Here is a 70,882-nt window from a genome sequence, read left to right on the forward strand (position 1 = left end):
AGAGTGACAGGTCAGGGTAATTGAAGCCAAATTTCAACCCAAAAGAGCCTCTTAAAAACAGACATGTCTTTCTCTTTGCTCAACCATGACAGCCACCATATCTGCAAAATAAGTATTACTTTTCTTCTATTAAATAAAAAGCAGAAGCAAAAGCAAAAGCAAAAGCAAACGCAAACGCAACGGTGCCCCCTCTCCCCTCTCCTTTGGAACCGAACCATTTTTTGAGATCACCTATTAGGAGCCAGGTCAAAGATGGTGTGAGCCCTAGTTGGTAGATGTCACCATCCACCTCACACACTTCATTAGAAAAACCCACTTGATCAATGATATAACCAGAAAGTTGTCAGAATGGATATGATCACCTTGCTTGAAAGCAAGCGTATCTAAATTTTTTATTAGAAAATTTGGAAGAAAGCCCTTTGATGGAATTCATCAATGATGCCAAGAAAAAAAGGGGCACAAATAGTAACTGCAAGGGTATATATGATATGATCAATTGTAACGAGAAGACAAACCATGTGAGGTAATTATGATTGGGGCGGGGGTCTACCTCAATTAGATTCAGCAATGGTGTGGTGGTGGAGAGAGCCCAAAAGTGGAACATTAGAGACGGAACTTTAATAATATGGAGTCAATTGGGAATTGGGATAGAATGGTGAAAAGAGAGAAGATGAGGACCACAGCTTTTGATTCATTAGACATTATAATTGCAGTATCACTACCTACCATTCCATTTTACATGAAGACATTCATGTGCTCTCTCAATCTCCCTTTTGGTCTTGATATCACCTTCTCTTCTTTGCTTAAAGTTGCTTTGGAATCTATCATTCAAAAAGGTCATACTTATTTGCATGAGCATCATGAATGTGATTAGTGCTAGAAATTAAGGGAAGTTACTTTATATTTTTCAATTGTTCTTCTAAATGCATGTGTATTTATGAATGCATGAATTTATTTTTTGAAAGAATAAATTTTGTTTTGAGAGTTGATTGAAGGAATTTAAAAGATTTGACTAATTTTTAAAATTATCTTTCACATTATAAAATTACAAAAAATTGTATTTTGTTTTTTTATTAGATAATTTAAAAACAATCCATTGGAAAAACAAATTTTGGTGAGGAGTGCTTAAGTGGTCCTTATGAGCATTGAAGTGCTTGTAATCAATTTACATATTTTTGTTAATTTTCTTGTAATCAGTTTACATATTTTTGTTCTTACAAGCATTCAAGTGCCTTGTTATTAGTTCACACGCATATATATATTTTTTAAATTGTAAGAAAGTGCATTTTGTCTTTTCTTAGACAATTTTTAAATAATAGGTTGGAAAAACGAATTTGTGAGGAGCGCTCAAGTGGTCCTTGTGTGCCTTTAAGTGCTTGTAATCAGTTTACATATTTTTGTTAGTTTTCTTATTCCAAATTTTTCATGACATCGCCTAACTTGTTAGGTTTTTAAGACTATAAAAATACGTTATGTTATTGATGTTAGGTGCGCATCTTAGAGTAGGTGTGTTTCTAACACTTTCGAGAGCTTAATTTTTTATCGAGTTTAGTTTGTGGATATTGATTGCATCCCCTCGAGTTGTTGAGGAGTTCACTTAGGAGCATGAAACATTGCAACATGGACATGAAAACAAATGTAGGTACTGGCTTGTGTAAGACCTTTAGAAAGAGGAAACATGTAGTCCATATAAATTTGAGTACTTAATTTTTCATAATTAGTAAATTTACTCTAAAGTTGATTAAACCTATAATTTTTATATCTATAGGTTTTCTAGTGGACCTTGCAAGTGGGTTTTTCACGTAAATTACACATATATATTGATTAAGAAAAATTACAATTATGAAAAAAATTGATTTTTAGGCTTAAATATCATAACAACCTATTCATTCCCTCACTTAGCTAGTTTTAGAATCAATATTCAAACTTTCAATTAGTATTAGCATATGTTGAATTTAAAAAATTAAACTTTTTCCAATTCTTGCATAATCTTGATTCATGGAATCACAAGAAGTGGGAGCATTTGTAAATAATCCAACCTACTTTAGTGGAAATAATTATCCCTATTTGAAAGCCCATATGAAATTCATTTTGAAAAATGTAAGAATGAATTTGGAATGCTGTTGATTTGAGTTAGTGACTTTCATTAAAGTTGTATAGAACTGGTAGATCCATAGGAGAATTAAAGCCTAAATAAGAATGAGATAATCTTGATAACAAAGGTAGTTAGGCTAACATTAGGGCCCTTTATAGCATCTTAAATGGTATTAGTCCTATAAGATAAAAATTAAAACTATAGTTTAGACAAATATTTGAAGAAGATCTTTGTAACTTGAATTACAATCCTTAATGTTAGTAACTTTTTGTAGGGAATTTCAAATTTCTCCATTCTTTATCCCAAGCTTAGGTTAGGTGCATGAAAACTCCTTAGGCTATGGAAGCAAAAATGCAAAATAAAGGATTAGAAAAGTGTTACAGAAAACTTTATCTTTGATTTTAATGTTCTTAAATCAAATTCATTTAGAGAATATTAAATTTGAAGTTGCCGAAAGCCTTATAAACCCATGTTCTTCCACCCTATGACTTTACCTCGATCCTTGACACTCAAGCGGTGAGGTATTTAGAATGGTGTTGGCTAAAGCTTTCTCTTCTTTTTGGATGGTGAAAGACGACTAATTAGAAACTTTAACTTGCTAAGGAGGATATTTATAGGGTTTTTCATTGAACTTAAATGACTTGAGTCACATGAGCTTAGATAACTTAATATAACCTAAAAAAACATCCTAATTGATTAATTTACCAAACAAGGCTATCCAAGTAATTAATTAATCTAGTTTAGAGATGTCGTTCACTAACCCTTGTGTAACCTTATGTAATTACTAAAATGCCCTTATGCACATAAGTTGACTTAGAACTTATCCAACCCTTATCAGATATGCCATCAAGGTGTATGAGTTCGAATTGGGACCATTAGGACCCACATGAGTACTGACTCCATTAGAATCCAATTCTAAAGTTGATTCAACATCTTACTATAAGCAATCAACTATACTCCAATATCTTATGTAAATAATAACGAAATAAAGTTCAAGTTTATGACCTACTATCCACCGCATGCAGATTTCTTATGAATTGGTGTCCATAATCTAACAAAGTAGTGCTATCACCTATTAAGATTACCTCTCCAATCCTTAAGTTATAGATCTCACCTATTATGTGGTCAATTAACATACTTTACCTCCAAAAAAATATGTCAAATTTTCACTAAAAGAAATGCTATGACCATAGTTTTCTATATCACATGTCAATTAGACCATCAAAAGGAACACACCGTCTTAATCCCCATGAGATATCATGGTGCCTTCATTAAGAATACCTGTTGCTACTAGTTTCTATTAATAGTGACCCAATCCATAAGGATGTATAACCACCTTATCATCCATAAGTCAAAACCTCTCATTGACTTTAACACATGCTCAATATCCTCTGAAGATTGGTAATCCATGCAATATAATAGTTTGGTCAATCATAACAACTGATTCCCTAACTTCATGACTCGCTATAAGTTCTATTCAATGTTTAATTATATATAATAGTACACTCACTATGAGAAACTCATCTCGAAGGTTAAGACAAACCATCATTCCAATTAAAAGATAGTGCACTATAGTTTTTACTTGATTGCCAAAATCCATGAACTAAATATGAATGACTTATTATCTTGCAAGAAACCCATAACTTGTATTCTCTGTGCAACTCCTAATGCACCAAAATTATGTATAATGAAAGTTATATGATTACGTATGCTTGGATAACCAATTAATGCATATGGGATAGTAAAGTGAACAAGATGCATAAAAAAAATAAATTTATTAATGAATTTAAAACTATTACATCATGTCATGCTTTCTAAGGCTTTATCCCAATACTTCATTCTTTAAAGAAACTATTAGAGTTTCTCATTATTCCACCTTCTAGATTTTAGGTGTAGATGAACAACAAGAACTTGATTGAGAGAAAATAGAAGAGATGTGAAGAAGATCAAACCTTTTGGAGTAAAGATTTTTGGACTCACCAATGAGCTTACTATTTATAAGCAACATTTTTTTTTTTTTGGGTGAAAGATAAGGATTCCAAATTGAATGGATAATTATCTCCATTCTATTTTGAACCAATTTAATTCAAAAAAAAAATTTGAATTTCATGAAATCTTATCTACTTATTCATCATCCTTTTATTTATCCCACATATGGACGGTGAATTTAAAAAAAAAAAAACATTCAAAATTCTAACATCTCCCACTTGTCCACATTGGATAAAATCTCTATTTTTTTTTTATTATTTTAAATCTTGCATCAAGTCCTTTTCTTCATACAGAAATTGGAGTGTGCGACATGATGAGAAGTTGTAAAGTAGGAGCGTTTATGACAAGTGTCCATCTCACTAGCATAACACATCACTCAAAATAAAATATTTTGTTTATACCATGGCTTGTCAATCACACTAGTTCAAGCACCTTCAAAAACTCTTAAATGAGTCATATCTCAATTAAAAATGCTTAAACCTAACTTATAGATACATTTATATTCATAATTATATTGAATACAAAGTTAATATAATTGTCCAAACTATGAGCTATAAATAGTGGTGTGTTACAAACAATTTTCCCTAACTATTCATGCTAATTCATTTAGGTTTGACCGCTTTCCTGACATATTCCATTGGACTATATCAATCATGATCCCTCGGTTACATGTTAAAGTAGTGACATCTTACTCTTACTTAATGACATAGTCCTAGGTTCAAGGGTGTAGAGTAGACTTTATAGTAGTAAGGGTTCACATAGTGTTAGAGCAGAGATCCATTTAACCACTCATTTTAATATTCGCAGATAGCACATATAGTCTGATATCTATGTTACGATAGAGTTTTCACAATAGTGGGTGTGTCACTTTCTAACACCGTACAAATCTTAGCTAAGTCACCTCCTTAAGTGCTTATTATGAGTTTCTTAGCACAATTGCTTATCAGACATTTGCCTAATATCTCACATTCGACTTTGTTAAGGCAATATGAATTTATGGAATAAAATCATATTTGACTTTTATATGTCTTATCTTAGCCTAACTAAGGTGATGTTCCAAATATATAGTTTACTTAGCATAAAAAGGAAAAAAAAAAGAAAAAAAAAGAAATCATCTCATCCTACTTGCCATCTAAGCACTAAGGTGATTGTCCATGTGAATAGACCAATCTAAGCTTGGTGACAATCAAATAATGTATGTTGTTGGTATTAATCAAACTAAAAAGGAATCCACATCTAAGAGGAATAAATGTATAAGGTACCCATAAAATGTCAATGCAAGAAGTTTCCAAAAATAAAATACATATCAAAGTTTAAAAAATCCTAAACTCCTCACATAAGTCCAAATGATATCTCTAGTAGTGACTTTAGTAAGTGGATTAGCCATCATTCTACTGGTCAAGATAAGTTTCAGGACTACCTCCTTTTGTGCAACAATGTCTTGAATGTAGTGAAAACGAACATCTATATATTTAGTCCTATCATGGTATTTAGGATCCTTACTATATGTAACAGTATTCATGCTATCACTAAAAATAGTGGTAGGCTCTTTGGCAAAAGTTGTGACTTTTAGGTGTTGGAAGAATCTCCTTAACCCAACAACCTCCTATACGACTGTTAAATAAGTAACATACTCCAACTCCATAATGGATAGAGCAATGCAAGATTGCTTCTTGCTACACCAAGTAATAGCGATACCATTGAGTAAGAAATCATATCCTATAGTGGATTTATGATCATCTTGATTACTAGCCTAATCTACATCATAATGTCCTCTTAATCTCAAATCTCCACCTAGATAGTAAATGAAAAAATCTTTAGTTCGTTGGAGGTAACGAGAAATCCTCTTAACTGCTCGCCAATGAATAGGGCCTGGGTTACTTTAGTAATGATTGACTAATCCAACTACGCAACATATGCTAGGTTTAGTACACAACATAACATACATTAGACTTCCAATTGCACTCACATAAGGAACTTTTGTCATTCGTTTCCTTTCCTCATCATTCCTAGGGCATTAATAAAGGTTTAGGTGTAACCTTTCTTGATAAGGGTATCAATAGGTTTGCAATTTTGCATCTGAAACCACTTTAGAATCTTCTTAATACAAGTCTCTTGAGATAAACCAAGAAGTCTTCCTGAGCAATCCCTTAAGATCTTAACTCCAAGCGCTAAATTTACTTTGCCCATGTCCTTCATATTAAAATTGGAAGACAACCGCCCTTTGGTGGTGACAACAATGTTCATGTCATTTTTAGCAAATAAATAGAGCATTCTTGCCTTTTCAAAATAGAGTAAATTGTCCTAATCACCCTTAGCAAGTAAGAAACACACTTATTGGAAAATTCACAAAAACACCTAAAAAAACCCAAAATAACCTATGAAACACAATAAGATAAGAAAAAACTTGCCAATGACATCATCAATGGTAGTAGTGGATTAAGGCTTGTCTAATGGATTAGAGGATATTTTAGTGGTATAGTCATTGATGTGGAAAGGATTAGAGCAATTTGGTAATTGAGTTAATGGTTAAAAAAAAATGGTTTCTAGCCATAAGGTTTGTCTAACAAAAAAAAATAAAGGATTCTTATCGATGAGTTATTTTTAACTTTGATTTTTTCTATTTAACAAAAAAAATAAAAATAAATACCACCTACAATTTATTCTACTTATTATGAAGAATTCATGTTTGTTGAGAAAAATAATTAGATATTCAAAGGAATAAAACCTATCTTTTAAATTTGGATTTCAATAGTTTTGATTGCATTAATATTTCAAATCAACTAATAAGAAAAGAATTTGCGCCTTAAACCAAATTTATGTTGATAAATATACTAATTAACATAAGAAAAATTTTGATATCTTAGCAAAATTTTTTAATTATTATTAAAAATGTAACTATTTATAACATTTAAGATATTTAATTTATTCATCTCTTTTTATAGATTTTATATCAATAAAAATTATTGGAGGCACAAAAATATTGATTCTCAATATTTTAACTTTTAATTCCTTTTTTTTTGCAAAGTTTAATAAACATGTCATAAATGTATTAAACTCTCTTGATTCTGGATTATTCCAACAGATAAAATGGTCACCATCAAGGACCACTATTGTCGTCTTTTTTGACTTTTATTTTTCTCCTACTTTCCAACTTTTTCTAAAGCTCACGATTTTGGTAAAGGACATGCCCCTTTAAAGTAAAAGTTTGAATAATCAAATTTTTGAAAGCAGGGTCCTTATTAAGAACCCCACGGGGTCCTTATTAAGGGCCCCACCCTAGGGATTCCTCTTAGACTGTAGATGATGAAGAGTAGAAAAAAAAGAAGGTAAAATTAAATTAAAAAAATAAAAAAACTTTATGTATCTTCAAATTCAGTTGGTGGGCAAAGTTTCCTTCCATTTTTTAACTGGTCTCCTGAAAAATTGGGCTTTCGTGCCCATTTGGTTAGTGGACCTGGTTTGGGCCTTGCATAGGTCAAAGAATCAGAATTGGAACTGTCTATGGGCCTGGGCCTAACTACCAAGCTTGATTTATTCATGCAACCATGTAAGATAGAAGCTGAAATTCAATTTTAAAAATCCGACTCCCCCAAATCAAATACAAAGGGTCTGTTTGATAATTGTTTTTTTCTGTTCTCTAAAAAAAAAAAAGGAAAACATGTCTCGTAATGAGAAAACCATTTTTTTTTATTCTTAAGAATATAAAACAGAAGGTTTTTAAAAAAAACATTTTATAATTGCTTTCACGTGTTTTTAAAAGGTTGTTTTAAAAAATAATTATACAAACATGTAGAAAAATTAAAAATAAAGCATTGGATATGCAAATCATTTTTAAAACATATTTTTTTTAAAAAAACTAAAAATAGATTTAAAACATTTTAGGTTCTAAACAAAGTTTTGTTCTACAAAACATTATAAAATATTTTTTAAAAACTTTTCTCAAAATTATTTTCGAAAATAGGACCAAAAATAGACATCTATAATTGGTTTGGCCGCCCCAAACGGATTGGATTTTGAGATGTGCCTATTTCAAGGGACCGTTTGTGGAAGTTGGAGAAAAATGAGATGGCATGCAACAAAAATTAACAGAAAGATTCTAAACTGAGAAACTATGATTGGGAATGCTAAATCATATCCTACAAAGAAGGAAGAATCTACCAAAAATCAGGCCAATTTCCATTGACACTGTGGACTAAATATTGAAGACATCATGACCAAAATATCCCTCATTTGTCCGAGTTTATAGCACCCTATCTTAAAGGATGATCCACCAAAAAAATCAGTGGGTTAGGTGAAAACGCCCTCTCATGCATTCATTCATTTCCAACGTCTCTCTCCCAACTCACAACAAAGAAAACAGAAAGGACGATCACTGATACCAACCCCAATCCCCTCTCTCCCAATTTTGATTTCGTTATCCAGTATTCACCATGCATATATGCATCCAACCCAGATAAAAAAAACCCCATTAAACCCCATCAACCTGTAGAGAGACCTTCCTCCTCCTCCTCCAGTATGCCTATCTCCACCCTCAGATCATACCATAATGGCTTGTAATGATGATGGAGACAGAACTTCACAGCCTAGAAGAAACCCTACCTGCTGCAATATCAAAACTAAAGAGACATTCTTCCATCATCAGGGACGGCGAGGAAAGTGATGCACTGGTAAAGTACACAAGTCTGAAAGATGTGATTCTCAACTCGCCAAGATATAATTCGTACGAGGGAAATGCTTTCGATTCGACCAACATTTCGATACGGAACCAACTGGTAAAGCATGCAGCCTCCGCCTACCTCCAGTCAGCTGCGGTTCTCTCCAGCCGAAACCAGAACTGCTTGGTCCGTATGTGGAGGAGAATGAAGAACAATGCTACATTGCGTTCATGCTGGTTCGTCTACATTAGGAACCCCTTGGGAGCTTGTTTCCAGCCGATATGTCGGTTTCTTGGTTGGACGATACATGAAATTGGAAGGTTTTGGACTAGGAGGATCACCATAGCCTGAGACTACGTACTACTGTGAACATGCAATCGATGGAGTTAATTCTTTCCAAGCTAGGTATGCATTCATTTTATCATTTTCTCGTCCTTTTTTTTTTTGTCTTCTAAAATGATCATGTAATAAACAAGTATGATCAATTTCAATTATTGATTGTAATTATATTATTCCCTCCGATTGCAATTGTAATTATGTACTCAGCGTTTGGGGCAAAACCTATTGTAAGATTTCCAGGTTTAAATGCAAAGCACTTTAATTTTACCATCCACAACTAAAGGGGAAGCGAAAATTGGTTGAGAACTTGGAAATTAGATTTTTTCAACCTATTTTATGTGTTTTCAAAGTAATGTTTTTTTATCAAATATGTTTTGAAGTGTGGACAAATTGTTTTTAAAAATAAAAATATTGGTTTTATAAATAGATTCCTGATGTTATATAACTATGAGTTTCTTTTAACTATGTAGACTGTTTAGATGTATTTTAAAATCATGAGAGCCTTTTTGGGCTTAGAGCGGACAATATCACATGATTGATTGAAGGTTGTTATAAATTATATTAGAGTCAATCATCAATTCCAGTGTGGGGGTTTGTTTGGTCTCGTGAGGAGTGTTTGTCCCTAGTGTGGGGGTTTGTTTAGCCTCATGAAGGGTGTTTGTCTATTTGGTCCTTTAATCATATGGGACACAACGAGGACGTTCTATGTGCATATGTGGTATTTATGATGTTTCATATTAGATAGGGGAGAAACTTTTTTATGCTATATAAATATAATTTCCTCTTAATCAAATAGATGTGTTTTAAAGCCGTGGGTCCCTTTGGGTGGGATAATATTTACACGGTTAAGTGCGAATTGTTATATTCAAAATAAGATAACTATTTTAACTTAGTATTTAAAATTGTTTTTGACTCTAAGTTATAGTATTAAATTATTTTATCAAATATATTTAATTTATTAAATGACTTAAATTATTAAGTCATATTATATTATTAAGTTGATTTGCCAAACACCCTCTAAGTCTTCTTTTTGGTTATATACTTGAGCAAGGTAGAAGTCTTCAACTCATGCTAATGACATTGTAAAATAAAGGAAGAAGAACAAACTAGATGAGAAAGAAATTGAAATGTTAAGAATAATGTATTTATTCAATTAATAGGTCATCTTTTTATAGAAGGGCAGGAGATACCATATATATACAAAAAAAAAAAAAGTAGATGATCTTCAATAAGTGATGATACTTTCAATCCTAAGGCTTTTGCCAATTAATTATGAATTAATGTTTTTTGAATTTATGAAATGTGATCGTTTCTAAACACAATTGATTTCAATTTCGTAGGAGATAGTGAAGTCTGTTTAATTAAAAATAATAATAATTTCATTTTAAATAAGATCACATCTTTGTGAGATTGGTCCATGAGCCATGTGGAAAAGGGGGGAGGAGGAAGACTAAGTGGCCTTCTTCAAAACGCAGCGTTTTAGTCCATGCTATAGGCACCATCTACGCCTGTCAAACCCCAAAACCGAGAGGCAGCAAATCAAAAGATCCTCTCGTCTTCCTTCACTCATATCCTCATCATTTATTTTTTCTAAAAGAAAAAAGAAAAAGGAAACCGTTATGAAATTTGGCAGAAGGTATATGTCCTCAATATTGTACGGACTTGGCATAATTTTATTCCCACACCCTCTTTTATGTCTTTGCATGGTTATTGCATGCCATTAATCTAATCTCCTTGATTTCCGGCCGGCAGGCGACCTGTGATATCCGGTCAACAGGTCGGAAAAATGGAGATTCAAACTTATCTGATATTCACCACTCAGTTCCATAGATAGTTGATTTCATATTAATTGATATCTAATATCCCAAATAACATTCATCTTCTTGATATGAGCCTTCCAAAAACAAACAAGCTCAGTTCACTGTACAATTATGTATGTCTGATTATAATCATAAAAAGACGGGTAAAAGTAGACAATATAATAGGGAAATTCTAGTAATAGGAGTTGGTTGGATATTCCGGTGATGATGAAGTTATAGCCAGAGAGCTCCGGCAGCTTTCAGGAGAGGGACCAAGGTGCCGTTAATGTGACAAGACATGAGAGTTTCGATACCGCCCAAGAACTTGCCACCCACAAAGACAGCCGGGACAGAATGCTGGCCGCCGGCGAGCTGGTACAGGACGGATTGCATTTCGGAGCCATACTTCTCCTTGTCGAGCTCCACGATAGTGGGTCCTACTCCAAGGCCGAAAAGCAGCTGTTTCATCACGTGGCACATGCAGCAGCCGCTGAGGCTGAACACCACCACCGCATTGCTGGAGCCCAGCCTCCTCACCGCCTCATACGTGGTCTCCGGCTTCTCATGGGCTTCACCGTCCATCCCAAGCTGTTCCTCTATCATGCCTGATTCCTTCATTTGCATGCTTTCTGGTTCCAAACTGCAATATAACTACAGAGGATAGAAAAATGAAAATAAAAATAAAAATCCTAAGGATTCGCAAAGCTACTTTTCTGTGTATGGAAGGCAAAAGATTGAAGGGGTTTCAACTTTCAAGTTCCAACTGTTGCTTTTGAGCACGTATGATGGGAGAGAGTACCGAGTGGCGGTATTTGTAGGGTTTTGCAGCAGTAGTACAAGCTACATATACAAGAAACAAAAAACAAACAGTGAAATACAGTGAGTTGGGAAGCAGAAAACAGCGGAATGCATAGGAAATGTTGCAGAGCAGTAGTCCAAAGTCCAAACGACTCCTAGGGTTTGCAGATAATTAAAAGAAGAAAATGGAAATAGAGAGAGAGAGAGAGAGAGGAGGAATCTGAAGAGAAGAGGAGAGAATGAGAGGGACGTGGGGGAGCGTACCCGGCAATATCTGACGGCTGCGCAGTGCTGGAGGTTGAGCGCTCTCAGCCTCTCTCTCCTGCTGCTTCTTATCCTCACAGAGAGTACGGACTCCTAATCATCCGCTCTCAGGCACAGCACGCCATGTCTCCTTCAACTCTTGGCCTGGGGTATCCTCTGCCTCTATGCTGATGCTGATGATGGTTAATGGCAATTTTTCTTCCCTTTTTTATACAGTTACCAGGGAGACACGCGCCTCCCACGCGCCAACTAACCGGGACCCACAGAGACCACTACTGCAACTTCAACAGAATTGGCGTGAGACGACCTGTACGGATTTTTCAACGGCAAGACCCAAGGGTTTTGGACCTTTTTGTATCAGAGAATCACGTTTTCTCGTGGAGAAGAGCGACCGACAGGCCAGACAATGCAACGTCTTCGACGCCGTCGTTTTGGCGGTCAGTGGATCGGTCTATATACGGAGCTTGCGCAGGGGCCCTGGTCATCGTCCTAGCCCTTGGGACAGATATATGTTATATCGACAGGGCTTGTAAATTGTAATAACGCCTTTCCGAATCCGAACCACAGAAGCTAACCGCTAGTGGTTGCCCCCGGCATGGATAAGAGCAGAAGGAAACGGTCAAAGACGAGGTTCTTTCAACTTTTTTTTTTATTTTTTTTCATTTTTTTTTCATCTAATATTAATAAGTGTAGGTAATGAAATCCATCGGACCATGATTGGGTACATCCAAACAACTCCTTAGGAATGATGATATCGATTGGCTCATTGGGTTTAACATTGCATGATATGGCCCCTTCGATTTTGCCAGTTACCTTCTAACATAATTTATTGCTTTTGGTCGCATGGGTAAAGAAAAAGTAGGCTGTGGCTCTCCAATCAAGAAAATTGCAATATTTTCAATGATATCATATTCTATAAGCTTAATTTTTTTTTCCAAATAATTCAAATAAATTTTATTATCTTTCTCTATATTTATTTATCCATATCTAATAATTTTAACAAAAAATATAGAATAAATAAATAATTGAGTAATATGGTAATATAATAATATAATATTTGTCGTATAATATATTAATAATTTATTTTCACATTTAAATATTTTAGTTTTGATGTATAAATAACAATCAATTTTTTTTATTAAATATATATTTCTAAATAATAACTACATCATAGTATTTTATTTTACAAATTCCACACTTAAAATTTTATTTTATTTTATAAGTTAAGATAACATAGTTTCGATAGAGTTTTCATATATGTTAGGTACCATGCTTTTATTGTGCAAAAATTTCATTAAATATGGTAAATAGAACATTTTTTTAAGTTTTAAAATTTAAGAAAAAAAAAATGGTGGATTTTATTATTTGTATGTTGGTGATGTTCAAAATAATTTTTTCTTGACTTTTTATTTTTGATAATTTTTCTTAGGTAATTTCTTTTTCAAAGAAATTTAGTAAAAACTATCAATTTATAACTAAAATTGAAAAATTAGATTTTGATTTACATGAAAGGAAGTTTTAAAAGTATTTTAATTGGATTCAAATGGAGGTATTCCATACCCCTACTATTTATATTGTAAACCTAAAGTAAATAGAGTTATAAATGAGAAAATAATAACCATTTACTTAAATGTTTATAATACAAATATAAATAAAGAGCCATAGAGTAAATAAAATTGTATAGAAATATAGTTGCAGTATTGCAGAGTAAATAAAATCATACATAGATATAATTACATTGTTGTAGAGTAAATAAAACTCGGACCACTTGTGCAATCTTTTTTCATTTGTGTTTCACTTGGTATATTTTTTTTTTTAACATTTCTTTAAATTTTGCAAATGATCATCTTCCTTCTTTGAGAGACCTTTAGTACCTTAAAACTTTCTATTGTAGGAATCATGAAACATCTTGAATAATAATCAAATCCAAACAACATCAATCTTCTCAACCTAGAATATTGTAATTCTACATCATGTTGTTCAAGTTATTTGTATACAAATATAACTATGACACATAATTATAGTTCTTTGTTTTTCTTATTATTACAAAATTTTCCAACATCCAAAACATCTATACCATAAAAACGTAGCATCCCAAATTCCTTAGCTGTAACATCATCTTCCTTCTTGCTCCCCTCTAACTTGGTCTGTAAAAAATAATTTTACATAAAAAAGAACAAACTCATAAGAATGAATGCTATTGATGTTGCATAAAAAGACATTGGACACGTACTTGTACATCGAAACGTTGAGTTGTCTTTTACCAAGCCTTATAAAAGGTAAAAAGAAAGAAGGTTGTAACAAACTTCATTGATAATAATGGAATTGAAGACATAACTCACTTGAATGTGTTCAATTTTTTTGAAGATCCTAGTGACAAAATTGATCGTTTAATTGGAGATGAATATGTTTTTTATGATTGATTGTCATGCCTTATATGTTATTTTATCTTCATATGTTCTTTCGTTTTACAAACATTAACTTTTTTTTTTGAGTTCTTTTTTTTTTTTCTATGCATGATATTTATATATTTATTTATTTATTTATTCAAATAAATAGATGAATCATCTTAACTTGACTAATTACACAACACATCATGAAGATGTATGTCTTGCAAACTGTGTCACAACGCATACAATTTTTCTAGATTAAAAGTATTTCTTGAACTTAACATTTGTACCAAACATTATTAATATAATATTAGGTTCTATAAAACCTAATTCAAAGCTCTAGAAGAGCTACTATTGTTTTAATTAGCAGAATCAAACTTAATATTGATGATGCATTATATTATGTCAAATTTAAAAGGAATTTGCTTAGTTTCAAAGATATTTGTCAAAATGGATATCATATTGATGCTATGAATAAAAGTAATATAGAGTTACTTTAATTGTTTCGGGACAAAAGTAACTATTAGAGAAGCTCCCTACTTTTTCTTATGGGTTGTATCATGCAACCATTAGACCTATTAAATCATATGCTATAATGACCCACAAATTCTATGACCTATACCTTTATAATTTGGCTTGAGTGATTCGGTCACCTTAGTTCATCTATGATGCGTTGAATCATTTGTAACTCTCATGGGCACCCTTTAAAACACCAAAAGATTCTTGTGCCTAATAATTATAACTGTGTTACCTGTATTAAGAAGATATATATATATATATATATATATATATATATATTATCAAGCCATCTTTTACCAAAGTTGTCTCAAAATTCCCAACCTTTTTAGAAAGAAATCATTAGGATATATCTGGCCTCATTCATCCTCTTTGTGGACCATTTCGGTATTTTATGGTCTTAATAGATGCCTTCACTAGGTGGTCATATGTTTATCTCATTTTCATTTGCAATATTGCTTTTATTAGGTTACTTAAATAATTAATCTAAGAACACAATTTCTAGATTACCTTATTAAGAAAATTTGTCTTGATAATGCGGGTGAATTTCCATCCCAAACTTTTATTGACTTTAGTATGTCAACTAGAATTGACATCGAACATGTCTTGTTATTCATGTTCATACCTAAAATAGTCTTGTTAAATATCTTATCAAACGACTTTAATTGATTGTTCTACCATTACTTTTAAGAACACAACTACCTCTTTTTGCTTGGGGTCATGCTATGCTCCATGCTCATCCTTAGTCCATCTTTGGCTTTTCGTTTATCATGAGGATTCATCTTTAAAACTTGTACTTTGTCAACAACCAAATGTTTCTCACTTAAGAATTTTTTGTTGTACTATCTATGTCCCTATTGTTCCTCCTTTAAAGACTAAGATGGGTTCTCAAAAGTGCCTTGGGATTTATGTTGATTTTGATTCTCCAAATATCATTTGATATTTGGAACCCCAAATATGTGATGTTTTTATGACATGTTTTGTCGATTGCCATTTTGATGAAACAATTTTTCCGTTGTTAGAGAAAAAAGTCAATTCCAAAAGAATGGCGTGAAAATAATATAATTACTTAGAATACATTGATTTTATCTGATCTTGACCTTTAAACAAATCAATGTGAATAAAAAATTCAAAAGATTATTCATTTGTAATGAATCGCAAATCAACTGTCAAATACATTCATTGATGTAAAGAAAGTGACAAAGTCATATATACTAATTGCAAATACTCTAGCATAAATTGATGTTCGTATAGGACAATTAACCAATATTATATGAAATGAATCTAAGATATGCATGAAGCATGATAGACCTATTAGCTCAAATGAGATAGTTCAATGGAAAAGAAAAATGCAAATAAAAACACATAAAAACATTGACACTCTTGTAAAAGTTCAATAAAAAAATAGGCTATTAAATTTGACTAATAAGTCCTAGATTAATAATCAAATGACCCTTAAAGGAGGCTCAAATTATACAATTAGCCTTAAAGAGACACAAATACCTCAAAATAGGAGATCTCTATTAGTTATCTACATACAAGAGAAAAATGAGATCAAAATACACTCATTATACACAATATTTTCTTTTGAAGTGGCTATCAACATCATAAAAAATGATGAGAATCCCGAACTAAAAGTTGTGGATGAATGTCGATGAAGAAATGATTGACAAAAATGGAAAGTAATCTAATAAGAGCTAAACTTGTTAAAAAAACAAAAAATATTTGGACCAATAGTCTAAACGCATATAGATGTTAAGTCTATTGGGTATAAATGTGTTTTTATTAGAAAACGCAATAAAAAGAATGAAATCATAAGATATAAAATGCGATTAGTAGCATAACCTTTTTCCTAAAAACCTAATATTAACTATGAGGAAACATACTCTCTTGTCATGGACGCAATCACATTTTGATTTTTAATTTGTTTGAAAGTCTTAAAAGGACTAGATATGCATATCATGAATGTCATTACAACATATTTATATGGATCCATAGATAATAATATATAAATGAAAATCCTTTAAGGATTTAGATTGCTTGAAGCAAATAATATAAATTCTCGTAGCATGTACTCAATCAAGCTACTACAATCATTATATGGATTAAAGTATTTCAGACACATGTTGTACAATCACCTTAGCATATACTTTCTAAAAGAAGGGTATGTGATTAACCCTATATGTTCATGCGTTTTCATTAAGAGATTAGAAACCAGATTTGGAATTATTGCAATTTATGTTGATGATAACTCATAAAAATTGCTAATTATTTGAAGAGAGAATTTGAAATGAAAGATTTGAGGAAAGCAAAATTATGTCTTGTCTGATCAAACAGTTTTCAAATGGAATGTTAGTTTATCAATCAACATATACAAAAAAAAAAAAAAAACGTGAAGTGCTTTCATATGGATAAATCACATCAACTAAATTCTTCAATGGTAGTTTGCTCACTAGAAATAAAAAATGATTTAATTTTTTTTTTTAATCCTAAATAGGATAATGAAGAAATATTTGGAGAAATACTTTGTCTTAGTGCTATTGGTGCACTCATATGCCTTGTAAATTGTATATGATTAGACATAGTATTCTTTGTCAACTTGCTTACGAGATATAGTTTCACACCAACTTGAAGACATTGGAATGGTGTCAACTTGTAGTATGATGTCTCTATGGAATATCTAACATTGGTTTATTGTACTTAAAGGATTATAGTTTTAGTTACTTGGTTATGCGGTCGTTGACTATCTTTTGGATTCTCAAAAAGTTTGATCTCAAACAAGGTAGTATATATTTACCTATGGTGGTACAACAATATTGTGGAATCAGTTAGACAAATAATGGTAGCCACATTTTCAAATCATTAAGAAATATTTACAATTCGTGAAGCGGTCATGAATGTCTATGGTTAAGATCGATGATCCAACATATTAGAGAGTCATGTGGCTTCATCAAAGATAATTTGACAAAGTTATATGAAGAAAATGTTGCTTGTATTGCATAACTTAAGGGAGGATTTATAAAGGATGATAAAGCTAAGCATATTTGCTCTAAGTTCTTCTATGCTCATGAGCTATTAAAGAACGGTAAAATTGATGTTTAAATTCATGTGATAATCTAGGAGATCTATTCACAAAAATATTGGTATTTATTATGAAAAAATTAAGATACAACATTGGGATGTAGAAATTGAGAGATCTACAAATTGAAACTTTGAAAAAAATATGATCATATACATATCAGAAAGAGGATATTAATATATATATACTATACTCTTTTTACCTGCTTCTAGATTTTATGGTTTTACTAACAAGGTTTTTAGTGGGGTAACTTTGATGATAAAATCATTTAAATGAATATTCTACTTTTTTTTCCCTTTACTAAAGTTTTTCCTATTAGATTTTCTTCTAATAAAGTTTTAATAAGGTATATTTCTATAATCATCTAGGGTGTTATGATATATGAAATTTGGTATGAGAATATGCTACGATAAATGATCATCTATTTCCTAATATTCATCAACTGTTATTGTTAATCCCTTCTTGATTATATATATAAAGTTTCTACTATCTCTTCTTCTATAAAAGGTGGTTCTAAGATGGAACACATAATTTTATTCCTATTGTTTCTTCTTCCAATTCTTATCCTATTAAACTCTTCTTTTATAATAATATTACCTTAATTTATTGTAATTATTTAATTTGTATCTGAATTGTTAGTTCTTTTTTAGGATTTAGAATCCTAATTGGCTTTTATTATAATTAGATTTTATAATTTTTTTATTTATATTAAAAAAAAAGTGTTTGTGATATTCTTTTATTTGTTTCCTTTATATATATACACATGTGTGTGTGTGGGAGTGGTTTTTTTTTTTTTTTTTAATTTTAAAAATTTTAAATTTTTTTATTGTTTGCCAAAGCCATTAAAATCTGTGCGGGAATGGGAGAAATGATTAGATCGGTGGAAAATGAAATCTGCTATGAAAATCAGAGGTAGAATATGAAGTTTTGACCATGGTTTTCCCATTTCCGGTAACAGAAACCCACCACTCTAATTTTCAAACTCATCTTTACTTTTGACCGTTAAAGGGTGTGAATGGACCATGGGGCCATGGCCCAGTGGAGTTTCTTGGGCATTTACAATGGGTAGGGCAGTGGAGAGTCTGACGTGGCAAGAAGACACTGGATGGGTGACAACATCATGCGCGTATCCTGGTGCCCCCAGTTTCTAAACCAAAAATAATGCTTTTTGTTTTTCTTTTTCATGCCTCAAGTAGCCGGACAACTTAAAATTGTGGATTATTTATCGGCGGGTGCATGCCTCCACGTCATCATATGTCTAAACTTGATTGGATTTAAAAATTGGAGATAAATATAAATCTTAGAGACATTTATTATCTTCTCTTGAATTACACCATAAACAAATTAAGCGTAATACAAAATAATTAAAAAAAAGAAAGCTCTTAAACATGCCAGGTGGCAATTTTTAAAAAAATGCCATGTCATTTTTAAAAAAATCAATAATTAATTTTAGGATGTAATTGGGCATTAAATCCTAAATCCACGGTTTCCAATTACATCGACCGACCGTACATTGTTTAGTTTTAAAGGTTTAGTGTAGATCCATAGTTCTTGAAAATTCAAAGCTTCTGGAATAAAACCAGCAACTACCGCCCATCTTTTCTTTAACTTTGGCTCCTGCTTTCTCGTATATATGCCATTTATGTTAAACATTTGATGATAAAACTTACACAACTCAAATCTGCTTTTCCTTTTCTATTCATCGATATATTTTTTTTTTCCTGCAACCAAACAGAGGTGTTTTCTTGAGAAATCTAGGGCTTCTAGACGCATGGCGGTGGTGAAATCAGAGATTGCGGAGAAAAGTCACAGACGGCGATGGGTTTGGGTCGTTGGGGCTCTCCTCGTCGTCCTTGCTATGGCGATGAAACCAATGATCTCGCATTTCGGTGGCAGCAATAAACCCTGCCACTGTGGGAAGGTATTTTCTTTTGCCGTCTGTTTGGTTTCTGAGAAAATCGAGCAAAAGAAAAGAAAAGTGAAAGTGAGGTGGTTGGTCTCTCGGATGAGTAGAGGGTTCCTTTTTCATTTCCTAGCAACCAATTACATGGTTTGATTTGAAATTTTGTGCATTTTGGTATCTGACATTTAGATTTTTCTCGATCAAAGAACTAGTTTTGTTTTATTAATTTTTCTCGAAAATATGAACTCTAACTTGAGAGCTGTACCTAATATCAGAACCACTTTTTTAATTGTTGAAAGGACTGAAATTTTATGAGTAATTATGATTTTTTATAGCTTTATGATTAATTATGTTTGTATGATAATTACTTTAGGTTATTGAACGATTTTGTTACAATTCTGAGCATAGTTACTCAACTGAGCTTGCTTTCATTGGTCTGAATGACAAATTAGACTTGACTGATGCAGCTATTTGTGTTTCGGCTTCTCATTAAAATTCTTTGCCCAAAACTTTTTCAGGATGCACATAAGTATAGTGGGATGGTAGAGGACTGTTGTTGTGACTATGTGACGGTAGACCATCTTAATGAGGAAGTTTTGCATCCAATACTCCAAGAGCTTGTTACAACTCCATTTTTCCGATATTTTAAGGTTGGTTTTAATTCCATACTGGCTAGAAGCAAGCAAATTGTCTGATGAATTAATACCCGGTCCTTGCTCTTCCATGTATTTAATTCTATTTTGAAGATGAGTTAGTGTGTGTGTTGTGGGGGTTGGGGGGGGTGGGTGGCGCGGGGGAGAACAATATTTCGGGGTTTGAAGGTAAATTATTACATGTCAAAACTAATCTAGATGTACGATATTTCTGTGTTTATGACTTGTTTATTCTGTTATACTTCAATTGATATTGTGTTTTCGCTTATGCTTGACTGACCTATATCCCATTTTCTGAAGCCTGTTGATCCATTTCTATGGTAGGCTAAGTTGTGGTGTGACTGCCCTTTCTGGCTAGATGATGGTATGTGCCACTTGCGGGATTGCAGTGTTTGTGAATGCCCCGAAAATGAGTTCCCTGAAACATTTAAGAAGCCCTTTAATCATGTCCTTTCATCAGAAGATCTTATTTGTCAAGAGGGAAAGCCACAGGCGGCTGTTGACCGTACACTAGATACCAAAGCTTTCAAAGGCTGGGTAGAAGTAGACAATCCATGGACAAATGATGATGAGACTGACAATGGTGGATTCTTTTACCCTGCACATTCTAACATTTTTCATTTTATGTTTAGTTAAACGTTTTTGTTAATTTATTTCTTTTCAAGCCAATTGCATCTTTCTGAGAATGATAAGTCTCTACTCATATACTTGCAAATTTTAAAGTTAATAATGCCCTGGTAATTTATTGAAAATGTGATCTAGCAATTTAAGATCCATTGGAACTTCCAATGACATTGCTTAGTCAATAACACTCCATGTTTCTTTTCTTTTCTTAAGTTTCTTTAATGGTTTAATAAAGCTTTTGATGGTTCATTTTCATTTGCAGCGGAGATGACATATGTGAATCTTCAACTGAACCCTGAACGCTACACTGGATATACTGGTCCATCTGCACGAAGGATATGGGATGCTATTTATACTGAGAATTGTCCAAAATGTGAGTTCTTATTGTCTGCCATATCATGATGGATAATATTGTTTCTCTTCTCTTATGAAAGTATCTATGTTTGTTTATTTAGTTATTTCAATTTCTTCATATTATAAGCATCAACGAGGAGATGCCTAAGCCATTTCATTAGAAACGTTGGGTTTTAGTTGTTCGGTAAAATTAAGGTAGCATTTGGTTGCATTCTAGTTTTCTTGTTCTTGAAAATGAAGTGATTATCTAGAGAAAAGTCAAAATTACATTGTGGAGGAGGAGATCCCTGTTCAAAACTAAAACAAAAACAACAGTAGGTGAAAAGACTAATGGGACATGGTGTTCCCATTATGAGATTACCTAGTAGAAGCTTCCTTTAAGCAATCCCCTCCAAGCTGCTCATTCTCTACTATGATGATTTCTTGTTGATATTTGACCCATCATGCAGATCCATCTGGAGAATTTTGTCAAGAGAAGAAAATATTGTACAAATTGATATCTGGTCTTCACTCCTCCATATCAGTCCATATAGCTGCTGATTATCTGCTTAATGAAGCTACAAGCACGGTATTGGTTCTTGCTCATAGTTGTTTATTTAAACTTTGGGAATGGAAAATGTACTTGCTCCTTGCGAAATTATGCCCTTTATTCATATGTCCTTAACAATGATGGAGCCAGACAGTTCAATTGCTATGCTACCACTTGAATTGAATTTAGCATTAAAATACTGTTCCTGGTATGTTTCATATTCTAAACCATCATCTTTTAGCCATTTGGACTTTAACTTTGTAATGGTTTGTAGCATCATTCCTCCAAGTTGATCTTGGGAAACACTCATCATTACAACTGTTTGTGTTGATGATGGTGATAAAGTTCTTTGCCTTGGGTAGAAGTGGGAGTGCAAGGGTATGGTGACCGTGTGTTATCCTTGCCTTCCTGTGTGTTATTTGGAGGGATAGAAATTGTAACATTTTTTACCATCAGGATCTTATGGGAAAATGCCACTTTTGATTTATTTTTGGCATCTCTTCAGACTCCAGTACTTCCCCTCTCCTTGGAAAAATTAAAACTGATGATTGTGCTTTTGAGCATTCCTAGTCAGCTGCACATTCCAGGCTTGCTAAGGAGCATAGAGGAATTATATGGGCTATCCCAAAGTAGTATGTGCATGATTGAAGGAGATTCTTCTGTTTTCAGTTCTTAATTTCATCTGGGCTCCTACGGGTCCTGAAACATCTGCCTGCTTGCTGAAAGAGACTAGGGACATCTTATTGAGGTTGGGAGGCCAAGCTGGCTGGATATCAAGGGAAAAAGCTCAGCCGACCTCCTAGCCAAGAGAGGGGCTCATCTCTGGAACTTTGGTGGAGTTTCGAGAAATTTTATTCTGTGTTGATTCTTAGGCTGTTCGTATTATTTTCTTGAGATTTTTTTTTGTCTTGTTTCTAGATGGATTGCTTGTCCTTTCTTTTTTTCCTGGTATTTCTTGCATTTTTTTTATTAATATGAAGTCTGTTGATGACATATCTAACAATAATTTTTTTTCTTTGCTGTCAGTGGGGTCAAAATCTCACATTGCTCTATGATAGAGTCATAAAATACCCAGACCGTGTCGGAAACTTGTACTTCACTTTTCTCTTTGTTCTTCGAGCTGCCACAAAAGTGAGTATCAATTCTGACTCCTTTCAAGCATCAAATTAAGTTTTGTTGAAAGCATACTGCTGAAGTACTACTTAAATAATACCATGTTCTCTTGGTGGAGTAATTTCCTTCAATGTTGATGATTGCTCATCTTGTTGGCAATCTGCTCTTGTGTACATTTCAGGCAGCAGATTACTTGGAGCAGGCTGAGTATGATACTGGTAACCCTGATGATGACTTGAAAACACAGTCTCTAATGAGACAGCTGCTCTATAATCCCAAATTACAAGCTGCATGCCCCATCCCATTTGATGAAGCTAAGTTGTGGAAAGGTGAAAATGGACCTGAATTGAAGCAGCAGATACAAAAACAGTTCAGAAACATTAGGTCTTTCTCAAATCCTTATCTGATGGTTGTCTTATTTCAATATCAGTCTTGGACATTTTTACTTATAAATAGGAAAAAAAAAAAAACATAATTTTCCTGTGTCACTTTGCTCTGATAGATTTTAGTAAAAAATAGGGAAAAAAAAAAACTGATTTTCCTGTGTCACTTTGCTCAAATAGATTTTAACTATTATTTCAAGATGTTTTTGAAGTTATTTTGAAATCAGTAATTTTCATTTGTTTCAAAAGAAGTGCAGCAGAAGAAGGCAGAAACTTTTATCGGGTATCAAATATAAAGAATTTATATCTAAGTATGACCAATTAGCTTCTCTAATTTAATAACTCCTTATGTCTGGTTGCTTACAATAAATTTTCACTATGCATTTCAATGTGATCTTTGATTGCTGCACTATTATTGACTGGTTCATGCCTGTGCCAATGATACAATTATTTCTGTTTTCATTGTAGTGCATTGATGGACTGTGTTGGCTGTGAGAAGTGTCGACTTTGGGGAAAGCTTCAGGTTCATGGTCTTGGAACTGCATTGAAAATCCTTTTCTCTATTGATGGTCAAGACCTCTTGGGACAGTCTGTAAGTTTATTAAATTGACTTCAAATATAAATTTTTTGTTCTCCTTTTACTAGCAATTCTTACTTAATGTGTCACTGTGCCCCTATAAGAGGATATCCACGTTTCTATTTGAAATCCACCAAATAGTTTTTCTCAGGATTCAGTGAGGTTATGTTTGGTTTCCGGAAAATACTAAGGAAAGAAAAAAAATGTAAAGGAAAATGATTTTTTTCATGTTTGGTTGTCTATGAAAAATATAAAAGAAAATCAAATATAATTAAAATTAATTAAAAACTTATGTATTTTTAAATTATTTAATTTATATATCGATGAGTTAAAATAAGTAAAAAATGAGTTTTAAGTAGCGAGTAAAAATAATGTATTTTCATGTTTAGTCTATTTTTTATTTTTTATTTCCTTTTACTTTTTCTTTGTATTTTCCCTCAAAATTTCTGGGAACCAAACATAACGTAAGTGTCTATTGGTAGTATGAAAACAGGGAAAATGGTATATTTGATGTATGCTTTCACATGGTCAAGCATTTTTGGATTGACCATATAGATTGCCTACATCTTCATGAAATCATCCTTAATCACCCAGCATCCCCCCGGTTTTTTTTTTCTCATAAACTAAATTGAAGTCTGTTCGATCTTCAGCTGCAGTTGCAACGGAATGAAGTGATTGCCCTGATGAACCTACTCAATCGGCTCTCAGAATCACTCAAAGTTGTCCATGAAATGGGAACTTCAGCTGAAATGACCATTAAAGGGCAGATCTCTGCACCTGCTGCACAAAGCTGCCCATTACAAAGGATATGGGCATCTATCGTTGGAACCAAGGAAGGACAGAGCTCTGCACCCACTTCTCAAGGCTGCCCATTGCAAAGAATGTGGGCATCTATCGTAGGATCTAGGTACGGCATTACTGATGTTCATGACGTGATATTTTTCTTTCAATATTTGATTTTTCTTTTTTTCTTTTTTTAATTGATGATGCTAACAAAAGGGAGGTTGTTGAAATGTGGTGCTTGGCTGCTTGCAGATAAGAGTCGCTAACTTGAGTAGACTCTGCTTCAAAGGAACACACAGTTACTTATCTATTATAGGATTCTCACCGGCATTCTGGGTTTTGAAAACATTTTCACGGGAGGTATACGCCAGAAATGTTAAATTAAGAAGAATCTCAGAGAAATGTATAAGTTGGTGAAGATTTGTATTTGGTTGTCAACATTTCAAAACCCTCTAATAGCAAATTATTCAAGTGTTTTACCATATAATGTCTTATTTGATATGTTGTGGGTATGTCAATCTCTTCCATATTATATGTGGAGGGTGTGTTGAAAGTTGACAGTGGAGTCCAAATTTCTAACGACATTAATTTATGACTGCGTACGTGCCCTTTTCACTCTGAATCGTAAAAACGAAAATTAGAACTTACGTTTTTTGTCCTTATTCCAGAGACCTGAAAAGTAGGTTGCAACAAAATCTGGAGCTGAAAATGCCCCTTAACCTGATTAAATTACTCCTATCAAGAAAAATATCTTATTGACCCAAGTAATTGCTTGCTGCCGTGGTTTAAAAAGGCTTCAGCATGCATCAGCATGACCAAAATCCAGGAAGGAGAGAAGCAAACACTGAAGCGTTCAGTTCATAGTAGCTTTTATGCTCATTAAATTTAATTCCAGAATGTGCAAATTATGTTTGTTTGCCGAGTAATAACTCCTGCTGGAGTTACCAGTAATTTGGGCAAGATTGATGTGGACTGGGTGATCACTACCATATGAATTGATGCATCTGTCTTAAAAGTACATCTGTAAACAGGAATGTAAAATATACAGTATACAAGTCGTTAACAACAGCAAAATCATGTAGACATTTTTGAATTTGGGCTTTCACTTGGCCAGAAGTCGCATCTTTTTCATATCTCGATCTCCTTCTCCAATAAGTAGGAATATCATCTATCGCGTTTAGCTAACACACCAATGCTAATACAGATTTCAAATAGGTCCCTTGTGTTTAGCCTCTTCTCGTATCTGTAAGAACCAAGTCATCCAACGCTGCTTTTGATGCAACGATGGGGATCGTCCTGAAACTCCAACGTTATTACTGCAGCCATAAGCACAAATGCTCCAACAACAAATAATACTACCAGCTAAACAATTAATAAAGCACTGGAGAAAACTTTTAGCTTGACAAAATAATGCAAACTTTGGTTTCTAATTTTACAGAATGCAAGGCTTGCAACTACATAGCACCAGAATTGCAGGGTGCAGTGCAAATGACTTAAATACCAATTTTTTTGGCAACCTGCTGGATGTGTCCGTGGCACCACCATAGCCCATCCCACAGTAAATCAGATTGTGACACAAAATTGCAAAACATTGTAGTTTCACCCAAGAATTTTGAAGCACCACTTTAAGATTTATATCCGCCATTCAAGATAAGATCTAAATCCAACATTCAAATTTACTTGCAAGTGCTAAGCTTACATTCAAAATGGAGTCTAGCGCGATTTCTTTATGCGTTTGGGGGGCCTCATTGTTTCTTTCCTTGAATCCTCAGTAGTCTTTATGTTCACAAATGGCTGCAAACATTTTCAAGAAGAATTAGATGTCAGAACTGGTTGTCATAATCAGTCTTTCTGCATTTCAATAATCACTTTATTCTGGATTCCAAGAAAAAAGTGGCTAGTTATACTATGAATGTTTATCAACCCTTCTGATTGACAACTGACAAAGATGCTATTCTCACTCCAAACAGAGTTTCAAAATGGCGCATGGGAAGACTGATAATGTCTTAACAAACAATGTAGATGGCCAAGAATGACTAGGCCTTTATCAATCAAAATCCAATACAGGCCCTTCAAAACCAGTACAAGGGTATTTGGTGCCTTGTTTACATCTTATAATGTATCAGAAACAGCCAGAATAAAATACTTTTTCAAGAAATGCTGAGCTCTCTTCTTTGAGGCTAGACAATTTTCATATCAAGCATTTTCATATTAATCATTTGCATGTTCAGTACCTCATAGGTTCCTTGGTCTTCCTTTTTTACACTCTATCAATACCCTTCTGATGTTTAGTCGGCCATCCTACTTGTTGCTTTTGTATGCTTTATAAGTGCTCTTTTTCATTTATAAAATTTATTACTCATAAAAAATAATTTCCATGCACAGCCACAAAATTAAGAACTGATTCAAAAAAAACAGAAGAGCAAAAATATATCGTAGTTTAGCATTCAGGAATTATTTGACATCAGAATTACACAGCATTTAGTATGAGAAATGCCATGGATAGTTTGCCCAAAAATCCAAGAATGAATTTATGTGTAACAGCAGTTATCCATGCTAAGTAAATAAAAAAACATGTGTTAACATTCGATTATCATTAAACATAATTTGGGAATTATACTTCAGAAAGCATTTGCAAATGTTCTGGAATATATAAGGAATTATTTTAAAAAGGTATGAATGGAATTTTTGTTGTTTTGATTAAATGAGATATATTCAAGAAATTTCAGGAATAATGAGACAATTTGTTACTGTCAATTAAATATACGCAATTATTAAAACAAGCACAAAATATAACAATAAAGTAATGTTTCTAACCTCTTCCCATTTTCTCTGGAGTTCCAAAAGTTCCTGACAGTATGCAAGGCACTCTGCGTGGTAGACGGCAGCTAAGTCTTTAATCAAAGCCTTCCTTCTGATGATGCCAATCACTTCAGAAGAACCAAAAAATGATAAGTTAAATATTAGGACCATCAAAAAAATTTCTCCGGCTAGAAACATAAAAGTCTAGAATCATACATTGCCAAACTCCTTATTAATAATAACATTTCAGTGAGTTTGAGACACCATGGGATGGAGAATATACGTGCCGCATTTATATGTAAGAACTCTAAATTATTAATTAATTTCTAGTGGGCAAACTCAATGGATTAGTTAAGACACAAAAAAGGTTCTACATTCTTGCTATTTTATTGATCATATCATATTCAATTTTTAAAAGGCCAAAGGTGGTTCTGAGGTGTTTTGATCAAATGAAAAGGTTAAAGCCTTGAGGCAGAACAAGGTATAAGTCTCAACTTTAAAAATAAATAAATAAATAATGAAAAAGAAAAGAAAAGAAAAATACTAATAAAATCAGATGAAAATTGAATAACAAGAAAACCACACAATTCTTACTAGTCAAATTAATTGTTTGTCATTGTCAATAGTTTCTAATTCATCTTCCTTTCTACTATAATTTAATTTTTTTTGACTTCATCAAATAATCTTTAAAACATCACTATCATTAGTACGATTTTCCAAGAAATCGTAATCATATCTAATAGCCCTATTATCCTCTTCATTAGTATTAATGTCCACCTATTCTTTTTCTTCATCCATCAATTCTTATGACTTTTTTCTTTATCCTTCAATAATAATAATAATAATTATATATGAGCTTAGTCACTATAGCGGTCAATTAAGCCCTTACTTTGTATAAGGTTTAATCATAGTCTTCAATCGAAGACAAAACTTGTAAATCTATATCAAAACCCTACAAAAGGTTATATATATATATATCTACACACACACATACATACACAAAAAGCCCATCATTAAAACCCTTTGAATTTTGGGACTTAAGCCTTGAGGATATAGCTTCAAGATAGCAAGCCTCAATAGGGTGAGGCTTAAGCCTTTATTACTCCATATTAAGGCCAGCCTTAAGGTTGTAAGCCTCAACAAGGTGAGGCTAAAACCTTTATTGCTCTATATTGAGGCTAGCCTTAAGGCTATAAGCCTCAGCAGTGTGAGGTTTAAGCCTCAATTATCATATATTTGGGCTACAGCATCAAGGTTAATTTGCATAACCTCGCCTTGAGACCCTCAATAGCCTTTTAAAACACAGATATTATATTATCATTGGAGAACCTAACCTACATTTTTTTATCAAAGAATCTAACCTACAATTTTTATCATGAAATTTCTAGGCTAACCACATGAAACTTAATTTGACAGAACTTCAATAAGGATACATGCATACATACACACAAGTATTTTATATATATAAGAACAATAGAAATAGTCTTTGATTTGGTTTATAAAACTGTGAACACAACAAACATCCATTGATTTCCACCACTTACATGAACCAATTCTGCGAGAGGATAGGAAGCCCATCAATTGACAGGAGAGCACTGTCATACACAGTTTTCTAAGGCGCGCTTAGAACACATCAAGGCAGCCAATCCCTAGTCATAGTGCCTTGCTAGACAAGACACACACCTTATTGAAAAGGCGCACCTCATCTGCTGTACTCTTCCTTTTTAAACACTTTTATTCTTGAAATTTAAATAATTTCATTACTTTTTTTTTTTTGTTGAATGCTTCTTTCAAATGTTTGGAATCTTAATTTTTTTTATTGCTTGTATTAGATCTTGGATCATATTTTATAAAGTTGATATGCATCCTAGGTCCAGTTTCACTTCACTCAGGTGCACACCTTGTGTTGCGCCTTGGGCCTAAGCTATTGGAGACTTTTGCGCCTTAGGTGTGCCTTGTGCCTTTTAATACTATGGTCATACAAACAATCTATACTACAAATTCACATGACCATCATTTTTAGCTTTCATTCCAAAAGAAAAGGGCCACCATCATCCTATTAATTTTTTTTTATTAAAAAAATAACCCTTGTTCCTTTGTATAAATATTAAGAATTGGAACATTAATTCTCTAAGAGGTTGTTATGTTGAAATCAACAAAAGCCCAGATACAATCAATGCGACTGCAGAATGTTGCAACAGACCTAAATTACCACAAAATGCAAATGTTTTCTCATGTTTCACCCTTGAGAAAGTTTCAAAATCGGGCAGTTTCAACTAGCTTGGGCAAACATTTTGACCAAGATAGAAGACATTAGTACATAACCAACTTAAAAAGGCTCAGGGCCATCATAATAAAATTGCTATTGTCCCTAAACAATCAAACCTAAAACAAGAAACCCTAGCACCCATCAGACACTGCATTGAATTGAACTAAACAAGAAACGATAAACTCCAATTTATACACACACGAGAAACAATCAAAAGAAAAAAAACCCAAAAAACAAGTTCAAAACCCTAAAAAAGAGTGTTACTTCGGCTGGGGTCGAATCGATGCGGAGGAGGAAGATCGGGTTGTGTTGGGGACGGCTCGGGAGGAGTAGGATCGAGTTGTGTGGCAAGTTCAGGAGGCGAAGATGGAGGATCAGGTTGATCCGCCGGAGGCGGAGGAGGAGGAGAAGGAGACTCCGCGTCAGCCATAGGAGGTGGTTTGCTGTTTGAGAGTTGAGTGTTTTTTATGCTGGGAATCTAACGTGGAGAAGCCAAAGGCTTTTGCAAAAGTGCAGTAATTTAATAATAATAATAAAAGGTTATTTGATAAAATCATCCATTTGCAAAACTAACCGATCATATTATATATATATAATTAAAAAATATTTATATCAAAAATAAATTATTCTTCAAATTAAAAAATAAGAGGAATTAATTTTACACCTAAAGTTTTTTCATTCATTTTAATCAATTAATTCAATAAAAAAAAACCATTTTATAAAACTGTAGCTTATAAAAAGCGTGAAATTTTCAATATGAAGCATTGTTTATAAAGAGTCTCTGTTATTATTATTTTTATTAATAATTATAAGATTTATGTTTAAAATTTTCCTTATGCAATACAAATTAATTAAAAGAAAAGAAAAGTGTGATATTAAGCCATAAAACTTATTCAATATTCATTTATTTATAGAGGTTATCTTCATGAATATTATTCGTATTTTATAATTTTCTATTTTTTTTTAAATTTTCATATATTACTTTTCATTTAAAAATAATAATATTCACCAAGTAAGCTCATAGTGTAACCGTTTGGATAGACCAATAAAAGGGAATCCATAATTTGCTGCATAAAATTGATAAAAATAAAAAAATAATAACTTTAGAAAATGAAATAACTTCTTGATATTTACTTTAAAAGTAGAATGACTTTTCAAAGTTGTTTAAAAATAATTAAGGCTTTAAAAAAATTTAAACTCAAATTTTTAAAATTTTAAAATAATTAAGTTGATATTTTTTATATAAAATTTTTAAAAATTAAGTCATAATTTTTATATAAAATATAGAAGTCAAAAAAATTATTCTTAAAAATAAAAAACAAAATATGTGCACTATTAAATTATTTTTAAAATAATTAAGTTAATAATTTTTATATAAAATATAGAAGTCAAAACTATTTTTTTTTAAAGAAATAAAAACAAAATATTTATCCAAAGTAGCACTAATAGATTATTTTAAGCAATAGTTTGAAAAGAAAAAAACCTATCTCCAAAATATAATTTCAAAATTTTAAAAAATAATTTTTATTATTTTACGAAAATAACATAAATTATTTTTATTTGAAAAAAAGTATATTTTCTTTTTAAAAGCTACCATATAAAATATACCAGTAATAACTATTTTTTATTTTTAAGGGAATATTTACGGCTAATAAAAAGCTTTTAAAAAAATTTAGTAGGATTTTCGGAATCAAAATTTAGAAATAAAATATTTTCATATAATGTAAAAATAAATGCTACTATATAAAATATAAAATTTAAAATTAAAAAGGATTTTCTAAATCTAAATTTAAAAATTAAATTGGTAAAAATAAAAAGATAGAATATAAAATATTTTTTATTTTTACAAATAAAAAAAAAGTAGTTTTTAATTTTTACATATTTAATATTTAAATTTAGATTTAGGAAATATTTTTGAATTTTTTTATTTTATATTTTATATGGTAGCTTTTTATTTTTAGGGTATATGGAAATATTTTATTTCTATATTAAGATTTAGAAAATCTTTTTGAAGATGCTTTTATTAAGAGTAAGTATTGCTTCTTATCTATATAAAACAACAATCAACCCATCAAGAAACATTCATTATCGAAGTCGACTTCAATTATGGCAAACATAAATATGGTGAAAAAACAGAGCATGGGAAGACAGAAGATCGAAATCAAAAAAATTGAGAAGAAAAGTTCCTTGGAGGTCACCTTCTCCAAGCGTCGAACAGGACTCTTCAAGAAGGCCGGCGAGCTCTGCGTTTTGTGCGGTGCTGAGGCCGCCGTCATCGTCTTCTCTCCGGGCAGGAGGGCCTTCGTCTTCGGCCACCCCTCTGCGGACGCTGTCATCGATCGCTTCCTCCATCGCGAGACCAACTCTCGTGCGCTTGTTCCGGCGGGACAGGTGCACGGACACGTTCAGAGGCAATACTTGGAGGCTCTTGGAAGGCTGGAGGTGAAGAAGGAGCAAGAAGAGACGGTGGGGGGAGATGGGGAGGGTGGGTTTTGGTGGGACGCGCCCATTGAGAACATGGGGTTGAATGAACTGGAGCAGTTCAGGGGTTCCCTTGAGGAGCTGAGGAAGAAGGTGGCGGATCGAGTGGAGGAGATGACCATGATGATGATGATGGAGAGCGGTCCTTCTTCGACTGCCATGGTTGAATATGCAGCGCCACCGCAGGAGTATAATTCTTCTGGTGGTGTTCTGCATGGCCATGATTTGGCTGCACAGGGTGTTCCTCATGGTTTCGATTTTGGGTTCGGTTTCGACGAACACCTTTTCTGATGTACATTCCTTTGGTTTTTTTTATTTTATCTTTCTCTCGCTCCCTGTTCCGTCCGTACTTCGCAAAATAGTACTACCCCATATATCATTATCTTTCTCCTGAGGTATTCATTAGACTAGTTATGATGATGGATATCTTCCTTTGCCTTCCTAAGGTATTCTTCAGACCTGTGGACCTTTGCCTCGCCGGAGCACAAATTGCAGTTTCATAACCTATCAAGGTCTAACTAGAGATGAAAATATCATAATATATCGGTGAAGATGGATATAAAGTTATCGGATTTTATCGGGAGATATGGGCGATATATCAAATCAGCATGGGCAAAAAATTTGCGATATATTGATGATTTTTAATGCTCAAACTCTTAGTGTAATCAACCTATTATGATTTTTAAATCTTATCTAATGGGCCAAACGATGGATGAAGTTATCCACTTAAATTTTTAATTTTGGTATAATAGTTAAAAGCTTAGATCATGATCGGAGACATATAAAACAACACTCTCATGCTCATATTTAGACAAATTGAAAAAAAATCATATATAAGATAAGGACTATAACTCATATTTAGACAAATATATATATAATATCATTTTTTTTTAAAATTAATTTTAAAAAAATGAAAAAAAAAAAATTCTCTCCCACTTCATAGGATTGTTGTAACACTTACATTTTAAAAATTAATTCATCAAGACCAGCAACGTAGAACTTTAAACAAATCAATGATACATTGAAACACCATGATCATTTAGTTTAAATATGCAAATGGAATATTATATATATATATATATTATAAGTCATGTATTTTAGGTTAATTTTAAAATAAAATTTAATAAATTATTAATATATATTATATTATAAATTAACTAAGATAAAACTTGAAGTTAATTTTAATTATCTTATTATATATTTTATATTTTTATATATTAATTAAATATAAAATAAATAAAATTATCAACATTTTTAAATAAAAAAAACTTATTTAAATATCATCCTTTATTTTTTCCTTAATATATTCAAATTAAATATATTATCATTTTAATATTAATGTATTTTCAAATTCATTTATTATTTTATAATATTATAAATTTATTAATGAGATTTCAAACCTATATATTACATATATCAATAAAACAATTTCTATAAGTATTATTGTTTTTCTATCATTTTTTAGATTTTTTTTAATATTTTTATGAGTTTTAATTTTATTTAATTTTCATTTCATCATCGATTTTTTTTGTCAAAATATACATTCATAATTTTTTATATACCCGTGTTTACCAATATTTTCATCGACCCGAATTCTTGAATTCTTGTATCATCAGTGGCAATTCCATAGGTTGTACTGTTCCTCATGTGAAAGGTAATTCAAAACTAAGGTTCAATTACACATCTTCCATAGACAAATAACAGAAGATGAATCCTGAAAATGGCAATTTTCTTCAACGTTGAGAAGAAACAGCATACGAAGTAAATGTGATACAATTAAAATTGTTTCTTAAAACATTAGTATGAACTATGAATTAGTGCAAAGAAACATTCTCTATGGGTTAGCATTATGGTAGTATAAAACTCGACATGTTTCCAACCTGCAATCAGACAAAAAAAAATGGCAGCCAGAGATGGTCCAGATGCCTGATGAGAATTGGAGAGTCTCTGATACATATTATGTACTCAAATCTTATAAGCTTTAAGCTTTTAAAAAATTAGTTGCTCATGTGTTCCAACCTCGACATGTACTATTTCCTGTGTTGTCTGTCCTGAGGTGAACTCTGATCTCTGCTCTCTCCAAGGCCAAGATCAGTTCCAAGATTGTCTTCCCGAATCTCTAGCCTCCTTGATTTCCAGCTCCAGATTTCCTAAGATGGTATATATCTTGACCGACATTGGATGAGATCGATCAGCAACACGAAATTCATGCACCTGCCCATTTATCTCCAGCCAGCTACAGCCAGGGGTTTTCTTCAAACCACTATCCCTAAGAAAACTTCTCATCTTAGCAACTCCATCCCACTTCCCTGCTGCAGCATAGATGTTAGAGAGCAAAATGTAGTTTCCGGCATTTTTTGGTTCCATACTTACGAGCTTCTCAGCTGCAAATACTGCAAGTCCTGTTTCTGAATGCATCTTACAAGCGCTCAACAATGAGCCCCAAACCCGAGCATCAGGTTTGAAGGGCATAGTTTTTATTAGCTCTTCAGCTTCACTGATATGTCCTGCCCGCCCTAGAAGATCCACCATGCAAGCATAGTGTTCCTGGTTGGGTTGGTAGCCATAGGTTTCTGTCATCTCCTTCAAACACTCCCACCCTTTTCTCACAAGACCTGAATTAACACAAGCAGTCAATAACCCAAGAAAGGTTACTCGATCTGGTTTCAGTCCTGATTGCTTCATTTTGTTGTACAGCACAAAGCATTCAGACCACTCTCCATGCTTTGAATATGCACTGATCATAGAGTTCCAAGTGATCACATCCTTACCATCTAGTTCCTCTTCATCAAAGAGGTTCCTTGCCATATCTATGCACCCACATTTTGCATAGCTTATGAGGAGTGCTGAATTCATGGAAGATGTTGAGTTTAGACCGGATTTGACTGAATATCCATGAAGGTATTTCACTTGTTCTAATGCCCCCAGATTCACGCATGCGGGCAAGACATTAATTATTGTAACACAATCAACTTTAAAACCATCCAATTTCATCTTGGTGAAGAGTGACAAAGCATCATGAGATCTCTCATGGCTTACATATCCTTTGATCATTGAGCTCCATGAAACCACAGTCTTGTCTTTCACCAAATCAAAAACTTTTTGTGCAGCTTCTAATCGATTGGATTTACAATACATATCAATCAAAGAATTATGAACTGACACTTGATAATCCAAACCATTCCTTATCACATGGGCATGCATTTGTTTTCCCCATGCAAGACATTTCAGTTCTGCAATGGAAGACGTAGCTGGAATTGCAGTAAACAAATCGGCTCTAACCCCACATCTCCCCATCTGGATTAAAAGTTCCAGGGTTTCCTTAGGGTGTCTATTTTGGGAATATGCTGATATCATTATATTCCACACAACACAGTCCCTTTCAGGCATTTTCTCGAATGACAACCTGGCATCCTCCAAACTGCTGAATTTAGAGTACATACTCAACAGAGCAGTATTCACAGACAAATTTTCACACAGGTAGCCCACAACAACCAAACAGTGAATAAATTTTCCTGCTTTCAATGAATTCAAAACCACGCTGGATCTTAACAAATTGATTACAGTAACTGAATCCGGTTCAAGTCTCTGCATTCTCATCCTCTTGAAAACCCGAAAGCTCTCTTGAGCATTTCCATTTTGATAAGCCTCAAAAATTAAAGAATTCCAATAAGCCAAATCGTTAATAGCCTCTCCCTCCACCGGTTCTTGCAAATTCCCAGAATCTCCACAACGCCGGTACATTTCCACCAAAGCATTACCCACCAAATCGTAAGAATCAAAGCCCAGTTTAACCACCTGCCCGTGAACCCTTTTTCCGTATTCAACATCCGAGAGACGAGAACAGGAATTCAACACAAAAGGGTAGGTACCTTCATCTGGATACATACATTTCATAACCATTTCTTGGTACACCAAAAGGGCTTTCTTGGATTCACCAAACTTTGAAAGGTTTCTGAGGATTGCGTTGTGGACAACCGAATCTGGGTTGGAGATAGAAATGAAAACTTGTTGGGAGAGATTGAGGTGGCCCAGATTGGCATAACAGTTAATGAGTTTGGACGAGAGCAAGGGGTTCTGGTGGAGGCCATGGAGGATGAACCTGGCATGTACTTGTTGAAGAAGCTGTGGTTTGGTGCAGAGGTCTAAGAGAGAGGAGAAGGAGCTGCTGAATGGTTGTGTTTGGATGGTGGGAAAGTTTTTGAATTTTAGAGGGAAACGGTTGAGGAGATTTAGCGAGAGTGAAGTTTTGAGCATGTTAGATGAAGGTTTAAGCCCAAAGTAAGAATGTGGATGATCAGCCTTCCCTTCACCATGATCCCTTCCTGGCCATGTCATGTAAGAGTGAATATAGAAAGATATTTGGAAGGTAATTAACTAATTACAATTATTAATTATTATTTAATTATCAAATATGGCAATTTTGTTTCATAACTTCATAATTTAAATAAAAGCTAAATTATTTTATTTTTCAAAAAATGTGTTCATTCACTTCTAATATTAGCCTGTTAATGGGAATGCAAAGAATCCAAAATATGTTTTTTTTTTCCTTTATTTTTTCTTCTCCTTTTTAATTACATTTTATTCCCAATCTTTTGTCAACAAAAATACATTTTTATTCTTATTCCAACTTTATACTCGTAAAACTAATCAATTATAGTAAATATTAAGTTAATCTTAAAATTATTTTTTACTTTAAATTATAATATTAAGTTATTTTATCAAACATGTTTAATCTATATAGAGTCCGTTTGGCAGTTTATAATCTTTTTAATACTTTTAAAATTTTATGATTAAGATTTCGTTTAATAAAGTTTTTAGGAAATATTACCAACATTTAACATTTATTTTTTTTTTCTTTCAAGTATTTAGAAATATTAGAAATGCTTTCATGAATTAGTATCAATGCGTTTGACAGTAAATTTAGAAAGTGTTTCTAATATTTTTAATACTTAAAATTTTTTATCCTTCAAGCATAAAAAAAAGACCAGAAATACTTTCTATAATCATTTTGGTAGTGATTTTAATAAGTATTTATAATTTTTTTAACACTTGAAAATTTTTATCTTTTAAGTATTAAAGATGTTAAAAACACTTCATTAAAAATCACAGTTAAATACACTTTAAAATTGCATTTAGTAATGATTTTAAAAAATGTTTTTAGTCTATCTAATACTTAAATGATAAAAAATTTTAAGTGTTAAAAAATTTAAAAACATTTCCTAAAATCACTATCAAATGAATTTTAGTATTAAAAATGTTAGAAACGTTTTCCTAAAATCACTGTTTGATTTGAGAGATTAGTTCATTGGATACCCGAAAACCATAATCTTTTTAACTTGAATTAAATCATTAAATTATTTACCAAACAACTTCTTCAACCTTTTGAAACGAACATCCACTTAAAAGTTACCTTCAATGAGATATATTGGATAGGATAATGGGTAAATATTATAACTTACGAGTTTGAATCGTGTCTTATTAAATTCTATATAATAAGGTTGTATTTGTTTCTCTTATTTGATTTTTTTTTTAAAAGAGTTTGTGTGAAATTTGAATAAAAGATAATACAAAAAAATTATTCAACACTTAAACACTGAATTTGAGTTAAAAATAAAAATTTTAACAAAAATTAACTAATTTAAACAATTAAAAAGCGTCATAAATAGGAAGGTTCCCCTTCTTTGATTAGAGGAAGGTTCCCAGAAGCAACAACTATCCATTATTTTTCTATCTATTTTTATTTCGTCATGGTTTCATGTCATATTTTAGGACAATTTAGCTTAAAGTAATTTAAATAATCTTTGATATAAAATAGTAAAAAAAAGAAAAAGAAAACCTAAGGAATAGTATGTAAAATGTTCATGAAGTTTTAGGTTTTATTTGATAATTATTTTTAAAAAAATAATTTTTAAGAATAGTTTTTAAAAATTGTTTTATAATATTTTATAAAATAAAAGTTTGTTTAAAAATTTAAAATATTTTAAAAATAATTTTTATGTCCATAGTTTTGTTTTTAATAATTATATATATTTGTATAATTATTTTTTAAAATAATTCTAAAAATAATTAAACTATGGTTTTTGAAAATACCCTATTTTTTATTTTGTGAGAAAAAAAATAGGAAACAATTTCTGATTGTCAAAAGTATTTTTCAATTTTTTTGTTTTAGAAAATTGAAAATTCTTCTTTAAAATAGTTTTCCAATATGTTCTTATATATTTATATTTACTTTTTAAAAATAATATTGAAAAAAAAAATCCGTTCAAATTAGGTAGAAGCACCTTTGCCCGAAAAAGCGAGGCGACAAAATTGCGGGTCGAAGCTCCCATTGATCGGGAACGCCTCAGGTGGCAAGACACCAAATAAGACCTGGTTGGGGTGCAGGTTAGCCGCACCACACATTCGGTGCACGATAGCACTTGTCTTCATCACTCTCCTTCGGATTCTGCAGAGCTTGCTTCTCTTCAAGCCTGGAATCAAATCTAGATTCCCGTTTCCTCTCCATCCAAGCAATCCAATCTCTCTCTCTACCTTTTTTTTTTTCCTATGATCCGGTTCTAATCGGACCGGTCAAAGTCAGGAATCAATGAAAAATTTGAGTTGATTTTCCTGGTGCGATTCTTTGCTCTCTGTTAGCCTACTGAAAAAATACGGGGAAACAAGAGAGATTGAAATGTGGTTGTAGAGAAAAGGGAGCGGACGTCACTAATTGACCCCTGATGCCCTTATTTCGTCAATCGAGGTAAGTTTCTATGTTTCGAAAACGTAAATCCAGAATTTAATTTTCTTTGCTTTTCGTACGAGAAATTGCAGGAGTAAATTGATATATTGAGCATAATTCAACTCTACTCAGTTGGCTTAGAACACTTGATTCAATGTTTACAACTATTCAACTAGCATCTGACATTAGATTCTATCCTTGATTTTGTCAATTTGACATTTTTTTTTGTGAATGTTTTCTTGCCGTGAAAATGTAGGAAAATAAAAGGAATTGAGAAGTTGAAGAAATGATTTTTGGTTGTGTACAACCTATGAAAACAGAGAATTTAAGGGGATTGGGTCTAATAGGACAACATAAATTACAAGGTCCAAAGTTTATTTTGCTTATCTTCTTTTCCCCAGTTTTCTCAGCAACCAAATTAGAGTCAGGGTAACAGTTGGCTACAGCAGCATGTTTAACTGAATTGGCTTTAAATAAGCCTATAAATGTGGTTCTCATTTTTCAGTGTTATCAAAGGCATTCGCCTGGCTCGCTTAGGCCATCAGGCCAGGTGAGGTAGATAAAAGTTGCCTCTTGAAGACCCAGGCAAGGTGACTTCAAAGAGGCAACGCCTGGGCAATCACCTTGGGATAAGGTGTAAGGCATACAGGCAACCTCGCATTTGATCATGAGTTAAGATTAAACATACTTAGATTATAATTTTATTCAATCTAACATTGGATTAAACAAAGTATAAGATGAAATATTATATTATCAATCATGGAGATGATAAGATGGATGACTATCAATCTAGTCTTGATGGAAGCGAATTTTAATTTCAATGATGACTATGATGATGATGCCTAAAGTTTCTCTAGAATGTTCAATCTCTTATTTTATTTTATTTTATTTTTTTGTTTTGTTGTCTAGATGTTTGAAAAATTAGAATATGCATTTAGACATGATGAATATCTCTAAACAATATAATGTTTTTTATGATATAGGGTATAATATTTAACACTTTTAATAATTATTACTATTTTTTTAATTTTATAAGACATCATGAATGATGAAAAATTAATAGTGTTGATTATTGAAGACAACACTTATATTGGTTAAGTATCAAATAGGTAAATATATGTATGTTTTTTATTGTCTTACTATAGTTAGGCTATTGCCTTGTTTTTTGCCTTTTGCCTTAGGCTAAAGGAGTCTTATCACCTTGATGTCGCCTTTTGCTTTTGACAACACTTCCATTTTTGGTGCAAATCTCTTGAACAGGGATTTCCCTTGTTGCAATTGTCACTAGGACTGAAATTTTGGGGGCAGCACTGGTTGAGCTGAAATTTGGAATCAATGGATGCAGATGGAGGGAGTGCCTCAGCGGTTGGTATTGAAGGCCGACCAGTTTCCCTCCATTCAGGGCAGCCAAGAGGTGAAATTTCTTTTTGGAATTCTTGTTAAAAAATTTGGTTCTTTTAGATATCCTATGAAATTTGAATGGGTCCATTGTGAAAGGATGAAAGGTCTCTTTTTCAATTTTTCACAATCAATGACCATTCCAATTTTGTGAGATGCCTCCATTCAAGATGATACAAATTCATATGTAAAACCCTATGGGCCAAAATAATTTCCATTGCATGTCTGTTCAAGTCTTGGTATTTTGGGTGATTATGTATTAAAGGTCTTAAAAATAAGATGCAGAAGACGAATGCGATACACTTTTACCAACTAAAAACAGGCATATGCTAAAACAATACATTTTCAGTGTCATATAAGAATAAATCATGATTTTAGTCAAATTTTTTAATTTTGTTTGATTGGAAACTGTGAAATAAAAAATCTCAAGTTTTGAGATGGGGAATTGTGAATTAGAGACCCCTGAGAATAATGAATTAATTGATAGTCTCTTAAAGTTAGCTGATTTTTGTAAAATATGATCCAGAAAATTCTTAAACCAAGTGAGGCAGATCTTTTGTCAAATGCATAATTACAGATCCTTTATATTTTTAATTTATTTTCCAATTACACTTTTATATTTAAACAAGTATTTCTGCGAGCCACAAGGTGGTAGTTTAAGTCCTCACCTCTTCCTTGAAAACTCTTTTATTTCTTCACAATCTTCCTCTCTCTAATGCCTGGATGAGGAACTTCTTTTTGACATTATTTTTGGGTTTATATGGTCCCTTTTCCATTATGGCAACCTCATGTCTCAGCGGGTCATTGATTCTTTTGGATTCGAAAGATGCATCAATATGTAACCCAGATAGTTAACGGGAAGCTCATTCACCTTCCATTCCAAATCCACCACCAGCTCCTATGCTTCTCAATTACCCTGACTCATTTCACAATCTTCCTTGGGTTGATTTCCAGGCTTGCAACTAACTTTAGGGTCTGATTGTCCAAGAATGCATGGAGGCACCTGCAACTGCGTATGCAAAACAATAAAGTGGCATTAACAAATGATATTTGAAACAAATCCATCCTTATCAATGACACTAAGCCCTTCCAGAAACTGTCCTTCCTCTACCTTCAAATAAGTTATGCTGAATCTCCTTGACCACAATAAATAGAGGAGATGCAGCAATGAGCTTCCCTGAGTTAGCTTACCATATAAGTTTGGAGACTCTGGATCTAGCCTTCATTTGGCAATTCCTTTGGATTTTTTTCTCTTCATATCTTCTGGTGAACAGCTGATGCAAATCTTTTATCAAATCCATCGTGAGCATGCTCTGATTGGCATTTTTTTCTAAAAATCTCTGCATCCTTCCCCAAGACTTTTTTGACCATTTCCCTTAGCATGTCTTAGATAACTGGTCTTTAGTATTCCTTCCTTTGGTTCTTGCTAATTTAATATCATGAGGTCCACTGTTTGTGTGTATGCATATAATTATTTAATTTCAATATGATTTGCTTTATTTTCTTGCATTAACATATAAGTGATCTCATTATGATGGTTTTGCAGCTCTATATCAATTTACACAGCAGAGTCTCCCAGCATGTAAACCTGTATTGACACCAGGATGGGTTTGTGCTTGAACACAAGTATTTATGCCTGAATCTTCCTTAGTCCGGTCTTCATATTTATTTTTGTGATGTTAACTTTCTTTTTTACAGGTTATTGCCACGTTTTTGTTGATCGGTGCCATTTTTATTCCTGTTGGTCTTGTTTCTCTCCATGCCTCACAAAATGTAATCTCCCATTTGGTTGCCATGGATATATTAAGCAGCTGCTTATTTTTTATTTTTTTTCAAATTACTCACTGTTGTGCAGAGAATCAAGTAGTATATTAACCTGACATTTTATTTCTAGGTTGTAGAAATTGTAGAACGTTATGATGCTGAATGTATACCAGAAAAGTACCAAAGCAACAAGGTTGCTTATATCAGAGATAGCTCAATTCCCAAAAACTGTACTCGGTACTTAAAGGTGATACTCTTTTCTTCTTCTCTGATGTTAATTTGATCTTTACAGTGACCATGCATACTTGCTATATTATAGATTTCATCTTGATTCATGAAACAAGATTTAAAGGGTATTTCATTAAAAACATAATCTCCCTTTCAAGTGGTAAGACTTGATCCGGATTGCATAGCCTTTCCACTTAACTTAAGAAGAAAGAGGGGCTTGCAAGTTTATTTAGATCAGTGATCTTATGTATGGGAGTCCTAAGTTTATCATATCTCAAGTTCTGTATGAGCATAGTCAAATAGATATCTCTACCTAGCTATGGTCTGCCGGTCTCACTGTAGCAGGTTTCATGTGGTCATGTTGAAACTTGAACATTGATATGAGACATATGTTAGTTTTTTGATAGCTTCAATTTCCTCGTGGTGGTAAGAGTCTCTCTTCTGGTCTTGGACTTGGCTGTTGATTAAATTGAAGACACCCTTTTAGGAGAGACATCTTTCTCAAGTAAAGACAAAACTTTCCTGGGGATAACCTAGTGGCATCCAACTTAAAATTCAACTACAGAAGCAATAGCTCAAACTAACCATCAGCCATGTTATTCTGCCTTTGCTCCTGATCATATAACTGCTGTTTGCTTTATTGGAGGCAAATGAACAGTCATGAAATGGACCTTTCTAGTCAACATCTTTGAAACCCCTGGTCTTCAAATGTTCATGCCAAAAGTAGAAGATTCCTCTATCATAAGAAGAATGATGAGCTTATTAATAACATTCCTGGCATAAGTAATATCTGGAGATGTAGGGAGTAGATCAACAAGTTTACAAGTCGCAGGAGTACAAGTATTGCTGATAGCCTGACCATTTATGTTATTGTTGGCTTTGGCCAGTAGGAGTTACAAGTGCTCTGTATCAAGATTGCTAAGTTGATTATAGATCAATAACTTATCCTCCAAGAATTGAAGATCGCTTCTTTGATTTTGTAGGTGCACAAACATATGAAAGCTCCGATTTCCGTCTACTACCAACTTGATAACTTCTATCAGAACCACCGCCGGTGAGAGTTATTCCATTTCCACTTCTTATGCAGTGAGGAGCCCTTTTGTTTATGTTGATTTAAAATTTACTTGTTTGCCTTGTTCTATTTATATTTTGTGTTCATTTCTTGAATGTGTTTTTATTCCATTTCCACCTCCTGTTTTAAAGATTTTGATAATGAGCTCTACTGCTGCCATAAATTCATTTAGGAATTATCATGGAATTTCTTACAGCAGCCTGCAGTCTGTACCTCTAATTTTTAACATTGTTCTTTCACTTCATGCTTCCATTCTGTGCTTCAAGAATTTTCAAATATTTTCCAGGTATGTCAAAAGCAGAAGCGATCAGCAGCTCCTGCATGGACTGAAGTACAATGACACAAGTTCCTGTAAACCTGAACAATTGAACAATGGTCTCCCAATTGTCCCTTGTGGGTTGATAGCTTGGAGTTTGTTTAATGACACATTTAACTTTGTCCGAAGGTCAGAGGAAATGAAAATTAACAGGAAAAACATTGCATGGAAGAGTGACCGGGATCACAAATTTGGCAAGGAAGTGTATCCCTTCAATTTCCAGAATGGGACTTTGATTGGAGGTGGAAAGCTAGATCCAAGGATTCCTGTAAGTCTTTTCCGTCTGCAACAGTTTATCAGTTCATCCTTTCCAAGTCTCTAGGTCCCTTAAAGCATAATATCTAATTCTTTAATTTAGCACCACTTGTTTATGACTTGCGGTATATTTTTGTAACCATCCCACTTGTGGTAGCTGTACCATATTTTCTCATCTTGTTTCTTTGATCATCAAATCTTAATAACCTATAAATATTTATGAAGATTATGGAGATAATGATGTAGTTTTACAAGAGATGTCATTTTAAGAAATTTGGAATACTTTTCTGTTCGTTAACTTCTGAGAAAGGGTAGGCCAGATCAAAGACCATTGTCCCAGAAGTCCTGTGGGATATTTGTGTGAGATTGTTTCTGAGTTGTTAGCTGGGATCTGGAGAAAAGTATGGGAATGTGGTTTATTTGAATACTAAAAGTATGTGGATGAGAAGCAAATCTTGGATGCAGTATTTGCCCGGCTAACAAATGTTTGGACATTATATTGAGAAATCAGCTCCTGGCTAATTTGTGAGCTGGATGTTTAGATGCCTTATAACCTTGTAAATTGGGAATTTCTTCCTTGCTTGTTGAGGAAGATGGCCCTTGGGGATAAGTGAGATGAAATACTTGCATTTTGATAATGTTGTTCTTATAAGTGGAGCAGGTAGATTGTTCTTTTGTATTTCAACAATGTTGTTCTTTGTTGTGGTGGATGGGTTTTCTTGTGGCCTTCTATAGAAAATTTTAAGAGGATTAAGGCAAAGAGATCCTCTCTTTCTGCGTTTGTTTATGGTCATTGTGGAGGCTTTTTGTGGACCAATGCTAAGGATGGGCGAAAGAACTTTGTAAAAAGGTCCTGAAGTGGCTGGGGCAATAGCTGAGGAGAGAGCACATATTATTTACTTCTATGTGGATGATAGCTGTGTTTTAATCCGTAAATGCTGAGCAACTTATATTTTTAAGAGGAGGGTTGCGCTAGTTTGAAGCAGCCATAATGTTAATTGAATAAGATGAGTGCTCTCCTAATGGGTCATATGCATTTGGACGTGCTAGCTAACAGCCTTGGAATGCATCACTTGGGATTTTCTTTTATTTTGGATTTTAGTTGGTTGCTTTTCTAAAGGTAGATGAGTTTGGAATTTGGTGATGGGAAGTTTGAAAAGGAGTTTTAAGTGGCTGAAATAGTGTACCTTTCAGGAGGGAGGCAAATTATTTTAATCTGATGAAGTCATAAAGTTCTTTCATTGGCTGAATGTAAAATGAGTTATTGGCTGGATGCTTAGCATGGGGAGATCCCTATTATGGAGTGCTTTGCAAACTTTTATGAAATTGCTTTAGCTACAGAGGCATGTGCACATGACAATGTGAGCTGTGAGGCACAAGAGGGTGATTGTAAAAGTTGTGATATACTACTTTGTAAAAGTTTCTTTTGTTAGGAGTTGGGTAGGGTTGATTTTGTCTTTAACAGCTCTATTTGACAAAGATAAATAGATGTAGGGAAGAAAAAGTTAATTGGCACAGGAGTTTGAATGGGGCTTTTCTTTTTTGTGAATCTCCTTCTCCTTTTTAGTTTGTCTCCCAGGATAGAAAGTACTTTCCTAGCCAAAGAGGTGTAGAATATGTTGGTTCTGGAGTTGGCTGACTACCACTGTGCATTGGAAAGTGGTAATGGATATGTAGAACTTCTATCTCTCTCTGGGTTATGGTGGGTAAAAGCTCAGTGGATTGATGGACTGATGTTTCAAATACAGTGGCATTGCCACATGCTATTTTGTGGTGCATCTGGAAAAGAAATTGGAGGCTTTTGAAGAAAAAGAGGTTTTTACAGTGAAACCAAAGTTGTATATCAGCAAAGCCCTTTCTTTGGAGTAGCACAGTAGGCTTTGGGTTCATAGACTTCTTAGTTTCTTTAAAATTCTGAATTTTATTTTCTATTTTATGTGTATACCTTGCATACATATGGGCTACTAACTCACACTCTTTGTTTACTTTAATACGATTTTTTTTTCTTTTGGTTTAAAAAGTAAAAAAACAATTATGAATATTTATCTTCCTTTTGTAGTGCCATCACTAAAACCTATATTTCATCTAATGTTGGTGACAGCATAGCAGTATCATATGGTTTTGAAACCATTTACATTCAGTGATCATGTGCAAGAGCATGGAACAATCCTAGACTAGTACCATCCTAGGATTTTTCATTCTAGGCCCAAAATCAACACCAAAACCCTTCCAATGTATTGGATTGCAATTGCAAATAAAGTGGAGAGAAATATAGCCCTGATGAGCTTCTCCATACATTGTAGATTCTATTATTTTTATTTATTTATTACATTTCCAGCTGAAACCTGAGGTTGACAAATTCTTCTGATTTTAACACTCTTTTTTTGCTTTTGCTGGGGGCTGCTGGGCCGCAATGGATCACATCAATCAGCTGAGCGATCAAGAGGATCTTATTGTATGGATGCGTACTGCAGCACTCCCTAGCTTCCGAAAGTTATATGGAAGAATTGAAGAGGATATAGATGCAGATGATGTTATTGTTGTTCACCTCAGTAACAACTACAACACGTACAGTTTTGGTGGGAAGAAAAAGCTTGTTCTTTCCACATCCTCTTGGTTGGGAGGAAAGAATAACTTCCTTGGGATAGCATACATTTTTGTTGGTTCTTCCTGTATATTCACGTCAATTGTCTTCATGTTGCTTCATGTGAAAAACCCGAGGTAAAACTTCATATGTCCAGTATGAATGATTGAATTCCTCCCTTATTCGTCTTTTGTTGCATGAAATTTAAATACCATAAAGAAAGTGCTGTTGACTAATGTAAAAGGAACTTTATAGGAATGAGGACTCCCCCTCACCAGTGCCTAAGTTCTTATTAGGTTATTTGATTGGGTGAATTTTCAAATGGCAAGCATGGTCCACGATGCATTGTTAATAGGGCTGTAACTTGGACTGGTTAAGGGTTATTTGATTGAAGCTCAACTTAAATTAAAAAACAATCAATCTATGTTCAACTCGATCCGAAAGCTTAATCGAACTTCATTTTTCAAAACTAAGCTTGAGTCTGGATTGATTAAATTAGACTTGGATTTATAGGATTGTATGATTTGGAATCCATTTATAATGTTTTTTTTTTTTAATTTTTTTTAATTATATTTATATTCAAATTTAAATAATAAATGAGACAAAATTTAATAAAATAGTAAAAATAAATTTATATATATTTTAAAAAATAAAAATAGGGTAAAATATTTGAAAATAATTATAATATTATTAATTTGTAAGGGTTAATTTCATTGTCTCCCATGATATTGAAATAAATATATTTAATTTCTATTAGTTTGAAATTTCTTGAAGGCATACCTACCCTTCTTATTTGTTATACCTCCCTTTTAATTTAAAATTAGGAAACTGATTAAATATATTTAATCCAAATTTTATAGGAGTTGAGTGAAATTTATCTTAATTTGTGATGAATTATTATTATTTTATTATTTTCATTTCTTATTTTTTAAAAATAAAAATAATTATTATTTAGCATACTATGATTTGAATATTATTTGAATGGATGCATTAATATTTTTAAATTTCACTTCTTAATATTATATAAAAAAAACATTCTAATTAAATACTGTTATATTATTTAAACATTGTTAAAAGCTGCTTGAAGTGATTATTGTAAAAATGCTTTTGATCATTTGAATTATACTAACAAATATTAGAGTTTATTTAAAAAATTTATCATTGATCCCCGACATTGTTGGACTCTTCTTCTTTTCTTTTTCGGATTTTGTTTTTCTCAATCTAGACAAAAATGCATATGATAATAGAAAAATAGATATAAATTTTAGAATTAATACATTTTTTTTCCCACAAAAAGATAATTAATTTGAAAATAATTAAATTTAATATTTTATCCTAAAAATATTTTTGTATCCATCAAATTAATCTTTGCATCCATCCTATTTACGCATCTACTTAAAAATAATAATTTTATTAATACATTCACTTACAATTTTAAAAGTATTTAAAACATCCTTCCATTATTCTTTTCCATACTCTTCTTCTTCTCCTTCTTCCTTCTATTTGCAACTAATTTTCAACTACAAATTAGAAGAAAAAAATTATGTTCTTTGAAGCTCATTTGATAAAAAAAAGGTATTCGAAGTATGTTCATAGCCAATTTTATTTATTTATTTATTTTTATACATTTTGTTTGAATCCATATAATATATCACAAAAAGATCTTTTAAGATTTATTGTTTTGTCATTTTTAACATAAAACTTGTCGTAAAAATAGTTGAAAAACAGTTAGGAGAAGTTTAGAAATGATTTTAAAGTAAGAAATTATGAAAAAGTGTGATAGAAATGGTTAAAAAAAAAAAAAAAAACCATTCCATAGTCATTGGACTTGAAAGGTCAAATAGTGTGGAAAGGTGTGGACCAAAAGTCTAGGTATCGAAAAAATGTTAATAAAAATATTTAGACATAATAAAAATATTCTGACATATAAAGTAAGATAATTTGATTAATTTCAATTATTTGGCAAATGATACATCCGAAACTATTAGATATTTATAAAATACCCAACTTATAATGAACACCATTTCCAAGGCATTTTTCAATTTTAACAAATGTGAAATACAAAAATTATTATAAAACAGATGAATTTTAGTACTTTCATTGCAGATAAAGTTATTTTCTTTATCGATGGATGAGAAACACAACTTTCTTGATCAATTTTATTAGGATAATAGAGAAATTAGAAGAGAAGTTACAAAAGAAGAAAAGAGTAGTTTAAAGGACAATTTTATCCTAAAAACTTATTAAAAGGGTGGACGAAAAAGACTAGCTTTATGGATACAAATATAATTTCCCACTTCTGACACATATTTTTTGGCATTAGCTTACATTTTAGGGGTATCCTCCCATACTCATGCAGTCCACAAGACCTGGTCAAACCATTAATTAATGGTCTATATTTCGAAGAACCCCACGAGATCTTTCTCTCCAGTTCCCCCTATATCACATCAGCCAGCCTCTTCTCCTCCCATCTCTCGATCTGTTAAAATCTTTGTATATAGAAACCAATTAACAGAAGCTTTTTCTTCCAACAGGAATGGAAAAATAAGAGAGATACATGAAAAATTGGGCTGAGATTGCACCAGCCCTTCTCGTGTCTCTCCAAAAGTCTTCCAATCCTCCTCCTAAGTTAGAGACCATTGAAGAAGAGGGTGGTTCTCGAAGCTTGGAAACCATGCACAAGCGCACAACGTTTCTTCTTCCTTTGATAGTCTCCATGGTTTTCTATTTTTTGTTATACAAAGAAGTGAATTGGTGTAGAAAATTTTTCCATGAGAGGTGAGAAAGCTCTATTTACTATTTAGCTACTTGAAGGTTGGAGATGGAGAATGTTAATAATCAATACCTAAATCCTCAAGGTGATCTTATCCCATTTATTGTAACCAATATTATGAATTTTGTTTCAAAAGTATTTTTCAAGAATTTTACCATTATACCTTTTGCCCCCTCTTGTCCTCCCTCTTTAAAGGTCATATGGTTCGATGGTATTAAGATGACGTTTGATGAAACCTAATATTTAATATGTAAAATTAAATTATACTGAGTTTATAAGGTCATCTTAAGTTATTAAGTTGATTTGTTAAAGTCATTTTTAATTTTAAATTATAGAATTAAGGTATTTTGTTAAATATGTTTAATTTACTTTGATTGTATTTTGTTATTGAAAAGTATTAGGGGAAAAATATTAAGGAACATAATTTTCTTATAATTAGTTTTGTTATGAAAAATACAAAACAAAAAAGAAAAATAGTTAAAATTTCATGTATTTTTAAATTATTTAATTTTTATATAAAAGAGGAAAAATAAGTAAAACTATTAAAATAATTTATTAACTTTTAAATCTATTTTTTATTATTTATCTTCACTTTTTTTTTTCTCTCTAATTTTTCTTTCTATTGTCTTTCCCTTTCCTTTTCCCATAAATTTTCTAAGAACTATATATAGTTTTATAGACAAAATAGGATATGAGAGGATGTATATATCCTAAAATATCATATCTAATTGAATCATTGAATATAAAATACATATCTTAAGATATAATTTTTAATGAGATACGATATTATAAATTAGCATATTCAATGAGATATGTTATATTGTATTTATTTTTTTTAAAAAAATATTATATATATATATATATATATATATATATATATATATTATTTTTCAAAGTTTAAAATATTAATTATATTATATTTCAATTTTTTTATTTAAAAAAAATGAAATTTCTCTTACATTTAACAATATTCACGATTTAAAATATTTAAACTTTATAGTATGTTATTCAAAATAATATATATATATATATATATATATATATATATATATATATATATATATATATATATATATATATATATATGTAACAAGTATTAAAGTGTGTTTAATAATGATTCTAAAAAGTGTTTCTAACTTATATTACTTGAAAATTTTCATCATTTAAGTATTAAAAAAATATTAAAAACACTTCTTATAATCATTACTAAACGTACTCTTAATCTTGTTCTATAATATATTTAATAAATATTTTTTTTAGTTGTTCTTTTTTAATCATAAATTTAATTTTATAATAAAAAACTTTTATTTTACAAACAAGTAATATAGAAAAAAAAAATTGAAAAAAAAATAAATTTATAATACATAAGATATTTATGTTCTATATGTGAAAATGATATAAAAAAGAGGATGAATGATATATCACATCACTTATCTTATCGTATTTGATTGAATATAAGATAAAATAAGTGATGAGATAACCTATCCTATCTCATCACCAACCAAATATGAAATATGATATAATATTCTCTTTTTTATAATATTTCATACTATATTCAATCAATCAAATATGATTTTAATGATCCTATACTTAAAAAATATTTTTGAAGAAAAATAAGATGTTTGGAAAAATTTAGGATATACTTTAAAAAATTTGAAAATTTAGTTGTAATCTTGAAAAATCTTTAGATTTCTTATTCTTGTTGTCTTCTCGGCACAAGCATGAACTAATATTCTAACCCATGATTTTTCATTGGAGAGGAGAAATAAATTCTAACAATTGTTTTATCAACAAAGCTTATTTACCTACTTGGAATTGGAATACCTCTGCATCCTAATACATCATTGCCTCACACCTCAAACAGATGGGGCTTTTGTTCACTTTCTAAGTCCAATCTTTCCTTCTTTCAATGCAAACAAAGAAGGTAAAAAAAAGAAAAAAAATCAAACTAGAAGAAACTGAACTCTGGGCATTCCAACTTCTCTTTACATTCCTACCGAGAAAGAGGGAGAGCAGAGCATGTCTTACATGCAATTCAACCTGAAGACAAACAAGTCCCACACCCAACTTCACCCTCAAATTCTTGTGATTCACCACCCACCTCATGGCCTCTGGCATTTCTGTTCTCTGCGGGCAATTCAATGTTGACACGCCCTCCACTTTCAGTCCCCTAATACAATTACTTTCACCATAACATCAAACCAGTCATTTCATCAAACACCATTTCTATACAACAACAAAAAAGACACTAAAGAAACAAGCACTGGAAGAAGAAACAACACCACCACCACCCTTGTCTTCAGATCATCCAATCCCTCCGACCCTTCTTCCAAAATGGTCTCTAACTTTGGACAATTTGAAGATCTCACCGGACATATCAACAGGGACGGTGCCACTTCCACCCAATTCTCCACACATCTCATTCTCAGCTGCTTTGCCATCTCAGCTAGTTTGATCTTCAAGACCCTCTTGCAGAGAAATAATGGAGTTGGTATAGAGAAAATGGTGATTTAAAGATTACTGAGTGGTGACGGGCTTATGGTGGGTGGCCTAAATTTATAGGAGAGGTGGTTGGGCAATGGGCGATAGAAAGTAGGCCACGTGAGTAACATTTGAAAATGTCTCGTAGCAGATCACTATACGGGTTGTTCAAGGGACAGCAGAGCAACAGAATTGCAACTTCACGTGGCCCAAAGAAGGAGCGCACGTGGATGGGGTGGTGCACGGGGTTTGGTCACAGCCTCACTGGTCTATTTGGGAAGACACCTCATTTCTACTGCCAACAATATTCAATTTTCTAATCAATAATGGAAACAAAAGAAAACTATAAAAAATACTTTTGGGAAACAAATTTGTTCAACTGTATATTGATTAGGTGCAGTGATATGTTTGTTTATTCAAATTGAATACGAAAATCTAGCACTATTAATTAAAACATGATTATTGACTTTAATTTTAATAACATTATGACCTGTTTGATTCCACTGTTTTCTATGCTTGTTTTCAAAGATAGTGAAAATGAAGTTTGAAACCATGTTTGTAAAAGAAATAAAAAATTATAGAAATAAATGATGCCACTTAGAGGGTATGTGTTAATGATTTTAAGATATGTTTTTAGTTTTTTTAATATTTTTAAAATAAAAATTTTAAAATATTAAAAAACTAAAAACATTTCTTAAAATCATTATTTAACACACTTTTAAACAATATCCATAATATAAAAAAAAACATATATATCATCTCAAATGCATTTTAAAAAAAACCATTTCTAAAAAGTACAAAAAAAAAAAAAAAAAAAACTAGAAACTAGAAAATATTTTCTAAATTAAAAAAAAAAACTTAGGGTTTGTTTGGTCATGTTTTATGAAATTTGTTTTTAAAAATTATTTTTTATTCTTTTAACTTAAAAATAGTTTTTAAAAACAAGTTTAAGAAAACATGATTAGATAAACTCATCTTTTCCTTTTTTTTTAAAAAAAAAATTAAAAACAATTCTTATTTATTATATATTTCACTTTATTTTTAAAAATTATTTTTAGAAAACAATAATCAAACAATGTTAGAAATTTAAAAAAACAATTTTTTATTTTTAAAAATAGAAAATTGTTTTTACATATCACAATCAAACGGGGTCTTAGGGCCTCTTTGACTATGTTTTCTAAAACTTGTTTTTGAAAACTATATTTTATTCTTTAATTTAAAAACGGTTTTTAAAAACAAGTTTCACAAAACATGACAAAACAAACCCATATTTTCCTTTTTTTTAAAAAAAATTTGTGAAAGCAACTCTTACTTATTTTCTAAGAATTATTCTCTATTTCACTTCATTTTTTAAAATTATTTCCAGAGAACCATGGTCAAATAATATTAGGCATTTTCAAAAATAGTTTTCTATTTTTAAAAATAAAAAAATATTTTTAAATCATATGATCAAAGAGACTCTTAATATTTCATTAAATTATAAAAAATTTGAAAAAGGTGAAAACAAGGCAAACAATTAACAATATATATGTTTTTCTAGATTTATATATATATATATCAATCTCCTATCAAATATCTTTCCAACTGCTGTTTTCAAGGTTGAAGATATGATACCTTGAAAGATATGATTTAAATTGAGTGGATTAGAAGGTTGAGCTTATCTGATTAATGATTGTGACAGAAGCAATCACGTCCACATTTTAATTAAATTACGGATACCGATTATTATTTCTGATTTTTTTTAGGTTGAAAATTTGTATTTATATTAAAAGAACAGGTTGCATTGGAACAGAAACATCCCATGTGGGCCTCAAGCGTGTGAGGGTCGGTGTGAAAATAATTACCACACTACTCAATGCCATGTTAATTGTTTCTTTCGTTTGCACCGTGTAATTCATTTGGACTTTATTATATCCAATAAAGAATATAAAATATAATTAAAATCAATTATAAATTTATGTAATTTCAAATAATTTATTTATTTATTTTTATATATAAAGAAGCAGTAAATTAAGTTAAATGAATTTGAATAAATTTATAAAAATAATTTATTAAATTTAATGTTGGGAAAGTGAGTTATGACTTATTAATTTGAAAAAAATATAAAATTTTATAAATCAGATTTATCTTTATATATTTTTTTCATAAGTCAATAATTATTTGTTATGTCAATAACACCGATTAAGAAGTAGATAGATACGTAGTGTTTAATTGTAAATAATTGATCTCTCTTTTATTTTTGGTTTATTTTTTGCAACTATGAGACTTGATTTAGGATTTTTTTTCTCTTTAGGAACAAAACATCCTTAGGAATATTGAACAACAATAAAATAAAAAATTTAAAAATTCAAGTAAAACTAAAATATTTAAAAATTAAATACAATTAAAACAAAAAAAAACTTTAAAAAATAAATAAAGTAAAATATTAACTTCTATTATATTTCTCTTTCTCCGTATCTATATTTTAAAGTAATGTACTTTACAAGTTAAGTGAAATTCAATATTTTATTTTTATATTTTTAGCTTTTAAGTTATTTTTTTAAATTTCTTATTTTATTATTAATGTCAACCAATAAAAATTTTATTCAATTTTATTAAAAAAAATAAAGTGATTTATAAAATATAAAATATAAAATCATTATTAACTAAAGAATTAGAAAAGATTTTATTTATCAATTGAAAATATTTACCCATAATGATTGGTAATTATAGAATTTTATAATATATTTATTTGTAAGATATTTTTATTAATTTAAAATTAAAAATTAATTTTTTGATAGTTTTATTTAATATTATCAAGTAAAGAGTCATGTAAGGAAATAATTATATGATTTTTATGAAAAAAAATGCGTGTATTTTAAAATATATTTAAATTGAAGAAGATAAAATTGATTTATAAAATTTAAAGGTTTTTTTTTTATATTTTTAAATTAGTGAAGCAAAACCCACTTTTTTCTTTAATTTTTCTTTGCTCTTCTTTTCTATTATTATTATTTTCTATTTTTCCCTTACATTTTTCTTTTTCAAAATTTTTGATAACCAAATATAGGATTAACATTCTTTTTTTCCTTTCTTTATTACGATTTGAAAAGGTCTCTCATGAATGATTCTTTCCTTAGAAATTTCCAGTTTTTATATCTTTCTCCTTTAATTATTTATCAACAAAAAAGTCAACTTACCGATAAGAATAGATCCATCAACACTCTCCCTAAAAATAAAGTAATACAATTTATGTGCAAATGAAAAAAAAATAGAGAAAATAAGACAATGACACCAAGATTTAATGTGGAAAATTTATTGAAAACATCTATTATGAAGAATAACAATTGAGTCACAAGGTTTTATCTAGCTTAAGTCTACTAATACTTCCTAGACCACTTAACTAGCATCTTTCAACTTCAGTTACCCGCCTTCTTTTTTGAAGCATATTTAGAGTCCATACTAAGCTCTTTTTAAATCTACACAAGAAGAAAATATGTTTAATCCAAACCTAAACAAAATGAGAACAAAATAAATTAATGGAAGAAGTCTAATGAATCAACCTTTTTTTTAAAAAAAAAATCTAATAGGAAAACTAATTTAAAGATAAAAAAAAATGGGAAAGATTTTCTTACCAACCAAACATACCCATTATGGATTGAAGAAAGAGCTTAAGAGGAGTGAGTGGATCATTTTCTAGTGTTCTCCATAGCCTTAAAATGAAAAAAAAAAAAAAACCCTAGATTTAAATAGGAAGGAGAATCTTTGATCCAATGGTTAAAAAATGATATAGCAATATTGTTAGGAACCTCATATTTCTCCATTCCTTGTCCTTAGATCTCATAGGATGCATGCATCTATCCCTAGACATCTCTAAGTCTATCACAATGAAATAAAATGGTAATAAAAACTATTATTAACTACATATGTAGAGATATAATACTCATATCTTGATCTGGAAGTTCCCAAATTAATTCTTGATGGTGAAGAACATGCGTGAAGATCTTGTACACCCAAAATCTTCCACTCCATGACTTGAATCCTTGGCACTCCAAAGTATGAGCTTTGGAAGAGAGGAATCCTAGGCTCTCTTTCTCAAGAGGTGGAAGATGACTTTTACACTCAAAAGTGATGGAAACCTTAATCTGGGTATTTATAAGGTTCCCCTATTTGGCTTAAGTAACTTGAATCCATTAAGACTTGATTCACTTAATCTAGTCAAAAATGAGTATTAATTAACCAATAGAGTCATCTAATTAATCAATTAGCTAAATCTAGAGAACTTATTTACTATCTCTTATGTAATCCTATGTAATTACCAAAACGCCCTTATGCACAAGAGTGAATTAAGAATTAATCCAATCCTCATAAATCATGCTATCATGGTATATGAACTCAGAGTGGGGACCATTGGGACTCATAGGAGTATTGAATTCCTTAGAATACAATTCTGAAGTTGATTCAACCATATATTTTATGATCACGTGTCGTTTGAATCACCTAAGATGACACACTATCTCAAACTTATGAGATATTATAGTGCCTCTATTTAGAATATTTGTTATCATAAGCCTCTATCAATAATGACTCAATCCAGAGGGATGTGTGACCACTTTAGGGTTTTATCTATAGGTTAAAACCTCCTATTGATTTTGACATAAGCTCAATATCTTCTTAAGATTGAGAGTCCATGCAATAAGTAACTTGGTAAATTATGACAATTAATAGTCTTACATCATGATTTATCCTAAGTCCTGTTTAATGTGCATCACATATGTTAGTGCACTCATCATGGAAAACCTATCTTGATGGCCAAGACAAATCATTCATTAAACTTGTATACTCATTTTATAGTAATGAGGACCCCTTGAGCCGAGAGTGAATAATATCTACACGATTGGATGTGGGTCATTACAAATAGTATCAGAGTTAGGTTCCTTGATCTTAGTGTGAGGGTTTGTTTGGCCATGTGAGAGATGTCTATTTATTTGGCCTCTTAATCCCATGAGACACAATGAGAATGTTGTGTCTGCATGGGAGAGTACTGATTGTGATATCTCACATCAAATAAATGAGAAAGTTTTTAAGACTATATAAGTATGAGTTTTTCTTAACTTTGTAGACATGTTTTAAAGTCATGAAGACCTCTTTGGATCCATAATAAACAATATCTACCATAAGGGGTGTTTGTTTGTTTGGCCCCGCAATCCTATAGGACACAATGAGGATGTTGTGTTTGCATAGGGGAGGGTTTGTGATGTCTCACGTCAAATCGGGGAAAAAGTTTATGGTAATGGACTTCTCTTAATCATATAAATGTGTTTTAAGGTCATAGGAACCTCATTGGGCTTAGAACATATAATATCTACATGATTAGGTGTGACTGTGTGGATCATTACAAAAATACCAAAAAACAATTAAAGATATCTCAAAAATTATAAAACTCTTGAATCTTAGACTTGTCAAACTCTTCTTAGGGCTTAGGAGGCCCAAAATTGAAGTAGGGAAAGCTAGGAGGGCTTGGTTTGTGTTTTGGAAGTTGAGTTCGAAATCTAGATTCAACTTTTGCCCTTTAAAGTTTAGTTTAAAATTCTCTTGAATTTCGAATTTAGCTTTTGCCCATTTTGCGTAGTTGTCTTCAAATGGTCATACCTCTCTTATTTTAACTCTAATTTATGTACCATTTGAAGTATTGAACTCCTGACTTCTTTAGCTTCAAAATGATATGTATCTTGCCCAAAAAATCTTCCATAAAGTGGCTTGAAATTTAGTGCAAATTTAGGTATGTTGCAATAACTTTTGTTTAAGTTGAATCTTCATTTAAACTTGAAAATGTGACCTCAAAACTTCTTCCTTCATGGTTTCTTGCTCTCTAACTCTATTTACAACATTCATTGCTAGTATTTAATACCCATGACTCACTTATTTCACCCTTATTTAGACTCTTTATGGTTCATAAGTCTTGAGTATCTCATTTATGCATATTTAACCCCTTTCTCTTCCTTAGTTGAACCTAACTTTTGTAACTAGTATTTTTTTTCTCCCTTAAACCTAAAATTAAGCTCAAAATAAATATATTAGATCTATAACAAGGGTTGTAGCACCTAGTCAAGTTAAATTGAATAATTGAGTCTTTTATATTGTTTATATTATATCATATATGTGTTATTAGAGCACATATTTGATTCCAATCGATGTTCCTTTCTTTCAGTTGAAAAACCTTTGAGTTGGGTCATGTAAACTTCTCTCTAAATTCTTGTTCAAAAAGATGGTTTTCACATCCATTTGATATAACTTTAAACTCTTTAGGATGATGAATATTTCTAGACGAAGCGAAAAGTATCTATATATTCTTTTCGTAAAGAGAGGACCAATTTTGAATAAACGTTTTTATCCCACTGTCCATTAAAATTAACAATTAATTAGTTATCAGATTCTCTCAAAGTTGACCAATTGGATTTTCGACCAATAATTATTTATTTATTAAACCAAATTGAGCATTGTTACCATAACCAAAAAGTGGCATGTGGGTCAAGTTATAAAAATACGCTAACAAAGGCTTCCAAAAAAGCATAGAATAATTAACAATAGATTCAGCCTGAAGCAAGGCGTGAAGTAAACGAGAAGACAAGAGAATCATATAAACCTAATGTGAACAATGACTTTTGTCATATATGAAAGTACAGCAACATCAGTTAGCTGGTCTTCCAGTAGTCAATTTCCTAAGCATACTGGCCGTTGTGCCTCATATGAGGAAGAAGACTTGGTCACTTCAAAGAAACACTGTGTCTGTGAAGACAAAAATGCCCTCAATGGAGCCGAGGATGTCTCATCATCTGTGTTTGCAGTTTCTTCTTCATGTATTGTTTCCAATCTCAGTTGAATTTGGAGCCTGGACACTTGAAGCAAGCGAGCTGGTGCAACTGAGGAGAATGGTTTCCTGCATGAGTTCTTAGAGGCTTGTTTCATGGTCATAGATTGGGAGACTAGAGGTGGCTGCAGACTGACTGGAAAAACTGGCGCGGACAACTGAGTATCAGCCATTTCTGGAATTTGGACTGCAATCCTTGTTCTTAGAGGAGAGGGAGGTGGCTTGGCCATTTTCACTTGCCTTGTTGGTATATATAGAAGTAGACTCAAATAGAACAGACTTAAGTTTAGCTAAAATAACAATTATACCACTAGACAATACTAGGATACATACTATGTATTAATTTCCCCAACAGATAGGTTTAATAGGCTACGGATCATATGATATCTCCTTGGTCACACACTTACACTTACTATAGACTCACGTTTTTTTCCCTTTAGTAGATTTCGAAGATCAAATACCCATTTATTTTTGTTTTCTGAAAAATTAATATATAATATTTTAATAAATATTTTTGAGAAGAATGGTTATTTATTAATCCTATCCTTCCATAACCGGATAACCAAATTTCAGTATATGTATAAAAATCTAAAGTATCTGATCTCATTTGATAGAAAGTACGAAGGAAAAACTATGGTGTTGCTAATAATTAATGAGATTCTACATGATCGAGAATGGAAGAAAAACTATGGAAGTATGATGTCATCCTTTTTCTAATATTATGTTGGGCAGCTAAGAGTTTGTAGATCTATGTAATTAATGGAACTAAATGAGGGTATTTTAGGGCGGTGGCTAAGACAATGTTTAGCCATGTTCATTACGACCCCAGCAAACAATAAAGGTAAGCAACATGGCTGCTTTATGAATTAAATGCTAGATTGGAGGTATTTTATGGGTCTCTTTCCTTGATGAGGGCTCTTTGGAAAGGGTGGTTTTCGTTTTAATCCTCCTAGTGGATCAGTCTTTTTGACATTTTGTTACAAAAAATGACAACACTCTTTGAATGATCGATTAAGAAAAGTTAAATTTTTGTGAGAACAATTGTAAGAAATTGCTTTTTGCAGAGTTAAATTGAATTAGCTGGTGACCCCAATTTCGTTTTTGAACTTAGCAATTTGATCCTAAGCTTCTATAACCAATACCATGACTCCAAAAACCCTAGTACCACTTGGGTCACAATGGCTATGGATTTCACATCATCTGTGCATGAAAGCCATCTAAATATCTAGCATGCATGCATTTGGGTATTCTATATTTGACACCCATCTCTTATATATCATAGCCGACCTTCAAGTGGTCTGGCAGCAGGGTTTCGGGAAGTTGTTTCAGTGGATGAAGGCAAAGAGTGAGATTACTTAATTAGAGTTAAAGAACCCAAAAAGCACTTTTAGACATTTTCTTTTAGAGGTGGATGAAATGTGGACCTTCATGACTGGGAGCATGCCCTAGACAGGAGGCAACTGCGAAAGAGATATAGACTGCTATCAGCCAAGACAAGAGTTGGGGTTTTGGACGAAGCCTTCGCTCCATGACCTTCATGTAAGGGATGATAGCAAAGCGACATCCTCCATATCTCTAACATTATTCATCTTGTACGTCAGTATCTGCGACTTGTTGAGCAAGTGGTACTGTCGGCTGTTGTATTCTCTTTCAGCAAGACCTTTTGACTTCAGGGTCCCTTAATGTCTTGTAGTGAATCCCATTTCTAAAACCAATAGCCACCATTGGAATACAGATGGACCTGTACCTAACCAGTTGTATAAGCCAGCAGCCTATCTCAGCAGGGAAGCGTAAATGTCTGGGTCCATAAGTAAGAAACTAATTCATCCTTCTCAAAGAGGATGATGAATAGACTGACTTGTGCTTGCTGTTTGTTCATAATTTTATACGGTTATACTCGCCTACTTTAACATGAAATAATGCACACAAATACTATAGATACGTTTATTTGATTATATTTTCAAAAAATTACTTAACAAGATTTTCAGGAACAAAATTTTCGATAGGAACCTATATATAAAGGATAGTTTTATTCATACTGAAATATAGGCTTATGAAGGAAGGGTGAATGGCCAAATTGGAGGTCTTCCCTGGCTGTGCTTATTTCTCATTTCCCACTTGTCTCCAGTGGGCAGCCCCAATCAGTTTCCACCTAAAAAGAAACAGTTTTGCACATGTAAATGACTAATTCAAGAAAACGCGTCCGTTTACTAATTCAGAAGTAGGATTTCTTCGACGAAACGGCAATGAATTTTCCAGCCAGTCCGCCTCAACTCACTTGCAATGAGGTACGATCAGCCCGAGAAGTTTCTTGGTGACATCATTGGTCACTATACATGCATGCAAAGCAATTGGGAATTCCTTTTCCATCAGGTAAGACAACCAAGTGCTCCCATCAAGTCCGCTAGCTGATATATGACATATTGTAACCGATAGGCTGGTCCCTTCCAAATTGATCTGAAAAGCGAAAAAGTAAAATGGAAGCAATCGTACAAGAATAAACCTTCAAGAGCCATCCCTTTTGTGACTATGCTTTGGCACATAACAATGCAATCCCTGTTGGGTTAGGTTTTTCGACCCATGAAGAGTCTCTTAAGCCCATATATTGGGCTATTTTTTTGGGTGCATTTTTCTAAACCCAAATATAGGCTGTATGTAGGGTTTCTTTTGGAGTAGTAGAAAAACCAAAATTGGTAGATTGTGGAAGAGGGGGAAAGAGGGAAAGATGGGGGCTGTTTTTATGGCGGCATTATTCTAGAGCTCAAGGGTGTGAATCAAGGTGTGAAGGAGAAGCTTTTGTGTGTGATTCCTTAGACTTTACATGTAGATGCTCTTGCTTCTACCATGAGTTCTTACAAGCTTGAATCATGGGCTAGGAAAGAGGAAGCTTGCATCATGGGCTAGGAGAGAGGAGGTTGTAGTGTAGTGTAAACAACAAAAAAATCTTCCTCCATAAGAAAAATTCATCCAACAAAAAGAGGAAAAAAACTATGAAAGAAATAATTAAAAGGAAAAAAATTGTCTATCTCACTTTCTATTATTTTTCATTGCGTAGAAAAGCAATCATAAGAATCCAATTCTAATAAAAACCACATTCTTAATATAATTAGAATTCCAAATCCTAAGAAGCTAAAAACTCAAAGATTAATAAAATAATTCTTATAAACTAAGTATAGTTTTAATTTAATTAGGACATCTCTATTGCCTCTCTTAAACCATAATATGCAAGTTTAATCATTTCCATCATTTTCTTCAACTCAAGCAATGCTTCTACCTTGACTTGTTTTATAAATATGTCTACAATTTGATTTTTTGAAGAACAAAATTGAAGTATAATTTCTTTTTCTTGCACCAATATACGAATCCAATGAAATTTGATATTAATGTCTTTGCTTCTTAATTTCATAAAAAATTGGATCTCGATCAATGCAATTGTTGATTTATTATTAGAAGAAGAAAAATCTTTGTAGGTATCTTTTTAGTATGCTTCAAATCATAAGGCATATGATGCAATCACATTTCTTGAGTAGTACCACTAGCAATTGTAGTATACTCAACTTCTACTGTTGACAAGGAAACCACCTATCATTTCTTTGATGACAAAAAAACTTCTAAACCAATATAGAATGCATAACCTAAAGTACTTTTCGTATCTTTACTTCACCTTCTCAATCACTATCTATGTGTATAACATGCTTAATCATATCAGTACATTAATAAAAAATACCATTACTTTTCATACCTTTAATGTATCATAGAATACACTTTGCCACTTGAGTGAGACTAATGTGAAGACTCCATGAATCTATTTACAAGCCTAACTCCTTTTTACGATAGATGGTCTTGTATAAGTCAATATAACATAAAATATTAATCATTGTTTGAAAATATGTTGGATGGACCATCATTCTTCAATTGCATATTTCTATAAAAATAAAGATACCATTATCCACTTGAATTGTTTAAAATTTATGTTATCAAATGCAATTAAAAAGTGGGATCTATCAACTTTTTTTTTATAGTTATAAGTGATTATATATATTAAACATCACTAAATAAATAAATTATGATGAAGAATTAAAATAGATATTACATTGGAGAAATTTTTTTAGTATTCATCCTTCAATTAATTTGATAGAAATCTTATCATGACACTTATATTAAACATCACTAAATAAATTATGATGAAGACTTAAAATATATATTATAATGGAGATAAAATTTTAGTACTCATCCTTCAATTTGATAGAAATCTTACTCTTGACACTTAACTAGTATATTCGTATTACTCTTAAACTTTACCATTTAGTAGAAATTAAAGTCTCATTTAACAAAAGAACATATATCTTTCCAACCACATATATAATTACTACAACTTGTATATAAATTCAAAGACATGTACTTTCATTTTCTCTCTTTGTAAATAAGAATGTCCTTGAATTTTCACCTTTATGTTTTATAACTTGAAAATGATCTTGATTTGATCTTTTGGCCCTACATTTAAACTTGTAATAATAGTATGTTTTTTAACTGTAATTTTAAAATAAGATTTATTAAATCTTAGACTTGAAAAATCATCTCTCCCTTCTTTTCGGACTCATTTGGAATTTCCCCATCCATTCTTCAACTTTGATAAATTTTATTTGATTCAAAATGATCATGACTCTTTCAGTCATCCAAGCTGTGAGAAGTGAGAACCCATTAAAAAACTTGGAAGGGCTAATATACATTTAAGACTAAAATAAGGAGGAATGAGCTCTGGACCGAAATAGCAGGGTATGGCAGTCATTCATGCCCTGGATAAGAGGCCATAGTACTGCAGGGAGAGATAAAGAGATGACAAGGAGTGATTGGAATGTGACTTGTCTCTAATTTAATTTTCATTTTGTGATGGATGCTTTTGTGCATGTGATTTGTTTGGCTGGGCAAGGACAAACATCAGCACGGCTGTTCAACTCCCTGTTATCAAGAATTCTGACTTAAGAGTCCTTTTTGCCAAATGGAACCAAGACTTCAATCGTAATTGATGCACCAGTTGAAACTCACCTTCCCAGGGCATGGCAATGATTTCTAGTCAAGCAGTGAGGTGAGGTGACATTGTGAAGAGCCTGGCTGGTGCCCTTCAAACTCGCCCAGAAAGAGAAAAAGCAAAAAAGTGGAAGCAATTGAAGCAGACAAACATCTTAAGAGATGCATCTCTTTTGCAGCAATATTGCTTTTGAGAAACAACAGTAGTACTGTAGAGTCCTTCCAACGAGGGTATTCTCCTGAAGTGACTAGCTTGGACGTAAGACTCATCAATCCCATGCTTGCATGTGAAACTTTTAAAAACTTGGTCCCCTTTGAACTGATCTAAAACTTGCAAAATGGACACACTCGGTCCCCTTTGAAAGCTTGGAGGGCCACACCTAACTCTCTTCACCCATAAATGCCTAATTCAGGAAATGAATTTAACTAGCCAGGATTGAAATTCAATCCAATGGCTTAGATTAATTTTAAAAAAAGGTAAAAATTTATTTGTTGTGGTCGAAACTCAATCAATCCTATATCAGTCTAAATCTTTGTAAGTAATAGTTGAGATCTATTGATATATTGGATTAAAACATAGGTTTTGATACCCTTTCAAGTTTATAACCTATTTTTGATAATATATATATATATTATTAAAAACTTTCTTCTTGGTATGTTTGATATTTTTTTACCATTATTTATACAAATGACCTTGGAAGGAAGGAATTTGTAAACTTTCTTCTTACCCTTTACAAAACTTATCAAAATGAGTGACCCCTTCGAAATCATTATCATCACCTACCAATTTTTCCAAATATATACAAGCAAATCACAAGGCACCGCAGTGATTTCTAATCAAGAAATGAGGCGTGAGCCTGGCTGGTGCCTTTGAAATTGGTCCAAAAAGTGCAAAAGCAAAAACTTGAACCACACAAATATCTTCCGAGATGCATTCTTTCGAGGAAAAACAGTACTGTAAAGTCCTACCCTGAAGTGACTTGGAACTTGGAACTTGGAAGTAGGACTCATCAATCCCATGCTTGCATGTGAAATTTTACGGAACTTGGTCCCCTGTAAACTGATCTAAAACCTGAAAAAGCAGTACTTGACCTAACAAAAAAGATGTCTTTTATTACCATGCTTTTACCCATGGCTTGGAAGTTCCAGAAATCAATCCAATGCAATCTAAACCCTAAAACCCATATAATTCTCTTTTTTTTTTTAAGTGTTAAATTATTAAAAATGAATTCTATTTGGTATCAATTTATATTTAAATATTGAATTTAATTTGATCATTTAATAATAAAAATAATTAAATTAAAGTCCAAAAATGATTTTTTTTTATAAATATAATTTTATATTCATCGCATGACATCATTTGAAAATTTAAACATTGTACATAATACTTCACGGAGATAAAAATGGATTGTTTAAGTGGAATGGTTAAATATTCATTTAATAATATATATATATATATTTGTATATGGATTAATTTTATCCAGGTTCCAAGATATTTAATGTAAATATTTTAAGCTACCATTGGTTTACATTTTGTCAATTAATATAGATAAATTTATTCCATATATAAGATTTATTTAAAAAAAAAAAATATTAAACACACCTACTTAAAAACTCTCTAAAAAATAAGTGAAATAAATTAATGAAAGTGTTATTTTATGAAATTTAAAACCAATAATACTTAAGTGTATTTAAGATAAAATATACATCAATTATTTTTCAACCATGGTTTTATTTTCAAGGTGGGTGTAAATATTTAAAAATTCTCTCAACTCTTACCTTACATTAAAGAAGAATTGGTAGAAATCCTTGACCCAATACATTCTCTTAAATTCAAAATCATAGTTTTAAAAATGAAATTAATTAAATAAAGGTTTCTTTAGAATTATAGTTATTTTATATAATAAAGGGTTTATTTTAGTACATATATTTTAAATTCACCACTTTTATTTTTATATTTTTCACCTTAATTAACATAATTTAATGAGGAATAATAAATGAGTTATGTGTGGATTTATGATTAAATATAATTTAACTATATCTTAAAAATATCTCATAAATGGTTAACAATAATAATAAATGTTGAAATTATTCACTTGGCTTCGTCATAATAGTTTTTTTTTTTTTAATTTTAACAAAAACCATTTATACACTATGTTGTTCTTGGGAAATACTAGAAAAAGAGATAAAATTGTGAAAAAAAAATCATTTTCCTATATTTGGATAACATTGAAAATGACATAGAAAAAATGAGAATAAGAAAGCAAGCACTCCAAAAACATTTTCAACAAAATAAAAAAATAAATAAAAACCAAAAAATAAAAACCAAAATGAAATTTGTTTTGAGAAGTTATCAATAATTTAATTGTCTTTCTCTTAATTTTTTTTATGAATAACCAAATAAGAAAAGTTTTCTTCATCATTTTCTTCTCTTTTTACTATTTTCTAATTTTTCTTATTCAAACTTTCCAACAATCAAATGTAGTATTAAATAATATAATTTTAATAAGAAAATTAATGAAAATAAACTTTAGAGCAAAAAATTTCAATAAAAGGGGGAAAAAGGAAAGTCTTATATGACATAAATAGTTCAAAATAAATAAAACATCATTATTATTATTTTTTTTATCAAAACTATTTAAAGAAATATAATTCATCTTTTAATTTTTTTTTCCCTATAACCCTTTAATAGAAAACAATATATTCTCACTAGATGTGGGCAATTAAGACCAAAAAAACAAATTGGGATTAAAAAGAAGTTAAATATTTTAACTTAATATTTTAGTTTAATCCATTTAATAGTTTAAATTAGATATTAAGTTACTTTAAGTCATTAAGTTAATTTATCAAACACCATTTCAAGAACAATTTAACTTAAAATCAATTTAAGTTATTAAATAATAAGTATAAAGTTTTATCAAATATCCACTAAATTCAATCTTTTTCCCCTTTTGAGAAACCTTATATAAAAGCTAAAAATAGATCAAAATCTCCCATTTTAGAGACTTTAAGAGATCAGAACAATGCTGCTTTAGAAACCTTAGAAAAGGTTATCTAATTTATATCATCCTCGACTTAAATAATTATAATAAATTTTATATAGTTTTGTATTGACCTTATATTTTTCAAATTTCTTATATGGATGTCAAATAGGATACATGGAAGTTTTGATTAAATTTTTTACTCTTAATATAATTTTTATTATATATATTGTAAGTGAAATGAATCTCATATGTGGATTAGTACTAAGGATGGGTGAATAGGTGCCTTACAAATTTACAAAGGATGACATACAAACCTAATTTTCCCCTGTTTTCTCTTCTTAAATTTTCCATAAATAAAGTACATGCAAAAATGATGCAACAATACTCTTCTAAACAATTCAATATATATGCCAGTCCTAACCAAATGATCAACAATCTCCCAGCATATATAGCAAATGAAAACTTATCCACAAGTATAAAACCTAAGCTATAAAATGAATCAAACTAGAAATCTAAAACAGAGTTGAAAGAAATTTGAAGTCTGAGACAAACACTAAGACGTACCAATTTTTGGCTTCTAAAAAAAAAGCATCCAACTATCATGACATACTACAGCCAACAAGGTTTAGAATGTAAGGGTTAGAAGAAAAAGACTAGAGAGTCATATGATCCCAACCTAAAATCATGACTTCATAATATGTGAAAGCACATCTCATTAAATGATTCTATTTTACATCTTCCAGTAGTTAATTTCCTGGCACAATGCCATATTTGATTTATACGAGGAAGAAGGCTAATTCACTTCTAGGAAACACGCTGACTGCTGCGAAGACCAAAATGCTGCCAATGGAACAGGGGACGACTCGTTATCTCCTTCTGCAGTTCCTTCTTCATGTATTGTTTCCAACTTTTGCTGCATTTGGAGCCTGGACACTCGAAGAAATTGAGCCGGTGCAACAGTGCACAAAGGAGTTCGTCCGGAGCTCTTAGAAGCTTTCATCATGGGTTGGATAAGAAGAGGTTGCGAGGTGACGGGAAGGGCTGCTGGGGTTACCTGAATATGATCCATTTCTTGATTCGTATGGAACCCCAAGTCTATGCTTGGTTCTAACTTCTAAAGAAGGCGGTTGGCATGGCCGAGTTAGCATCCTATGTTGGTATATATAGAACTAGAAACAAGTATAATAACCACGATTTTTCTTAAAATAACAAGGGTGCCACTAAATTCACTAGTGTATATAATTCATCTTCACTATGTTTACAGCCAAACTATATGAAGATGTCTTCACATTGCTCAAAGCCAAATTAATCCCACCTCCTGCAACTTGAGCTTGTCCTCCTTAATAATTTGGTTTTGCGTTCATTCAGTCCGATTATTTTAAGAGTTAGGATTAAGGTGCATCGGATTTAGCTCAAGTTAAACAGTCCACAGCAAGAATGAAGATAATGCCAATCAAGTTCTATCACACACAATGATCAATTCTTACTCCCTTGGTAAGAATCACGAATCATACAAATTATCATTTTATTATAAGTTAGGATCAATTAATCTTCCCTGTTTGTTTTCAGAAATAACATAATGATCAGTTTAAGTTTGTAGTATTGCTAGGAGGAATAATAAATACTACACTGACTGACTATATGATAAAATTCTAGTTCCAAAAAAATTTCCTTGGTTATGACAGCAAAAATTTCTCTTCGAATGCTATCTATTCTTCATAAACTCCCCTTCACAGAAAATAAAAATGCTATATATCACCATTTTATTTTGTCATTTCACTTCGCCTTCCTTTTGAAAGTACAATTAAAGAGAGAGGTTACTGACAATAATTTTCATTCTTTTCCCTATACACCAGTGAATAATGATGCAGATGTAATTTATGGAACCAAACAAGGATGGACTGGGGATCGAGCTCAGAACGCGTAGTGACTGAGATGAGTCCATGGCCATATCCTGAAAGGCCTTAGCAATAAAAAGGAGGGCAGCATGGCTGCTTTGTGAATTAAATGCAGGTTTGGAGCTACCCGCTCTCTCTTTCAATAAGGACTTTTTGCAAGGACCACCTTTCAGGATGTTTGGACCACTGTATTCAAATGGATTAATATTGGATACGGATGAAATTTTGGCAGTATTGTTTTTGCTATATACATACTTTGGGCAAATAACTCACTGTTCCAAGAGCTAGAAAGATATGTACCACTTGGATTACAAGGCTTATATATGGATTCCATATAACCTGTATATCAAGTGATACGAATTTCCTTCAGGCATTTGCACGTTCTCTGTTGTCACTGTTTTATGTAATCCATGTTTCACTCTATGCTATACACAAACCTTCAATATATACAAATTAGCCCTTTTAACCACCCATATCGTATATCGGATCTAGTCACTTCCCCTACTGTTGTCTGATAAGCCATGCTCTTGAGAAATCAGTTTCAGTCGGTGGCTAAAGCGTGTGGATGTACATGATGTGAAAGAACAAAAAGGCACTTTAAAGGGCACATTTAATTAAAAAAAAGACATTTTCTTTATGCAGGGTGAACGAAATGTGGACATGTAGCTGGGAATGCGACTGCTATTGCCCTGGCTAAGAGGCTAATGTGGGAGAGAGATGGATAACCATATCACCAATACATGGATGGGCTTTTGGGTGCAGCCATGAGTCAATGACGATAGGATGATTGCAAGGTGACGAGAGTACGTTTCCCGGCCCTTTATGTGTTTGATGCTTTTGTGCATGTGATTCGTTGGGCCACAGGCTGCCTGTTTCTCAATCCTCTATGAATGAAGGACATTTTGACTAGCTGGCATTGTCTTGTTGAATGTTTTCTCATTGGTCTGAATTTGGATTAGCTAGCTCCAATTAATGAATGTTTGTAAGGAATTTTTAGATACTACAGAACTTGTATAAATGTATAAAAATGGAAGCTGCATATAACTTGCTTACTGGAATTCTTAATGTAGTTTTGTGACCATATTGATGTACCTCTCTTGTATATTACAGGCTCATGAACAAACAATCTCTCCTTTAAGGAGTCACACAAGTTGAACAATCCAACAATCGTATTACTTTCTTTGTACATAGGATTTATCCTTCAAGCAGAAAACCTGAATGCATGAGCTATATTTTTCAGATATGGGGAACAATAATGATGGTATGGTCCTCTATGATCACTCAATGTCAAGAAACTTTAACCTGGCCCGTTCGTTATTGCTCGGTGAATTCTATTTCTAAAGCCCCGCAGGTCCAACAATGGAATGGGAAATTACCAGAAGCCAATAGAAGTTGGATAATGAGCCATTTATAATTAATGTTCAAGAAGATAGAATTAAATTTTCTTTCTATAAGTGCAGTAGGAATGGTGTTGCTAAAAGTTCATCCTTCTCATACTGCATGGCACATACCCGTTTGAAGACTGCAGAGTAGGGATGGTGGCACCTGATCTCAATTAATATTCCAGGAGGTAAGATGATCAGTTGGTGACATCATTGCTCAGGTATGCATGATTGATGATAAAACTAGCTGGAAAACTCACCCTCTCACCCAGTAACAATAGTCTCTAATCAAGCCAATTAGCTAATATATGATCTCAGCAGGATAAGGTCCCCTTTATGATCCAAAAAGGGAAAAAGCGGAAGTAATTGAACCAAACAAAAAGCGTATCTTCAAGAGAGATCTCTTTGTAGCCATGTTTTGACGTATAGCGCGGCCTATATTCCACCAGTGGGCGCCTCTCCTGAAGTGATCGACTTTGAAGTATGATACATTTAATCATTTCCCATCAATGGCAAGTGTGGGCGTCGGCACTACCCGATAAAATTGATTAGGCCTCCTTGATTCGGACTTGGGAATAATTCAAGCCTCAATAAGTGATATCGTTGGCTGTTATTTGAGCAAAGGGAATTAGAGATGATAGAGTTAGTGAGTTAGATTAGTAATTTATAAGTTGATAATTTTGCTTCAAATAATACTGGTAAGAAGCTTACTATATATAGTGAGAGGTTAGATGTGGGATATCAAAA

At 32.0% G+C, this 70,882-nt stretch overlaps 6 protein-coding genes and 1 long non-coding RNA gene across 11 annotated transcripts; 4 read left to right on the forward strand and 3 right to left on the reverse strand.

The window, feature by feature from the left end:
* The first annotated feature begins 8,648 nt into the window (after positions 1-8,648).
* LOC104880517 (uncharacterized) lies at positions 8,649-9,254 on the forward strand. Its single transcript, XM_010657384.3, has one exon. The coding sequence runs from the start codon at positions 8,650-8,652 to the stop codon at positions 9,091-9,093; it is 444 nt and encodes a 147-aa protein (XP_010655686.2). The 5' UTR covers position 8,649; the 3' UTR covers positions 9,094-9,254.
* Positions 9,255-10,903: 1,649 nt separating this feature from the next.
* Positions 10,904-12,282, reverse strand: LOC100263456 (glutaredoxin-C1). 4 transcript variants are annotated; one of them, XM_019222631.2, is made up of 3 exons: positions 11,943-12,282; positions 11,680-11,720; positions 10,904-11,520 (listed from the first exon to the last, which is right to left on the reverse strand). In XM_019222631.2, the coding sequence occupies exon 3, from the start codon at positions 11,502-11,504 to the stop codon at positions 11,115-11,117; it is 390 nt and encodes a 129-aa protein (XP_019078176.1). In that variant the 5' UTR covers positions 11,505-11,520; positions 11,680-11,720; positions 11,943-12,282; the 3' UTR covers positions 10,904-11,114. The 4 variants fall into 4 exon arrangements, with proteins under 4 accessions (XP_019078176.1, XP_019078175.1, XP_019078174.1 ...); XM_019222630.2 differs by having other exon boundaries at positions 10,904-11,531; positions 11,943-12,280; XM_019222629.2 differs by having other exon boundaries at positions 10,904-11,531; positions 11,631-11,720; positions 11,943-12,280.
* A 7,126-nt stretch (positions 12,283-19,408) lies between these two features.
* On the forward strand, positions 19,409-25,328 carry LOC100261669 (endoplasmic reticulum oxidoreductin-1). Its single transcript, XM_002271608.5, has 10 exons — positions 19,409-19,848; positions 20,349-20,480; positions 20,808-21,066; positions 21,370-21,480; positions 21,911-22,029; positions 23,017-23,121; positions 23,285-23,487; positions 23,955-24,078; positions 24,714-24,970; positions 25,099-25,328. Exons 1-10 carry the CDS (start codon positions 19,699-19,701, stop codon positions 25,100-25,102), a joined length of 1,464 nt encoding a protein of 487 aa, XP_002271644.2. The 5' UTR covers positions 19,409-19,698; the 3' UTR covers positions 25,103-25,328.
* Positions 25,329-25,808: 480 nt separating this feature from the next.
* On the reverse strand, positions 25,809-30,429 carry LOC100256572 (uncharacterized). Its single transcript, XR_786765.3, has 4 exons — positions 30,182-30,429; positions 27,664-27,776; positions 26,546-26,640; positions 25,809-26,142 (listed from the first exon to the last, which is right to left on the reverse strand). It is a non-coding gene; the product is annotated as an uncharacterized LOC100256572 (long non-coding RNA).
* Positions 30,430-32,021: 1,592 nt separating this feature from the next.
* Positions 32,022-32,840, forward strand: LOC100251432 (agamous-like MADS-box protein AGL62). The gene has a single exon (XM_002271682.4). The coding sequence runs from the start codon at positions 32,024-32,026 to the stop codon at positions 32,687-32,689; it is 666 nt and encodes a 221-aa protein (XP_002271718.3). The 5' UTR covers positions 32,022-32,023; the 3' UTR covers positions 32,690-32,840.
* Positions 32,841-34,108: 1,268 nt separating this feature from the next.
* On the reverse strand, positions 34,109-39,047 carry LOC104880518 (pentatricopeptide repeat-containing protein At4g19191, mitochondrial). Its single transcript, XM_010657386.3, has one exon. It carries the CDS (start codon positions 36,734-36,736, stop codon positions 34,490-34,492), a length of 2,247 nt encoding a protein of 748 aa, XP_010655688.2. The 5' UTR covers positions 36,737-39,047; the 3' UTR covers positions 34,109-34,489.
* Positions 38,694-47,039, forward strand: LOC100241169 (putative ALA-interacting subunit 2). 2 transcript variants are annotated; one of them, XM_002271744.5, is made up of 8 exons: positions 38,694-39,143; positions 40,383-40,536; positions 42,067-42,128; positions 42,219-42,293; positions 42,415-42,531; positions 43,496-43,566; positions 43,871-44,168; positions 46,587-47,039. In XM_002271744.5, the coding sequence occupies exons 2-8, from the start codon at positions 40,458-40,460 to the stop codon at positions 46,878-46,880; spliced, it is 996 nt and encodes a 331-aa protein (XP_002271780.1). In that variant the 5' UTR covers positions 38,694-39,143; positions 40,383-40,457; the 3' UTR covers positions 46,881-47,039. The 2 variants fall into 2 exon arrangements, with proteins under 2 accessions (XP_002271780.1, XP_010655690.1); XM_010657388.3 differs by having other exon boundaries at positions 38,927-39,143; positions 40,411-40,536.
* The last annotated feature ends 23,843 nt before the right edge of the window (positions 47,040-70,882 follow it).

The sequence above is a fragment of the Vitis vinifera genome, chromosome 10 (assembly GCF_030704535.1).
Source record: "Vitis vinifera cultivar Pinot Noir 40024 chromosome 10, ASM3070453v1".
Lineage (NCBI taxonomy): Eukaryota > Viridiplantae > Streptophyta > Magnoliopsida > Vitales > Vitaceae > Vitis > Vitis vinifera.

What these genes read in the sequence shown, in the direction of transcription:
- LOC104880517 (XM_010657384.3), top strand. Translation starts at nt 8,650, where the DNA reads ATGGAGACAGAACTTCACAGCCTAGAAGAAACCCTACCTGCTGCAATA.
- LOC100263456 (XM_019222631.2), bottom strand. Translation starts at nt 11,504, where the DNA reads ATGCAAATGAAGGAATCAGGCATGATAGAGGAACAGCTTGGGATGGAC.
- LOC100261669 (XM_002271608.5), top strand. Translation starts at nt 19,699, where the DNA reads ATGGCGGTGGTGAAATCAGAGATTGCGGAGAAAAGTCACAGACGGCGA. An exon ending in CATTTTTCCGATATTTTAAG is followed by an intron (nt 20,481 to 20,807) that starts GTTGGTTTTAAT and finishes TTTCTATGGTAG; the next exon opens with GCTAAGTTGTGGTGTGACTG. An exon ending in TACTGAGAATTGTCCAAAAT is followed by an intron (nt 21,481 to 21,910) that starts GTGAGTTCTTAT and finishes CCCATCATGCAG; the next exon opens with ATCCATCTGGAGAATTTTGT.
- LOC100251432 (XM_002271682.4), top strand. Translation starts at nt 32,024, where the DNA reads ATGGCAAACATAAATATGGTGAAAAAACAGAGCATGGGAAGACAGAAG.
- LOC104880518 (XM_010657386.3), bottom strand. Translation starts at nt 36,736, where the DNA reads ATGACATGGCCAGGAAGGGATCATGGTGAAGGGAAGGCTGATCATCCA.
- LOC100241169 (XM_002271744.5), top strand. Translation starts at nt 40,458, where the DNA reads ATGGATGCAGATGGAGGGAGTGCCTCAGCGGTTGGTATTGAAGGCCGA. An exon ending in CTGTATTGACACCAGGATGG is followed by an intron (nt 42,129 to 42,218) that starts GTTTGTGCTTGA and finishes TCTTTTTTACAG; the next exon opens with GTTATTGCCACGTTTTTGTT. An exon ending in ACTGTACTCGGTACTTAAAG is followed by an intron (nt 42,532 to 43,495) that starts GTGATACTCTTT and finishes TTGATTTTGTAG; the next exon opens with GTGCACAAACATATGAAAGC.